We start from the raw sequence: 72,089 nt of genomic DNA, 5'->3' as shown, positions 1-72,089 counted from the left end.
GAGAGTGGGTCAGGGCAGATGTGTGGGAAATGGAGGAGATGCAGGTGAGGGCTGAGTCAATAGAGGTGGAGTGGTAGCCATGCTTGTAGAAGACAATGTGACAGATTATGTTATATTTTATGTTTTAAAGGAGATAAATTGTGGCAGGTTTTTTTTAGTGTAGGTCACATGCAAACACTTCAAAACAGATCTCATTTAAAATGCCAGAGCTCTGCTCAAGCCAGACAGTCCAGGCTCCGGGTGTCTTTGCAAAAACTTTGAAGAATGCCTATAAGGACTTCACAAGTAGGTGTTAATTGGACATGCTGTGGAAGAATGGATTATTGTTTTGGAAAGCAACAGATGAATGGACTCAGAAGATTGAGTCCGGTACTGCAGACTGTGTGCAGTTTGCTGTTCTAAGAGGGTCATGTGGTTTTCTCTGTGTGAAAGAGAGAAAATCCAGTTCTACAGTTCAGCAGCAGCTGGGACTGGAACAGGACAAGCCGGCAAACTTGTGGAAAAATAATTTTGAAGACGAGTTGTGAGTTCTTAGTTCAGCCTGGTCAAAGTCCTTGTGGTCCATACAAGAGGAGAGGACTGGCTATATAATATTTCACTTGAAATAAAGGAAACAAAAAGGAACTCTGTGGTGTCCTGAAAGAAAGAGGTTATCATCTGGAAAACCCTGATGGGGCAAGTTTCTTCATCAAGACACTAACATGGCTGATTAAAAGGGATCAGTTTGTGTCCAGGAACAACAAATCTTTCTCTGAAAACTAACAAGAACCTTCCTGAGCAGTAACCATTTACCTTTCAAGCTCCAAAGTCTGGTGAACTTTATAAATGTTAAATTCTGTGCACAGTATAAGAATTGCCTGCAACCAGTGAACTTGGAGGAATGAGAAGTGAGATTGGACCATGAATTAAATAACTTTTCTGAACTTACACATACATTACATACATGTGTGCTTAGAATTAGAAGGGGGTTAAGTTAATTGTAATAAGTTAAAGTTTGATCCTGTTTTCATTCTTAAAGATAATTAAAGGCGCCTTTTGTTTAAGTAACCATTTGTCTTGGATAATTTCTATTCCTCTGGGCTCATAACAGCAGACATTTCAAAAGCTCTCGACTGGAAGACCTCATCTTGGACACAGATGCGGTGGAGACAAGAGATATTGAGAGAAGGGGGTAGAATCCTTGCAGGGGGCAGAGTGTGAGGAAGTGACCCATCTTCCCTCTCTCTCTCACCCGCTCACGCCTCTCTCTTCATGAATCCCTCAGGGCAGGGGCAGCCGGTGGGAGCCATCAGGTCAGGGGCCATCAGGGCAGAGGAGTTTTGGAAGTTGGAGGGTTTATAGTATATGTCCATAGAAAGCTGGTTCCCGATTGGAGAAACAATAGATATATATCTCTGCCTTTGCTACATAAAGGACACTGTTTGACCTGTTGAGTTTCTCCAACCTTTTGTGTTATTACTTCAACGATGGTGTCCACAGAATTTTGTATTTTACTTCTGTTAAACAGCTGATTTGCCTCCAAAGTGCAGGCAAAAAAAAACTCACGCAAACAAAAATTAATTGCCCACTGTCTCGAATAACAGCAACTTTTTGGGGGGAGGTATTCCAGATTTCAAACTCTCCTTCATGCACCCTGGTTTCATCTTTAGAGTTTTGGAGTTTTTCAGCCTTTGTATTCAGGTTGCCCATGCCAACCAAGTCCTCTACCCCAAACCTGTCTCACTTGCTCGTATTTAGCACACATCCCTCTGAACCTTTCTTATCCATGTGCCTGTCCAAATGTATTTTCAACATAGCACCTCTTCCCACTGCCTCTGGCAGCTCATTAAATAAACCCATCATCCTTTGTGTTTTAAAAAAAAAAGGATGCCCCTCTCACTACCAATTCTATGTCCTCTGGTATCAGATTACCTAAGACTATAGGCCCTTTCGTGCAGTGAAAAATCCCAACTGTAAAGGCAGAGATTCTCCGCCCTTGTGTCGGGAGACATACCTCTATGAATGTGTCGTAGCCAGCTCCAAGGTGTTGACTGCAATCCCTCTCAGGGAAGGATCATCAGCGGAGCACTGTGCTCCGCTGCCTCACATGAATGTACAGCCTCTACAAGCTGATGGCTCGGGGCAGGCTGATGACATTGCAATGATGCCATCAGCCAGCGACTCATCTTCCCTCTCTCTCTCACCCACTCACGCCTCTCCCTTCATGAATCCCTCAGGGCAGGGCGACCGGCGGGAGCCATCAGGTCAGGGGCCATCAGGGCAGAGGAGACTGGCTCTTTATCTTGTATATCCAGTTCTAATTTTAACCTCCTGAAATGGTGGCAATAAGGAAATTTTGTAGCAAATTAAATTATATAGTTGTGGATCCTGATGTACCTTTTTTGCCTATATTTTGTCATACCTTGATGAAGGGTTCAAGCCTGACATGTTGGTTTTGCATCTTTTATATATAAAGTACACTGACCTGCTGAATTTCTCCAGCATTGTGTTTTTACTTCAATCACAATGTCTGCAGATTTTCATGTTTTACTCTGTCTAACTTTATGACCTTGTACTTGTGCCACTTCAAGGACACGAAAACAGTTTTCTCTATAACCATATAACCATTTACAGTAGAGAAACAGACTATTTTAGCCCTACTAGTCCATGGTGAACATCGTCTCCCACCTAGTCCACTGACCCGCATTTGGCCCATGATCCTCCACACCTCTCATGCTCATATACTTAGCCAACCTTTCCTTGAATATTAACATCAATCTCGCTTCAACCACCTCTGCTGAAAGTTCATTCCATACCCCCACCACCCTCTGTGTGAAGAAATCCCCCCCCCCTTATGTTACCCTTAAACTTTTCCCCTTTTACTCTCAATCCATGCCCTCTTGTTTGAATCTCCTCCACTCTCAGTGGAAAAAGCCAATCCACATTGACTCTACATTAAGATGCCAGCAAAACTTCTATGGAAGATTGATGGATGTTCTCCAGAGGGTACCGTCTTCTTCACCATTCCTGAACCTTCCTGCAGCACATCTATTAGTTAAGGACAGTCATTTCAGGAGTTTTATTTCCTTTTGTCTGTTTAAATTACATTTGAAGTATGCGTCTTAATTAGGCAAGAGTGGGCTGCTGTGAAATCTGCGATGTACTGAAGTGTGAAACCCGCTGAAAAAATTAAATTATAATTGAAGTGTTTGCTTTCTCTTTAATCGTTTTTTTTTAAAGGAATTAACTTACTTTCTGTTACCTTACAGGATTTTAATTCTTCTTGGATCATTGAGAGCCAGATAGTTGGATTGATTTTCATCATTCTTGCCATAAAGCAAGAGTAGGAAGAGGGTGAAATGAATTTATATCAACAGGCTAAATATGGAAGAACGCAAATCAGGTTTGCTGTGGAATGGCTCGTGGGACCTCAGCTCTCATATTCCTGATGCTGTTTTTGCGGAGTTTCCATATTCTCCCTATGACCACATGAATCTTTAAGAAACAGACTCTATCCTCACCCAGGCCATGCCCTCTTCATTCTGCCACCAGCAAGTACACGAGCCTAAAGACAAACATTCATCTGCACAAGGACAGCTTCTTCCCCGCTGCCATCAGATTCCTGAATGATCAATGAATCAAAGACACTGCCTTACTTTTCATGATTTAATATTGTTTTTTTTTATTTTTTTATATATATAGTGATGTCATAAGATTGTTATAATATGTATGTTCCACTATGATGCCTACTGCAAAAAAATCTCTAATTTTCAAGACTTGTTCTTGACAATAAATCCTGCTTCTAATCCTGTTTCCTCCCAAGGAACATTTCTTCCCTGCCCTTATCAGTTTATTGAATAGAGCTCTCATGAAGAAAATTATGTTGGCCTCGCTTTATATTTAGGTGAACGTTTTCTCTGATACGCTGCTCCACAATTTTGTTTTATTGTGCCCTACCTTCTGTACCCAAGAATGTATGAAAGGAAATTGGCAAATAACATACAAAATGATACTAAGTTTCTTCAAATATATATTTTAAAAAAATAAAAGAGAGGTAAGGGTAGATATAGAGCCGATCAAAAATGAAGCTGGAGAAATTATAATGAGTGACAAGGAGAGAGCAAAGGAACAAAATTGATATTTTGCATCAGTCTTCACTGTGGAGGATTTTAGCAATACATCTGATATTCAAGGGTTTCTAGGATTAAGTTCATTTATAGATAGTGCTTAGTAAGATGAAGGGCCTAAACGTAGATAAGACTCTGGGACCGAATGAGATACACCCACGGGTTTTGAACGAGGTGGCCTTGGAGATTGTAGGGGCATTGGAATTGATTTTCCAGAAATCAATAGACTCAGGCATGGTTCCCAAGGATTGGAAGGTCGTAAATGTAGTTCTGCTGTTTAAGAATGGAGGGAGGCAGAAAAAAGGAAATTTTAGGCCTATTAGTTTGATTTCAGTAATTGGAAAGATATTGGAATCAATCCTTAAGGACGAGGTTATGGAATACTTCGAAGTGCACGACATGATAGGTCCAGGTTTCGTGATGAGAAGATCCTGCCTAACCAACCTAATGAGGAAATCTCAAGTAGGATGGACAAGGGAGAGGCTGTGGATGTAGAGTATTTGGATTTTCAAAAGGCCTTTGATAAGGTGCCACATAAAAGGCTGCTTAATAAGATGAGATCACATGGAATTATCAGAAAAATAATAGATTGGGTAAAGCATTGGCTGATAGGAAGAAAGCAAAGGGTGGGAATAAAGGGATCTGGTTGGTTGCCTGTTCCTAGTGATGTTCCACAAGGGTGGTGATGGGGCTGCCTCTTTTTACAATGTACATTGATGATTTAGATTGTGGATTAAATGGTTTTGTGGCAAACTTTGCAGATGGTACAAAGATAGGTGGTAGAATACTAAGTGCAGAAGAAGTTGAAAGGTTGCAGAGAGACTTAGACAGCTAAGGAGAATGGGCGAAGAAATGGCAGATGGGATATAATGTTGAGAAATGTACTTTTGTACATTTTGGTAGAGGAACTAAATGATTGGATTATTATTTGGATGGGGAGAAAATTTAACGTCAAAAGTACAAAGGGACTTGGGGGACCTCATGCAGGATAACCTGAAAGTTAAGTGCCAGGTTGGATCGGCGGTAAAGAAGGTGAATGCTACATTGGGATACATTTCCAAAGGGATTGTGTATAAGAATAAAGAGGTGTTGATGAGACTCTCTTGGACACTGGTGAGACCTAATTTGGAGTACTGTGTGCAGTTTTGGACCCCATTTATTAGAGAGGATATAGCAAGGTTGGAGAGGGTACAGAGGAGGTTTACCACAATTATTCCAGGAAGGAGGAGGATGACATATGAGGATCACTTAGAGGTTCTTGGACTCCGTTCATTAGAATATAGATGAATGAAAGGGGATCTTGTAGAAACATTTTGAATAATGATTGGATTGGACAGAGTGGATGTAAATAAGATGTATCCCCTGTTGGGGGTTTCCAGGATAAGAGGGCGCAGTCTTAGAATTAAAAAGTACCAATTTAGAACAGAGATGAGGAGAATTTTTTTCAGCCAAAGGGTAGTGGATTTGTGGAATTCGTTGCCATATGCAGCTGTGGAGGGAGGATCATTGGGGGAACTTAAAGAGGAAATTGTAGGTATCTAATTATTCAGGGTATCATGGGATATGGGGACAAGGCCGGAACTTGAAACTAGATGCGAGGAGAGTTTAGCTCAGGGAGGTTTCACAGACCATACTTGATGGGCTAAATGGCCTTCTTCTGTTCCATTTTCTTGTGATCTTGTGAATACGTTGACTTGGCTGGATAGCACAGAATGCTTTGCACTGTATCACAAAACATGAAAGTAAGCAATTCAAATCTATTCAATTCATTCTGCTGGTTAATTGGCTGTTATAAGTAATCCCCACTTTTTTTTTAAATTCTGGTATCTGTCCATTTAGTTTTTATACCTTAGAGAAGGACCTGCTGAGTTCCTCCAGTGCATTTGTATATTGCACTCAACCCCAGACTCTGCACACATTCCTATTTAACTCCCACTTTATTCTTCTGTAGCCCTGCTAAAGGCAGAAATAAATGTCCCCACCAAGCAAGTAAACCAGTAACTGCCATTTATTCAAACCATGTGCATTCCTTTTTAGGGGAGGCGACAGGCTCACAAGAATGATGTCATAATGCTGCTGTGAGGCCTGGCCGTTCCCCTGGCAATGTGCTCCAGCAGCCTGGAACTACTGCGTGGTGGGGTAAAACCCCCTGTGCCATGCCACGCTGGCTATTCAGCCCTTTGTGTGTGGGGTTGACCGGGCCCACTACACCACTCCCCCCAGATTCACAATCTCTTCATAAGGGTACTGCAGGGGGGTACCTGGTTTGCCCCGTCTTACAAAGGCAAAGTCCACGGCTTTGCGTTCTTGTGGGATGTGGCTGGTTGGTGTCCCGTGGGGGGGGGGGGGGGGCGGTAGGATGTGGACGAGGGTAGGTGGTGTGGTTCCTCAGCCGCTGTAGGACACCCAGGGCATTCGGTGGTGTTTCTGTGGAGCCGAAATGGAGTCGCCTGGGTTGGAGAGCAGGGCGCTGTAGACCATTTTCGCCGAAAAGGTGGGGAGGCCCTCTTTAGGTGCTGTGTGGGTGCCCAGCAGGACCCATGGGAGTTCATCCATCCAGTTGAGCCCGTGCATCTGTGATTTGAGGGCTGTTTTTAGATGGTGGTGAAAGCGCTCTACCAGCCCATTGGATTGGGGTTGGTAGGTGGTTGTGTGGTGTAGTAGGCTGCCACAGAATTTGGCCATGGTTGCCCAGAGGGAAGAACTGGGCTTCCCAGTCCAAAGTTATATGGGAAGGGACACCAAAATGGGAGACCCATGGTGAGGTAAAGGTTCTTGCAAAGGTCTCCATGTCGCAGACCAGCATGGGCACCGCCTCTGGCCGGCGTGTAAATCAGTTGACCATGGTGAAAAGGTACCTCATCCCCTGGCTGATGGGAAGGGGCAATCTACAATGTCCATGTGCACGTGAATGTGGTTCAACCTGTCCACTGCGGGCAGGAAACGTTGCACTAGGCCTTTAGTGTGCCAATCGACTTTGGCTTGCTGGCATGGTACACAGGATTTTGCCCAAAGTGAAACTTTGTGCCGAAGCCCATGCATGAGAGAGTCCATGCACTTGATTGAATACCCGCTGACTCTAGGTCGTGGACAGGATTCGCTTGGGGTAGCCTGTAGACATATCGCATAGAAGTGTTGGGCTCCTGGGTCCAGCGCAAACTCTTCAATTTGTAGGCTGGTGATGGTGGTGCGGTAGGCCTGTGTGTCAGCATCTTCAGCTGCGTCCCTGGTAAGCTGAGCTGTGTCGATGCCACTCGTCATCTCGGAGATTGTTGGCTTGGACAGTGCGTCAGCCACCATGTTGGACTTCCCTGCTATGTGGCGGATGTCCGTTGTATATTTGGAGATGTATGGTAGGTGATGTTGTTGCTTCACCGACCAGGGGTCTGAGACTTGGTCCAGTGCCTGCACCAGTGGCTTATGGTCCGTGTTGACTGTGAACAATCAGCCTTTGAGGATATACCAGAAATGGCGTATGACCAGATACATTGTCAGCAGTTCAAGATCAAAAGTGCTGTACTTCAGCTCGAGCAGTCAGAGGTATTTGCTGAAGAAAGCAAATGGCCACCACTCATGATCCTCTCACCATTGCAGCACTGCATCCATTGCCCCATCTGAGGCATCTGTCATTAATGACAGGGGTAAGTCTGGATCCGGGTGTGCCAGGAACATGGCTTTGGAAAATGCTGTTTTTGTCTCCTCGATTGGCTGGAGTGCCTTCGCAGACCAGCCGGGCTCCTTGTTACCTACCTTAATGAGGTCGAAGAGAGACCACATGGTGGCTGCTGCTCCTGGGAGACAGTGATGAAAGAAATTCATCATCCTAAGCAATTACTGCAGGCTTTTGAGGGATTGGGGCCTGGGAAAGTTCTGAATGGCCTCAACCTTGTCAGGCAAAGGTGTTGCTCCTTCACTGGGGATGCAGGGCCCAAGGAAGTTGATGGTGAACAAATCAAACTGGCACTTGGATGGGTTGATAGTTAGCCCGAAAGTCTACAGCCAGACAAACAGGCTTTTTAAATGTTCTTTGTGGGTCCTGGTATCTGGGTTGACAATGAGGATGTCGTCCAGGTACACGAAAATCCCCTCCAGGACTCTTGTCACTACATCTGTGAGGAATATTTGGGCTGCATCTCTCAGCCCGAATGGCATTGTCAGAAACTCGAAGAAGTCAAACAGGGTGTTTGTGGCTGTCTTCTGGATGTCGTTCTTGTGCACTGGGATCTGGTGGTAGCCCTTCACCAGATTGACTTTGGAAAAAATCTGGGCACCTTGTCATCATGCTGCTGTGAGGCCTGGCTGTTCTTCTGGCAACACGCTCCTGCAGCCTGAAACCTCTAAGTGATGAGGGGGGTCGATTCCCCCTGAGCTTTGCCGCACCTGCTGTTCACTACGGCAATTCAGCCCGTCTCATGCGGGGTTTACCTGGCCTGCTACACTTCCCATATTTGCATAGCTCCTCCTAGATTCGACTACTCATCTATACTTTCAGGGCAAGATACTGCGGGTAACTAATCTATCAGGACACAGGTCTTTGGGATGTGAAAGGAAGCCGGAACACACAGAAGAAATCAATGCAGGCAGGTATAGTAAGTCTTATGGTCATTCGAGAATTGTGTGGGATGATGGATTTTCTTTTTATTTGTAAATGTAACAGAATACGTGAAGCAAGTTAACAGAGCATGGATGTCCTGTGTGCAATTGTGATCTCTGTATTTAAGGAAGACATTGCAAAAAATGTTAATTTATTTTATTGCTGTATGTAGCAATAGCTATAATGTGGACTGCAATGGAATCCAGGATTGTTTTTTGTGCATGCATCAGAAAAGTTAGCAGGCAACTGAAATAAGTAGGTAGAAAGGCATATGACATATTGGCTTTTATTTCAAGGAGATGTAATTTAGATATATGAAAGTTTTGGTCTAATGCAGTGGTTTGCAACCTTTTTTTTTCCACTCACATAGCACTTGAGGTATTCCTTATGCCATAGGTGCTCTGTGATTAGTAAGGGATTGCTTAAGGTGTTTTGGGGGGGTTGAAAGAAAAAGATCGAAAACCACTATTTTAATCCTACCTAATTGACTTGTTATGTGAATGGTTTCATAACTCCAAAGGAAATGGGCCAATGACAATTTTTCCCAAGCAAAATATTTTGGTAACGATTGGGTCTAGAGCAGTAGTTCTCAACCTTCCCTTCCCACTCACATCCCACCTTAAGCAATCCCTTCCTAATCACAGAGCACCGATGGCATAGGGATTGCTAACTTCACAGTGTGTTGCAAGGAGCACACAAGGAAACTTGCAAAGTTTGGTCCCTTTTTTTAACAAGTGATGTGCCAGCATTGGAGACTGACAAAAGACACTAGATTCATTCCTGGGATGAAAGGGGAGTTCTGCATGAGCTCCTAAAGAAATTGGATTTCTTTGGAGTGCAGAAAATTGAGGGTGATGTTATTGAAACATGGATGATCTTGGTGGGGGGGGGGGGATAAATTAGTAAATATCATACTTTTATGAAGGGCACAGCCTGAAACATCATTTATGTATCTTTGCCTTTCCTACATAAAGGATGCTGTTTGACCTGCTGAGTTTCTCCAGCATTTTGTATTTTTACAGTGAATATTGGAATGTTTCCACAAGTGGGAGAGACATGATTAGATGATGGTCTTTTAACAGAGAGGACCATAGGAGTTTCTTCTCATACATTCTGATGGATATCAGGGCAGGCACTGCTCAACCTATTTTCTTTTCTTCGTGCATTCTTAATTACTTCTGTAAAACTCAACCTCCGAGCTATTGATGATAACAGATGCTCATGCTTCCCAGTTCTGATCTCCACCAGCCCGAAAGGCAGGCGGAACAAGGTAACAAGAAAGCCAATGCATCTTCAAAGTGCCCTCAAGACCCTATCTCTTCAGCATTAACAGGGATGTTCCATGGTCACTGCTCCAGGCATTATGATGGGAGCACCAACAGCACCAATAGCTGAAGGAGAAGGGTGACCTGAACTTGATAAATGCTGCAAAGGAGTTAACAATAATCTGATGCATTGATATAAAGCAATGAATCACCTTCAAAAGTATCTCATCTATTGATGACATGTCATAATTCTCATTGTTGTTTGTAATACTTATTTATAGATAGTAATTATATTATGAAATTTTAAGGTTAAAATCTTAGAGGATTCTTTATGTACAAAAAAAATATTATCATGAATATAATAAGATGCTGCTATGGTAACAGCCTGCATATTCTTTAGCAACATCCAATTATCTGGTGCTCTTTAGATGTAAGAGGTCTCAAAGTGTTTCACAATAATGGGCTTTGACAAGACATTCGACAAAGTTATCAAGGGACAAAACAGTAGCTGATTAAATATTTAGGGACTGGTTTTAAATAACAAAAAGGGGAAAAGAATGATAGAGAGTTCTCAGAGGTTGGGGAATGTATTTTTCCCTTGTCTGTGTGGCCAACCCCTTATCCCGAGACCGTGCCTCAGATTCCCAGATTCCCAAGGAAACATTTCAATGTAGACATGCAGCATGGTTACAGGCTCTTCCGGCTCACAAGCCCGAGCCCCCCCCAAATACACCAATAACCTTCAAGCCCAGTACGTTTTTGAAAGGTGGGAGGAAACCAGAGCACCCAGTGGAAACCCACACAGACTACGTATAAACTCATTACAATTGATGGTAATTAGTAGAAAATGCAAACTTTATACAAAACATGGTTTTAATAAACTAAATGCAGAAAAATCATTGCAATGAACTGAAAACTTTGAAATCTGTAAAGGATAGAAAAGGAAGGAGGTTAATTTATAATTTATCTCTAGATTAAACCACTTGGTGAAAATATGTTAAATCTGTAATACATCGAACTTTAAAACTGGTCTTTTGGAATCCAGGTCATTAGCACTGCAGCGCGAAGCTAACTGTGGAACCCATTCTTAGCAGTGACCTTTTTAATCCTTTTATGAGTCTTGTACTGTATATTTCATTGAGATTGGAATATAAATGTGAGTTTTTTTTTATTCTGACACTAATAAGGGAAACTTTCCTGATCCAAGGATCAATGCAATGAGCCATATAAGCATTGGACCAGGCCATTCAGCCCAGCATGCCCTCCAACTATAATACTCATTTTAACTCATCAAATCTAAGCCTGCTCATTGTCCATGTTCCACCATCCCCTGCTTTTCTAAAGTGAAATACAAAAGTCTACAGATGCTGTGATGGTAGTAAAAACACACCAGACTGCTGGTGGAACTTGCAGGGTCCATAGGAGATAAAGATACAGACGCTCCTCGACTTACAATGTGGTTACCTTCCGATAAACCCATCGCAAGTGGAAACAGAATACCACACCTACTAAACATCATAGCATAGCTCAGAACACTGACCATAGCCTACAGTTGGGCAAAATCATTTAACGCAAAGCCTATTCAATCACGGTTTGGCTTTGCGAATGAAGATTTAGCAAGGATCGGAGACGTAGCCACGTTCTTCGAGCCTGCACGATGAACTTTTTAGGTGGAGTGCAGTGTGTGCAATACTGGCCCCACCCTTTACACCTGGGGTTTATCTGCCACAGCCTAGCAAGCTGGAACAATGACAGCCAGGTCCTCAGGTCATAGGTGTTACTCCTCCTAGAAGGATGGCCTGACAAGGCTAATGATCCCCTTGGTGAATAGTTTTGAAATCAGAGTTGTCCTTCTCTTAGGTTAGCTGCCAAACAAGACTAATGTGCCCAGCTTACCCACCCAGTTATACTGCCGCACAGTCGGTCGCGACACGACATAGCAAGCTCAGTGAAAACAAGAGACACTGGCAAGAGGGTGTTACTACAGATGCAGTAATGTAGGAGAGGCCACTTGCAGTGACCTCCTACCTGGCAAGCCAGACAGTGGCCACACGGTGATCACTACACCGAGAAAGGAGAGGCGATGTATTTGTGTGCACACTTTCCCTGGGTGAGTGGATCAGGCCCAGACCTCACCTGCCCCTGCACCTCTTTTACAATAAAGGGTTGAATATCTCATGCAATTTATTGAATACTGAAATAATTTTTGTTCAGCTTAGGCTAGCCTGCCTTAAATGTGATCAGACCATTTGCCATAGCCTTCAGCTGGGAAAATGTATCTAAATCAAAGCCTATTTTATAATTAAATGTTGAATACCATTTATTCATCACTGAAGAAAAAAAAATGATCATAAATCATAACACGAGCTAAAGCAACCATCAGCTGATGCTTGATAACTAACAATGACAGTCACACCAACACTACTATACAGTGAATTGTGAAACTACAGTACCAAATGACTATGTACAGATATGGTATTTTCATTAGTATGCATATTGCTATTGTACCATCTTAAGTTCAAAATAATCATGTCGAACCATCGTAAGTAGAGGAGCATCTGCATATTGCCAACATTTCAGGCAATAAGAATAAGAAAAAAAAAATGAAATCTCAGAATAAAGACAGTGCTGACTGGGGGAGGAGTCTCAATGGTATTCATGATAAGGGCAGAGGCGAGAATTGATTTTGTCTGTGTGAAAGGAGGCAGGGAAAAAGGAGACAGACCTGGGGAAGGCGATGGGGAAGAAGTTAGGGTGGGGGGTGCTAACGAAAGCCAGAGAAGTTGGTGTTAATGCCATTTGGTTGGAGGGTACCCAGTCAGAAGGTTAGATATTGTTACTCCACTATGGAGGTCGTCTTCATCTGGCAGTGCAGGGGAGAGCATGGACAGACACAACAGCAAGGGAATGGGAAAGGGAACTCTTTCCAAATTCTTCATAAAAGTTACTCTTCTATCTGCTTCCACCATCTCCCCTGCTGGTGCATTCCAGACATCTACCATTCTCTGCATAAAAAAATACCTGCCTCGCAAATCTGTCAGATCACCGTACATCTATGCACTCTGGCATTTGACACTTTCTCCCAACTAACCTACCCCCTCAAAAAAAGAAGAAAGGAAGGAAGGAGGAGAATAATTGAAGCAATACATTCAGATATGTGTCATGGTTTGGGACCACCCCACACATGTATGGGAAAATATTTTAACAATTAATACGCATCCAATCCATGTATGAACTCCAAACTTTAACAAAAAAAAGATAATTATTTTGTAAATTATATGTTAACTTCTCTAAAGGAATACATGAGCTAATCTCCACATGCCATCATTGAATATTCAATTGAATCTCATTCTTCCATGTAATTGCAAGACATTTCCTAGCTACTGCTAAGGCCAAACTCAAAAAGACAATTTAAGATTTATCCATTAATACTTTAGTAGGTTGGTCAGCGCAGATTTTTAATACTCAGCCAGGTACTCCATCCGGGGATGGATACCTTCCTCGTGTGAGTGATGAGTAAAACGAATATGAAAATATGAAAGATGAAGAAAACTAGTATGGATATATGTGTAATGAATAAAGCCAGTATGAATAGGATAAGGATAGATATTAGAATGTAGGAAGTAGAGTTAGTCTGAATAAGATAAGGGTCTTCTAGCCTTAGACAGAATTAGCAAGTTCTGCATATAAGTTAGTAAGCCCTGAGAGTTGGGAAGGTGTGAATAAGGACAATGACATGATGGGACACTGACAGGATACCCCCTGGTCCTCCAAGTTCACAGAAACAGCAGACAGGATTGCCTAATGCCAAACTCATCCAGGAGGCAGAAGAATGTAAGGGGGAGGGTATTCCTATACTGAAATCAACTGTATAAAAGTTGGGTGAGCCCCAGTGTATGTGCGTATTCCCAGGGTAAGGGGAAGCACCCAACTTTGCATTGTTGTATAATAAATGTTCTTTGTTCTCAATTTTTGTCTCGAGCAAATTCTGTGAAGGTTCTTCTGTTTCTCACACTCGGATTCACTCTGCTGAAGACAGCATGCACGTCATCCTCAGATGTGGACAGAATGGGATTGTTACTGTTGTCAAATCGAGCGTAGAAGGCATTGAGTTGCTCTAGGAATCAGCTTTGCTGTCTGGTACTTCACTTGTAATGGAAGATTTAAACCGTGCTTCTTAGTTTTGCAACCTTTGCTTCTGCAAGGCTGAGAACCTGCTTGTTGCATATGAATTAGTAGACACACCTAAATTCCACCATGGGGCCCAGGATGCAGTTGAATAGGAAGACATTATCTAAATCTACACTATGGGGCCCAGGGATGGATATGAATCAGTAGACATTATCCAACTTCCACCATGAGGCCAAGAGATGCAGTTGTCCTTTGTTCGTCGCAGACTGTCAGGAGACCTTGAAGATAATTAAATCATTTGTTCAAAGAGATAAGATCTGAAGTAAACAACTTTTTGGGTAATATAAGCTATGGTCCCACTGCTGAAGTTTGAGACTCTCCGAGATGTGGCAACATCTCTCAGCAAGAAGAAGAACTTCAAGATTCCAACCAACGTCCCGGTCCGGGGAGGTGGAGAAGCTGCTACCGGCACCCAGACAACCTACTACAAGTGTGCAGTCGTCGCCTCGCTTTGGCAGTTGGGACCAGTCCAGGCATTGATAAGTATAATTGGGAAGGGCTTGCATATTGTAGTGTGAATTCAGCTAGCTATTTAGTAATAAAGCCTTGTATAAACTGAACTGCTCTCGGCGTGTGTGTCTATTTTCTTTCGGTAGCTCAAGCACTGTGACCAATCTAAAATGAACAAAATGAGAGGTATAAGTTTACCCAAGACATCACTGAATTTGGTTTTATAAAAGGTTATGGCATTTAGTCCCTGCCACACTCTTGTTGTTTCCATTTTCATCTGGAATCTCCACTTCGCCTAGGAGATAGCTTTTTATAGATCATACCTGTTCCTGCTGCATTGATCTGGATCTCCAGACTTAAATGCCTGTGATCTGGCTCTTACCAGGTTCCAGATTTCATTTTTCATCTGAGGCTTCTGGTTGGGGAAACACTGAATGATTTGGCGAGGACACCCTCATCCATAGTTGTATTGATAAAGTATGTGACTGCCTCAGTGTACTCGTTCAGATTCTCTGCAGAGTCCTTGAATGCATCCCAATTCGCTGTCTGTCTAATCCAGGAACATTTTGGTTACCCTCTTCATCAACCTTCCAAGGTGTCAATATTTCAGTGAGCAGAATAGAATCTGCCAAATGCGGCCTTAAGCACTGAGTTATTCAAAGAACTTAATAGGTCCGGCAGCATCTATGGGTAGAATTGGTCTGTCAATGTTTGAGCTCAGGACCCTCAATGTAGGAAGATGCAGTATATCGAGGGTAAAGGAAGCTGGTGAGGGTTGAAGAGGCATGTTGTGACAATGTTTCAGTCTGACATTAATTCCAACTGAAGGATTGCATTTGGAGACCACTCTGCATGCTGTTGGATCTTATTTTGAATTCAAATGCAAGTTTTTTTTTATTTTAAAAGAAGCAAAAAGTAGTTTTAAAGCTTGATGTATTATCAAGCTCAAACATGATTTTTCACCAGGTGGTTTAATTTCGTGATAAATTGTAAATTAACCTCCTTCTTTTTCTATCCTTTACAGGTATCAAAGATTACAGTTCATTGCAATTATTTTCAACATTTACTTTATCATTAAAACCATACTTTGTATTACATTTACATTTCCTACTGATTGCCGCTAATTGCTTTCATCATTTTCCACCTTCACAACAATGTGAGTTGATTTGAACATTAATGGCAATCATAATTTTTTTTTGGTCTGAGGGAGAGAGACTGAGGAGCACTCCAATATTAGAAGTTGATACATTATGTATTAAACCCTCTATGATGCCCGGCTGCAGCAGTAAGCCGACACAAAGCTCGAGAAAGACTATGCAACAGGCTTTATTCAGTGAAAAGTCTCCACTACAGTGGTAACTGTTCCAGTGGCTCGCGAGTGACTGGCTCAGGAGGGGCCAGCTCAGGGTTATATCCAAGGCAGTTGATTGACAGCCAGCTGGGTGGAGTTAGGTCTATTCAGATCGCCTGATTGACAGCCAGCCAGGTGTGGTCTGACCTCTGGTGATCTTCCTGCAGGTACAGAGATTGCCCCCTCATTAGAACATAGTTCTCACTTGCACAGGAGCCGGCCCTTTCATTCACAATGCCTCTGACAAAAATGGTGTCAAATTTTTCTTTCTGGCCCACGAGTCCAAGCCACCAATTAGCCTACTATCTCCATACGTCACTGGAGGAAACCTGAACACCTGGAGGAAACCCACGCAGACACTGGGAGAATATACAAGCTCCTTAGAGACAGTGCAAAATTTGAATCTCTGGTACTGCACTAGCATTGTGTTAACCGCGACACTAACCATGGTTGTTCATGATTTACATCTCTATATTCCCTGGGTCACAAATACTAGCACATAGTATTATTTTCCAAGCAAATTTAAAACCTAGTCCATAAATAACATGACATCTGATTCCTTATTTTAGAGGTGTACAACAGTTACACCAGAGAACAAATCCACACCTTACAATCACAAAGACCAAACTCTTTTGTTCTTACCTCTTACTATTAAGAAGGATCTCAGAATCATATACTCTCTATACCTACTAACAGTATGCTATGATAGCTTTACCTTCATTTGAATAGCATCTATTGACCTGGAGATTTAAAAAAAAAAATTCTACATCATTTTATATTGCATCACAGTTTGGTTTAGTACTTCAAATGCACAGGAACAAAGAAGGCTGTGAAAAGTAACAAATATTGCCAGGACCATCATAAATTCCAGTAGCCTCCAGTTAGAGACGTAGTTTTTGTGTTGTAATCTCTTAATCATGGGAGATAGTGACTTCAGCACAAACTTCTAAGATGATGAAATGCTTTGAGGGGCTGGTCATGGCCAGAATTAACACATATCATTGCAATTCTCCTATCGTCACAATCGATCCACAGCAGGTGCAATATTATTGGCCCTCCACTCAGCTCTGCACCACCTCGAAAACAATAATTCATTCATAAGGTTGCTCTTCATCAACTACAGGTCGGCCTTCAGTACTATTTTTCCCTCAGTGCTGCTGAAGAGCTACAAACTCTAGGCCTTTGTACCTCCATCTGCAACTAGATCCTTCACTTCTTAATTGGAAGACCACAGTCAGTACGAATTGGAAACAATGTCTCCTCCTCACTGATGACCGAAACAGGCACACCCTAAGGATGTGTGTTCAGCCCACTGCTCTAACTGTTATTCACCCATGACTGTGTGGCCAGGCACAATTGCAATGCCATCTACAATTTTGCTGACAACACCACAGTTGTTGGCAGAATCACAGATGATAATGAGGAGGTGTATAGGAGGGAGATAGATCAGCTCATTGAATGGTGTAATGATAACAACCTTGTACTCAACATCACCAAAATCAAGAAGATGATTGTGGATTTAAGAAGGAAGTCAGGGAAACATGACCCAGTCCGTATCGAAGGCTCAGTAGTTGAAGGGTCAAGAGCATCAAATTTCTGGGTTTCAACATCTCTGAGGATCTGTCGTGGAGCCATCACATTGATGCAATCACAAAGAAGGCTCATCAATGGCTATGATTTGTTACGCATCTGAGTACATTCTTCAGGTGTAATGTGGCGTGTATTCTAACCAGTAGATCACAGCCTGGTATGGAGCTGCCAAATTGCAGGACAAGAATAGACTCCAGAGGGTTGTTAACTCAGCCTGTGACATCACACCATCGAGGATATCTACATTAGGAGGTGTATTAAAAAAGCAGCTTCTATCCTCAAGGACCCCCACCACCCAGGCCTCGCACTCTTCAATTTGCTACCATCAAGAAAAAGATATAGGAGCATAAAGACAAGCATTCAGTGGCATAAGCACAGCTTCTTCCCCGCTGCCATCAGATTCCAGAATAATTCGTAGTTTTATGAACCCAAAGACACGGTCTTACTTCTCGTGTTCTATTATTATTATTTATTGTTATTGTTTTTTCCTTACAGTGACACAGTAAGATGGCATAAAATTAATGTACAACTGCCGTCGAACAACCAATTTCATGACTTGCTCATGACAATAATTTTTGATTAAACAAAATCAATGGCAAGGAAAAGTCACTCACTTCAGTTGTCTCTTGGAAAAGAGAGCAGTTTAACGGTGTCCATTTTTACATGGCCACTTCGTGTAACCCTTGATGGAGTTTGTGAAATCATCATGGCAGAAAGCTTAAGTTCTGAATCCTCAATATAAGAGGTAAAGCATTCATATGAAGAAACAACTCTGAAAACAACTCAACAAGAATTTAGTGAATTTTGAGAATTCTGTGGCCTCACCCCTATTCCAATTATTTATAAAATTTTGACCAAAATATAATTACATTACATTTAATTGTAAATGATTTTTTTTTTAAATATTACATGGGGTAATGTACTCCCATGCCCCTCAACCCACGCTCCCACCCTTCAAACACCTACCCTAAAAAAGAAAAGAGAAAATAAAAAAAAGAAAAAAAAATCTGGAGAATGCCAAGAAAATAAAGCATTTATACAGAAAGAATATCTATTGGAGGTTACCAAGAAGTGAGGTCTTCAGAGCGTCAATCGTACAGGCCAACCAACATTTTATAAATATGGGCTCCATATTTTCCAAAATAAAATGATGTTTTTCTCACAGATTATTTCATTTTCTCTAATGGTATACAACTACGAAGTTCTGCCTAACATCTTTCTATACCGAAATCTATTTCAGACTTCCATGATATTGCCAAACATTTCCTAGAAGCTGCTAAAGCAATTTACACAAATTCAATTTGATAAATATTTAAATTTAATTTTGGCCTTAAAACCTTAATATTACTCAGTAAAAATAACATCGGGTCCGGTGGGAATTTGACCCCAGTAATTCATCCCAAAAAATTATCTACTCCTAATGAAAATTGTCTAACTTAGGACATTGCCAAGTTGAATGAAAAAAAGGTTCCAACCTGAGATCTACACCTAAAACATAAATCTCATACTGCAGGATTTAATCTATTTAATTTTTGCAGGGTCAAACATAACTAATGTATAAAAGTTATATTGAACTAACCTATTTCTTACATTGATAAGTGTAGTCATATTCTTCTTACACAAATCCATCGAATCTTTTTATTTATTTGAGTATTTAAATCTACTCCCATCTTAATCTTGATTTATGTACCTCAATTTTGGGGGGCTTAGTTTGAAGCAAATAATTTAAAGTAATATTAAAAATAATTCTAATTATCTTTGATCAGTTAATATCAAAGTATGATCTATTTTGCCAGATAAAAAAGATTTTACTTAGTCATAACAAAATAAATTATTATCGGGTACATTAAATTTTTGCCTCCTTCTTTCAAATATAATAATTATCCCATCCTCAAAACAATTTTAAATCCTCTTAATACCCTTCTGTCTCCAAATCCTCAAGAGTTTGTTATCCATTGTAAAAGAAATCAGCTTATTTTGACAGTCATTTTTCTATATTTTAAAACTTTCATATCAATTCCATTATCAATTATTATTCCACAACTCAATCAATTATTTCAAAATAAATGGTTCTCTACTTCCAAATAACAGCTTATAAATTCCATTTATAAATAAAATCTTCTGGATCCATATCCCCTATTGCATTAAATTCAACAGAACCCCAAGTTAGAGTATTATCAAAATTAAACAATTGAGCTGCTTTCTAATAATTTTAAAGTGAGGAAGACACAAACCCCGACTCATATTTCCAATGAAATCCTATACATTTTATTTTTCCATAAATATTTCATAACTGCCATATTTAAATCTTTTTAAAATGTTGAAGAAACTGGAATGGGAATTGATTGAAAAAGATATTGAATTCTAAGGAAAACATTCATTTTAACACAGTTTAACTGACCAAATAAAGTAATAGGTAAATTATTCCATTTTTTTAAAAATCAGAAACAATTCTATTTAACAAGGGTAAATAATACAATTTATATATTTTTTTAAAATCATTATCAATGCTAATATCTAAATACTTGATACCTATATCCAGCACCTAAATTATTGACTATTTTACAATCTGTATAATCACTCAGGGCTGAGGGCATAATCTCACTTTTTTCCCCCAATTGATTTTATAACCAGAGACTTCCCCATATTCTTTCAGTCTAATCTGTAATTATAATACGAGTTTTTGGGATCAGTTAAATTATTGAAAACATCATCATCAAATAAATTAATTTTATATTCTTCTTGATTCATTTTAATTCCCTTGATCTTAGAATCCTGCCTAATAAGTTCAGTTAAATGCTCAATTGCTAAAATAAATAAATCTCGGGACAAAGGACAACCTTGTGGACTTGACCTAGTTAATGAAAAAGAAGCAGAAATGTGTCCATTAATAATAACAAACCCAATGGGTTTGTATATAAGGCTTTAATGCAATTTATAATTTAGAACCAATACCAAACTTCTCCAATATTTTGAACAAAAAGTTCCATTTGAACCTATCAAAAGCCTTTTCTGCAGCCAGTTATCTCAATACCATGATCTCCTTTTTTCTGAACGAAATCAATTAAGCTAATTGATCTTGCAATATTGTCCACAGAATACCATTATTTAATAAAACCTGTTTGATCGATATAAATTACCTACTTCATTTTTGAGAAAAAAATTAAAGAATGTGAGTTTCAGCACAAAACTGACTGAACATTAAAAATTGATTATTTTTGAAATCATGCCTTAACTGCAGTGGATTTGGGACCTGCTTCCTTCCCCCACCCCCACACACACACACACATTAGTTAATTTAGAGTTAAGTAATATTTTATATTGTTAATAGTTATTAACATTCCTTTGAATATACCATTGTCTTGATTAATTTCTATTGCTTCTGGTCTAGGTCACAGCAAATTGGAGACTTGTCCACAATGTAACCAAAATTGATCTTATTGATCAATTAATTTTTGATTTGTTTGATTACATTTCTTCTTGAAATCCAATTAAAAGGCCTGTGTGTGTGGAATCAGCAGTAATGGAAATATATAACATTTTGGAATCACCAATCTTTGCAGATTTGAAGGGAGCCACAAAGAATGAATTGTTGCTTATCACTTAAGAACTAGAACATTTTGAGTTAGAAAAATATAGAATCAAGAGAGAAAATCAACAATATGAGTTAAAAAGATTTAGAATACAGGTGAAAGAAGCAGAGAGAACAAAAGCAGTTTGAGCTTAAGTTAGAGAAACTTAGACAGGAGAGATAAAGGGAATTTGAGAGAGAGAGATGGAAACTTGGCAAGAGTCTGCTAAATTAGCAGATGAAATTGCTTTAACTCACAAGGCTTGATTTATACCCAATAAAATTTTCCAAAAGGTCAATATGGAATATCAATGCAAAGTATAAAATAAATGGAGTAGTGCAAGAGTTAAAGAACAAGGGAGACAAGAAAAGAAAAAAAAAACCTTTAGTTCCACTGTGCAATTATTATAAGAAACCTCGTCACATAATAGTAAAGTTTTCTGTGTTAAAGAAAAAGAAGCAAAAGGAAACATGTTTGTATTCAAAGAGATGAAATACATTGAAGTAAGGAAAGGGCCAGTTCTGCTGGCAAAATTAGGAAGGAATTCAAAACTATTGTGTCAGAGTGTAAGGTTTCATTAAAAGAAGGGCCCCCACAGGTGCCACGGGTGGCATGAATTTGATTCAAGATTTGAGGCATGATTAGGAATTGATATCCCTGCACAAGACATTGTTGGAATCAGAACTAGTTAATGTACCTTTTATGATAGGTATATTGGATTTTGTTGTTATTAGGAAATGATTTGGCAAAGGGTAAAGTTGTCCTTGTATTGAAGTTAACATATAAGCCAATTATTGATGAAACAAAGATAGATTCTTATATACAGGTAGTCCTCGATTTATGACCTAAGAAACTTACAACCATCTGCACGTACGATCAAATTTTTAAAATGTATATTAAAAACATATATATATATAAATATATATATATATATATATATATATATACAAAATGCACATGGTTTATGCTATATTTGACAAACTATAACAGGGAGGCAGGGCATGTAAGAGCAAAAATATGAATAATTACCTTGTTAGTTGGCATTCTAGAATATCGAGGATGGGTGCAGCCATCTTGATTCGGTAGGCACATGCACGATAGGTTTGCGTATTGGAGTTTGGTTGGCACATGCGTGAGAATTAAGAATGCAATTTCAATGTTGTCAGGGTGCTTAACTCTTTCACATGCTCCAACCGATCTCCAATACACAAACTGACTGAAGGCTCGTGCACAGGAATCAAGATGGCTGCACAACAATTTAAATAATGAGTTTCTAAACCAAACTGATTAAATTTTTTTAAATGTTGACTTTTACAATCATGCCTAATCTCTAATGGATTTGGGACCTGCCCCCTTTCCCCATCATACCCCGCTCCCCCCCCCCCCCACACGCACACAGTGGGGTTAATTTAGAGTTAAGTTTAGAGTTAAGTAAGATTTTATATAATTAGTAGTTATTTTTTCTTAATATTTTATTTATCATTTTAAATATATGTAACAATCAACAATCATAGCAAATACAAAAGATCAAGAGAACCACTTACTCCACCCCCTCCCCTCTATACAGAGAAAGAACAAAGAAAAAGAAGCACAAAATAAAAGCATCCCATTGCCAGTGCGTAGAGTAAAACATACGGAGACACGATAATACTACAATGTTAAAATCTTTACAGAGGTCTACTGGCTAGCCAGTAACAATCAAAATACTATATTGGCACCAGTGAAGTGCCATATGCTCCAAATAAAGCTGTCAGATTTTTAGGAAGATGTTATATCCCCTCCTGAGATTGTATGTAACATTTTCACGTGGGATGCGGCTATTCATCTCTGAAGACCATCTATCCATGAGTAGAGAGAATGGGAGTCAGACATCTATGTTACTGCTGTGCATTTCCTGGCCACACATAAGGCAATTTGTGTGAATTTAATGAGAGTATCAGTTAGTGATCTACCATCTGTGGTAAAGTTCCCCAGAAGACAAAGCTCTGGGTCTACTGGGAATGTGACTCCTGTGATCTTTGTTAGGGTGTCACAGAGGTAATACCAGAAGTGCCTAACCTTCATGCAAAGCCAAGTAGAATATAAAAATGAACCAATCTCTACCCCACACTTAAAACACATCTCTGATAATTCAGGTTTCTATTTGTGTAATTTCTGTCAGGTGAGGTGCAGTTGATGGAGAGAATTATAATGGACTAATCTATACGAAGTGAGTGAGTGGCACAGTGAAGGAGTGGGTCTTTGAGGCTTGTGCTCGAGAGGCTTAGGCAAGCAAAGGCTGAGGAAGAGCATGCTGGACTAAAGTAAGACATTCACAGTTAATTTAATATATATCTGTTTATTTTTTACTTTGTAAGGTGTGAGGAGAAGGAGGAAGGATAAGTGTGAGGGCTGTTTTCTGCTCTCAATGTCACATGTGGGAAATCATGGAGTCTTCTCGTCTCCCGGACATCCACATGTGCACAAAGTGGGCTGAGCTGCAGTGTCTAAGGGACCGAGTCAGGGAACTTGAGCTGCAGCTCGATGACCTCTCTCTTGTTAGACAGAGTGAGGCCATCATGGATAAGGAGTGTGGCCTGAAGGACTGGGTAAAGGAACTTGAGCTGCAGCTCGATGACCTCACTCTGGTTAGGGATAATGAGCTACAGGCAAGTGGTCATACAGCGGCCACAGGAGGTGGGGCAGTGGGTTACCATTAGGAGAAGGAAAGGCAGGGATCAGGTTCATGTGTAAGCACCCGAGTCTGAAATCTTCAGAAATCGGTACTCCACCTTGAGTACTGAGGAGGGGGATAGTCAGACTATGGTGGGCAGAGGTGTGGTGTCAACCTCTGTGACCCAGAAAGGTAGAGATAAAAGGAAAAGGGTGATAGTTATAGGGGATTCAGTGGTTAGGAGGACAGACAGAGGTTTTTGTGGATGCAATAAGGAAAACCGGATGGTATGCGCATTCAGAACATCCTAAAATGGGAGGGTAAAGAGCTTGAGGTTGTGGTACATGTTGGTACCAATGATGTTAGAAGGAAGAAGGAAGTGGTCTTGCAGAATCAGTATAGGGAATTGGGTAGGGAGCTTAAAAGGAGGATCACTAAGGGGTAATCTCTGGATTGCAGGAAGTAGTAAAAAGATGTTGCAGTGATAATTGTGAGAATGGTAGAGAAAAGGATATGGAAGGAAGGTAGGATGTAGGAGATCCCTGAGATGTATTTATTTTAATGCGAGGAGTGTAGTAAGGAAACTGGATGAGCTAAAGATGTGGATTGACATGTGGCATTATGATGTTGTGGCCATTAGCGAGATGTGATTGAAGGTAGGTTGTGACTGGCAATTGAATGTTCCAGGATTTTGCTGCTTTAGATGTGACAGGGTTGGTGGATTAAGAGTGGGAGGTGCGGCATTACTTGTCAGGGAGGATATTACAGCAGTGCTGTGGCAAGATAGACTGGACAGCTCGTTGAGGGAGGCAGTGTGGGTAGAGCTGAAAAATAAGAAGGATGAGGTTACCATTATGGGGGTATATTATAGGCATCCAAATGGGGAAAGGGAACTAGAAGAGCAAATGTGCAAGGAAATAGGTGAGATGTGCAGTAGAAATAGGGTGGTGTTAGTTGGGGATTTCAATTTTCCAAACATAGATTGGGAAAAGCAGTCAGTAAAATTGCAGGGTATGTGTTCAGGATTGATTTTTGCAGCAATATGTTGAGAAGTCAACTAGAGAGGGAGTGGTGTTAGATCTGTTGTTTGGGAATGCAATATGGCAGATGACGGAGGTTAGCATTGGAGAGAACTTCCGATCCAGAGATCATGGGTCCGTTAGCTTTAGGTTAATGATGGAAAGGGATAGGTAGGGTCTGAGGTTGAAGGCCTTTGAGTGGGGGAAGGCCAGATTTGGAGAAATGAGATGGGATTTGCAGAAAGTTGTGTGGGCTGATCTTTTTTCCAGAAAAGATGTAGAGGAAATTTGGGGGGAATTTAGGGGTGAGATTTTGAGAACACAGGATCTTTATGTTCCAGTCAGGCCAAAAGGGAAAGCTAAAGATTCAAGGGAGCTGTGGCTTTCTGGTGAAATTAAGAAGTTGGTTTAGGACAAGAGGAAAGCCTATACCAAATATTAAAAAAACAAGGGATTGAGATTATGGTCGTTACTTAGATTGCAGGAAAAACCTTAAGAGGGAAATTAGAAAGGCAAAAAGAAGGTATGAGGTGTCCATAGCTAATAAGGCGAAGGTGAATCCTAAGGGTTTTTACAGATATGTGAACAGTAAAAGGAGGGTTAAGGATAGAATAGGTCGACTGGATGACGGGACCGGTGAACTATTTCAGGAACCGTATGAGATGGGAGAAATATTAAACAATTTTTTCTCATCCATATTCACAAGGGAAAAGGACATTGGGCTATACGAGATAAGAGAGGCAAAGGGCTTAGTTATGGAAAGGATAGGGATTAGTAAAGTGGGGGTTTTGGAGCTTCTAGGGTCAATTAAGGTGGATAAGTCTCCTGGTCCTGATGGGATTTTTCCCAGGACTTTAAGGGATGTCAAGGAACAAATAGCGGGGACACTGAGAGTGATTTTTCAAAGATCACTGGAGGAGGGGGTGGTACCACAGGATTGGAGGGTTGAAAATGTAGTTCCATGGTTCAAAAAAGGCAGTAGGTGTAGGCCAAGTAACTATTGGCCAGTAAGTTTGACTTCGGTGGTGGGGAAAGTTATGGAGGGTATTCTTCGAGATAGCATATACACATATCTGGATAGGCAGGGATCGATTAGGGGCACCCAGCATGGGTTTATGAAAGGAAAATCACTTTTGATGAACCTTGTTGAGTTTTTTGAGGAAGTGACAAAAAAGGTGGATGAAAGTAAGGCAGTTGACGTGATCTATTTGGATTTTAGTAAGGCTTTTGATAAGGTTCCGCATGAAAGATTAATAAGGAAGTTCAGTCACTAGGAATTAGTAGAGAGATTGTGACATGGGTTCAGAGATGGGTGGGAGATAGACAGCAGAGAGTGATTGGAAGCCTGTGACAAGTGGGGTGCCTCAGGGATCGGTGCTGGGTCCCTGGGTCCCTTGTTGTTTATCATTTATCTTAATGATTTAGAGAAGGGTGTGGTTAACTGGGTAAGCAAATATGAGGATGATACGAAAATAGGGGGAGTGGTGGATAGTGAGGTAGATTTTCTTGCATTACAAAAGGATTTGGTTTGTTTGGAAGAGTGGGCTGAAAGATGGCAGATGGAATTCAATGTAGACAAGTGTGAGGTGTTGCATTTCAGTAAAAATAACCAGAATAGGACATATACAGTTAAGGGGAGGGCATTGAGGCACGCAGAGGAGCAGAGGGACCTGGGGGTTATGGTACAGATTTCACTGAAGGTGGATTCCCATGTAGACAGGGTGGTTAAGAAGGCATATGATATTCTGGCCTTCATAAATCATAGTATAGAATAAAGGAGCTTGGAGGTGATGCTGCAGCTGTTTAAGGCATTGGTGAGGCCAGGTTTGGAGTACTGTGCTCAGTTCTGGTCTCCAAATTATAGAAATTATATAGTTAAGGTGGAGAGTGTACAGAGAAGGTTTACAAGGATATTGCCTGGTTTACAGCATCTGGATTACAGGGAGAGATTAAGGAGACTGGGATTTTATTCATTGGAATGTAGACAACTGAGAGGGGACTTGATAGAGATATTTAAAATTATGAAAGAAATAGATAGACTAGACATAAACATACTCTTTCCCCTGAGGGCAAGGGAGGTTGGAACAAGAGGCCATGAGTTAAGGGAAAGGGGGAAAAACTTTAGGAGAAATATTAAAGGTGGCTTTTTCACTCAGCCAGTGGTGGCAGAATGGAATGATCTTCCAAATGAGATAGTTGCGGCACGGTCCCTTCTGTCATTTAGAGAAGGTTGGATGTGTACATGGAAGTGAGGGGGTTGGAGGGTTATTGGCGGAGAGCGGGAGGTATGAGCTAGTGGAGTTCTTCTAGTGAACCGGTGCAGACTCAAAAGGCCAACATGGCCTGTTTCCGCTCCGTAAATGGTTATATGTTTATATACCTGGCATTGATAGTAGCCAACAAACTTCCTTGACACAGACCTGACCAGAGTTGTTCGTCCATTGTTGCGCTGCAGTCTGACTCCCATCTTACTCAAGATTTATGCAAACCTGTCTTTGGGCTCTCACCCAGCAATAAAAAAACACATTCCAGAAATAAACCTATGTACGTTTCCTTCATGGAGTAATTTCTCATTTTCAGTGAATCCCAGTATAGTCATTTCAGGGCCCAAATTGGCCCTAAGGAAAAAGGATCGTAACTGAAAGAAACCAAAAAGGTCTTATTGGACAAGTCATATTTCTTCTTTGTTTGTTTAAATGACATGAAAAGTGCTTTCCAGTGACAATTCAAATGGCCCTCGGGTGTCCTCTAATACCTTGAAATAATGGTGGATGTTAATCTTCAGAATGTATACAAATTCAATTTGCCTCCTGCTACTTTATAAAATTGAAGAAGATTTGAGGAGGTAGATGAATTTGCCCATTACTCCAATTGACAAGAGTCAACTGTGCAAAGATGAATATATTGCCAAGTGTGCAGTACTTTTTACAGTCCTTGGCCATTCCATTACCTCAATCCCTTTCTTCAAAACCTTAATAAGTATGTTGGGCAATTTATTTGGAACTAAGGTACCTGAAATATCCATGGAAAAGTTAACATGTGATTATAGGTTAGGAGGCATCTGGAGGTCCAGTTTTAAAAAGTAATATTTGGTGACCCAAATGAGATTTATTTCTTCATTTTTTGAGAGGAACAATACCCCCTCTTGGGTACAAATCAGATTGCCCTCTCTAAAAGAGAAGGCATAATCATGATTTTAAACATTTGGTTAAAATGTGGCATAAGACCTGTGGAGGCTCTGGAAGGAAAAGAGGATTGTCACCGAGGACACCTTTAAGACAGAATGAACTTATACCCATGAATTTGAACAATAAAATTTTGGAAACTTGATATTATTGATAGTTACTGATCAAAATTATTAGTTAGAAGATACCATTGTCTTGGTGAAATTCTATTGCTGCTGGTCTAGGTCGTAACACCTCTCATAACACTACCAGACTTTGTGAGGTAGTAGGAGGTGCAAATGGAATGAATGGAAAGGAGGTTGGTTTAAGTGTGGTCTTGGACAGAGCAGTTCCTATATGAGGCTGTGATGTATCTGGACAGGATATAGCATAGAACATGCCAGCACATTAAAAGCCCTTTTGCCTTCAATGTTGTGCCAACCTACATATTCTGACCCAAAAAAATGAAGTCCTTCCTATTTTGTAACCCTCTATTTTTCCTCCTTCTATGTGCCTCTCTAAGAATCTCTTAAATGTTCCATATGTTTCACTACCCTTGGCAAGGCATTCCAGGCACTCACATCTGATCTAACCAGATCACCGCCAAAAAAATCCACGTGGTTACAGGGAGAGGCTTCAAACTTTACCCAGAGAGCACCAGAGGTCAGATCAACTCTGATCTCTGAAGCTGCCAGGTAGCAGCTCAGTCAGCTCTGTCTCTGAACCACCAAGATGAATATTGGAATGTTAAAGTTGAAGCAAGTGTAGGTTATTCAGCTCATTTGCATTCTCCATCATTCTGTACCATCATGACTGATCTTTTAATTAACACCTTTGTTGTACAGTGCTGCAACAGCATTCTCTATTTATTTCCCATTTAATAACAAAACGCTGTATCCCCTTTCCAGTAGCACATGTAACTAAAGCTCCTTTGGCTTATCGTAAGGCAATAGTGCCACCAACATGTCAAACAAGGTAGCTAAGTTGTCAGAATATGATTTAAAAAACAGAGAAGAATTATATAGAGTAGAATTATATAGAGAATTATATACTCCTGTAGAGTATATGATCAGGGCGCCTATAAAAGAAACCATTCCACAGATGATGCTGTCCATACTGGCCATACTGGCCTACCTAGAAAATTACACCTGATACGCCAGGCTGCTGTTCATCAACTTCATCTCGCCATTTAATACGATCAGAAGCTGGTGGAGAAGCTTTCCTCCCTGGGGCTCAACACCCTTCTCTGCAGCTGAATCCGCGACTTCCTAACCAAAAGACCACAGTCTGTGTCCAGGTTGGTAGCAGAACATCGAGCGATGTCATGCTGACCACTGTTGCCCCTCAGGGTTAATGCTACTGACCCACGACTGCCTTGCCAGAACCTGCTCCAACAGAGTCATCGTTTGGAGATGACACAACTGTAGTCGGCCTCATCAGCATCAACAGTAAGTCTCACTACAGAGAAGAGGTGGAAAATCTCGTAATGTGGTGCAAGGGTAAGAACCTGAGTCTCAACATGGACAAAACAAAGATCTTGGATTTCAGGAAGACCAGAAATGACAACCACCTCAACAATTCTGCAGAGGAAAGAGTAGACAGCATCATATTTATTGGAGTTCACTTAACTATCGTGAGCACTCAACATCTCCTCACTTGTCAGGAAGGTGCAACTGCGAGTGCTTTTCCTGAGAAGACTGAAATGGGCACGGCTGCCAGCCACTATTATGCCAACCTTCTATACGAGCTCTATTGTGAGCGTCCTGGCCACCTGCATCACAGTTGCTGCAGAGAAATAGATTGGAAGTCAATCCACAGGACCATAAGAGTGGCAGAGAGGATCACTGGAATTGCCCTCCTCACCATCGACCTGATCTATTGACAACGTTGTCTGAAGATGGCACGCAAAATCATTGAGGACCCCTTCCACCCTGCACACAGCATCTTTCAGCTCCTCCCGTCGGGAAAGAGATACAGGAGTATTAGAGCCAGCACCACCAGGAGCAGCTTCTTCTATTGGGCAATGAGAATGCTGAACCACCAAAGGAACTTCTCCCACTGACCATCCAAGTCTCCCATATTCATGAAACAATACGTATTTATTTGTATCTATGAATACTTGTCCTGTATATTTATTGTTTATCTGTATATGTCTTCTGTCTGGTTGTGTGTCTGGGTGTTTTGCACCGAGGGTTGAAGAATGCTGTTTCATTGGCTTGTACTTCAGGTGACAATAAACTTGACTTGAATTGCCTTGAACCAACCACAGCTTTGTCTTAATATTCAGCATATGAAATGAAGAACTAAATTCAATCCAAGTGTTATAATATTCAAGTAGAAGGGAGTGTTAATTTTCCGGAAGATGGATGGAAGGTAGCAGTGAGAAGAGAGGGAGGCTAGGGTGTGGGCAGCATCTTTTACAAAGGTGGCTGCCTTCTTGATGCTTTCTTTGTTTTGAATATTTTATTTAACATTGCATACATGCAGTAACTACAAATATTATAATGCTATAGATATTAAAAAAGAACAAATTGATTACATACATGATGGTTTTCACCCCTCCCTCCTACCCAACCACCCCCTCCAAAATTACAAACTGAAAACATAAAAACTTCATAGGTATAAAGAGAAAAGAAGAAAGAAAAAGAGACAGAACAAAAAGATTTATGCGTTGCAGAGAGTGAGAGAGAGATCATCCAGTACAAATCGTCTGTTCTAACATAAACACACAGAGGAGAATTCTGCAGGGCTAGAGAGATAAGAAGACATCACTACAAATTTAATCCCATGATTTGAGAGAATGGGCACCAAATTTGTAATTATTTCCTAAATAATATGCAATTTCTTTGAAAGAAATGCAACTTTGAATGTCAGGATTCCACCTCAGCACAGTTAAAGATGTTCCGATTTCCAAGTAATTGCCATACATTTTCCTGCTACCATTAATCTTAACAAATTCCAATTGATAAATCGATAGTTTTTTGGTTTAAGATTGAAGGGGGAAAATTATAAGGGGAACATGAGGGGAAATTTCTTTACGCAGAGGGTGGTAGGGATGTGGAATGAGCTTCTGGCAGACGTGGTCGAGGCAGGATCATTGGTTACATTTAAGGAAAGACTGGATCGTTACATGGATAGGAGGGGACTAGAGGGGTATGGACCGGGTGCTGGTCAGTAGGAGGGTGGGGATTTGCTACGGCATGGACTAGTAGGGCCGAACTGGCCTGTTCTGTGCTGTAAGTGGTTATATGGTTATATGGTTTCAAATTAAGACTTGTACCTTCAATATTTCCTAATAAAAATAAATCAGGACTTAATGGAAAAGACATTTCTATAACTTGTTCCAAAAAGTTACATAATGCCACCCAAAACGGTCTCACATTTGGACCAGACCACGTTGAATGTATAAAAAATCCCATATCTTCACTGCATCTAAAACATTGATCCAATTAATCTGATTTCAATCTATTCTCCTGTGTAAGATAATATTGATATAGAAAATTGATTTGAACTAATTTATATCGTGTATTGATAGTATTAGTCACATAAATCCTACATAACTTTTCCCACATTTGTTGATCTATTGCAGCATTTAATTATATTTCCCATCTCTGCCTAGATCTATATAATCCAAGTTTAGGAGTTCCTGTTGTAATAATGAATATACCAAAGAAATAACTTATTGATGCTTTCAATGAACAGGAGATCAGTGCTTGTGATGGTCTTGGCAAGTTTGCCCCGTTCTGCAGCCTTCCACGTTGCTGGGCATTCAAGCTTGCAAAGCAGGCTGTGATGGAAACTTTCAATGTCCTTTCTGCAGTTCATCTACAGAAATCTCCTGAAGTATTTGATGATATGCCAAATGTCTGCCGCCTTCATCATGGTTCCCTTGTGGTTATTCTTCTAACATCATCACCACTTCACCGCCCCACTATATTTCCTTTCCCTTTTTGCCCCTTCTTCCTTAATTTTGATTGCCTGGTGTATTTAACTGACAGATTTAATTTGAATTTTTAGTTTTGAGTTAGAGCACGGGTGACAGGCCTTTCCGGACCACAAGAACATGGCATCAAAATAACGAACCTATGAACCTTGTACATTTTTGGAGGGTGGGAGGAAATCCAGGATAATCCTCTGCCGACAAACTACTTACAGGCAACACCAGACTTAATCATGGGTCGCTGGTGCTGTAATAGAGTTGCCCTAACCGCTACGCTAACCGTGTTTTCTTTCTTTGAAGGTTGTTAGATAAATTGCTGTGAGGGTCAGAATCAAAGGGCAGAGGAAAATGGCTGCACAGACTCAGTGGGCAGGAGGATCTGTTTCCCTTTTTATTTCCCTTCTTGATCTTGATTATTTTGTGCCATCTTTTCATCTACTTCATTGCTAAGGCAGCATCAATTTAGATGTGGTTCGATAGTGTACATGCTATGACGAAGATAGAAGGAAGATACACACATGAGGTCGAAGTCGAAGACTGATTTATTGCAATGACAGCTCTGTTTATATGGGCCGCTGGTACTGGTATCAGGACCCTGCATCATTGGAGCAGCAACCTAAGGTTGGCCGGCATTCCCTGCCAGAGTTACCCATATTCCCGCTGTGTGAAGATCACCTGGGATGACGGCTGGTGTCACCCTCAGGTGCGTGCAGTCACCGTATTTGTTGGCTATTTTGCGGGCTGGTTTGCATCTCTGTGCCCAGGCTGTTACGTGACACCCCCCCACAGAACCAGCAACAGGGCCATTGTCTGTAGCCTTCAGTGACCTGCACCTGCAAAGCAGCGGTGGGGGGGGGGGGGTGGGGTTAAGTGGAAACTGGCTCATTACAGTCCAGATATGCTGCTTTCAAGCAGTTGACAGTAAAGGTTTCCTCCTTACCGCCGATGTCGAGAACCAAGGTGGAACCATTGTCTCTAATGACCTTGTAGGACCCTCATAGGGTCATTGTAATGGTGATCTGTTTACGCCCCTCCTCACAAACACATACTGATAAGTCTTTAGGTCCTTTGGAATGCCTTGCTTGGGCTGGCTGTGCAGTGGGTGTTGAGGTGGAACCAAGGACCCTAGCTTCCACCAGAGGCCATTGAGATTTGTCATAGGGTCTTCCAGGTGTATATTGGGGGCCAGGAACTCCCTCAGGATGATTAAAGGTGCACTGTAGACCATGTCCTCTGCCAAGGCATCAAAATCATCCTTTTGCGTGGTATGGATTCCCAGCAGAACCCAAGGCAGTTCATCCATCCTGTTGGGACTCTTGAGCCAGGCCATCAAGACTGCCTTGAGTGCCTATGGAAGTGCTCTACCAACCCGTTGGCCTGTGGGTGATACACCTTGGTAAGGTGGAGCTGCATCTCCAGATAGTTAGCCAGCGCCACCAAGAGCCCAGAGGTGAATAGTGACCCTCTGTCAAAGATGAGATGCTCTGGAATCCCGATTGGAATACCCATGTGTCAACAAGTGCCCTGGCGCAGTTTTCTGTGGTGGTATCAGCCAGTGTGTCCATCCACATCATGGAGTGATCCACCATGATCAATTGGTACCTCACCCCATGCGAAACTGGTAATGGCCCCACTAAGTCGATGAGCACTTGGCTGAATCTGCGCTGCACCTGCCCTCAAAACTCTATGTGGGCGCTCCGGTGTAAACCTGCACTTTAGAGGACTGACAATTCATGCAGGATTTGGCCCATGGCTGACCTGTTTACAGAGACCATGCCAGACAAACCTGTTGGCCCCCATTTTGACCATGGCATGGATGGCAGGGTGTACCAAGTTGTGGATGACCTCGAAAACCTGGCGTCTCCATGTAGCCGGGATAAGGGTGTGGGAGCTGCTGGTAGAAATGTCACACAGGCGTGTCAGGTTACTTGGGCCAACCGAGACATCCTCCAACCTGAGACTGGAGATGGCTGTCCTGTAATCGGGGATCTCAGGGTATTGCTGCTGCGTTTTGGCGAAGGCCATGTAATCGACCCCTTGGGACAGGGCGTGTATCGACACGATCACGGGGCATGACAGAGCGTCGGTTACCACATTTGTTTTTCCCCATGATATGCTGAATGTTACTCCCAGGTCTGTGTAGTCGCCACGTTCGTCAGCTATTTCGTGGGCCGGTAAACGTCTCCATGTGCGGACTACTACAGTGCCTTTAAAATTGAGCTTTGAACATTTTTCCATTCACTATCCTGAAGTGCTGCCTGATCTTTTCTCCATTTGTCTGCATGGATTAACTGAGAAAAATAGAGGGCTATGTAGTAGGTTATTAGGTCAGCATGACACCGTAGACCAGGGGTGTCAAACTCAAATTCACGGAGGGCCAAAATTAAAAACTTGGACTAAGTCGAGGGCCGAACTAAATATTTATTGAAAATTTTCAACAACATCTGCATGTTTTCTCTTCTTTCAACATATGTAATGTTAAACTTTTTCTTATTAAAATAAATGTTTAATAATAGTTTTGGATAAACTCTTTCCAGAAGCATTAACAAATGAGAAATAAAATATTCAATAAATAATATTTCTCTATCAAGGATTTGTCACATGTTGCTAGTGTGCTGTGGAATAGTAAAATCTGAGGGCTATTGAGAATGTGGGAGAATAACATGATTCCTGAAACAATCAAATGGGTGACTGATTGTGGGCATGAACTCTAGCAGGGTTATTTGCCACGCCCTTTTTCCATTGGTACAGATATTCTTTGATTTACACACTTTTCAAGTTTTATGCCTAATGAGGTTGTATCCAGGTGCAGGACCATTTTTAACCAGGAATATATTTATCACTATGACATGAAACTATTGGAAGATCATTTTATCCTGAGATAAAAGTTCATAATACTTACTCAGGCCTGTGTGCGGGAGGGCGGGGTTTGCGGGCGATCGGGTTGGACAACGACAGTGCGGGGGCATCGGCTCTCGCTGCAGGGCGGCATCTCGGCAGATCAGTGGCCCCATCACCGTGAGTCGCGGGTCGGCCTGCGGCAGGGAGGGGGAGTGGACAACGGTCCTGGCGAGGTCAGGCCCCCCCTGAGTTTCTCCCGGACCCCCCTTGACCTGCTGAGTTTCTCCCGTACCTCCCTTGACCTGCTGAGATTCTCCCGGACCCCCCTTGACCTGTTGAGTTTCTCCCGGACCCCCTCCCCTTGACCTTCTGAGTTTCTCCCGGACCCCTCCCCCTTGACCTACTGAGTTTCTCTCGGACCCCCTTTGACCTGCTGAGTTTCTCCTGGATCCCCCTTTGACCTGCTGAGTTTCTCCCGGATCCCCCTTTGACCTGCTGAGTTTCTCCCGGACCCCCCTTGACCTGCTGAGTTTCTCCCAGACCTCCCTTGACATGCTGAGTTTCTCCCGGACCCCCCTTGACCTGCTGAGTTTCTCCCGGACCCCCTTTTCTTTCTGTGCCGGTGTCCCAGGACCTTTCCAGGGCAGTCTCCGCGCTCATGACCGCGCTGGGATCCCGGTCAGCGGTGGAGAAGCAGGTGAGTGCAGCTAATACCAATCCAGCCCACGCCACTCCCGAGATTAGCAGGGGGTTCCACCCTACCTGCCCGACCAGCCTCGCTCTCCACGTGTACTCCGGGCACCTACCGCTGGTCCGGTGGGAAGGCGCAGGGTGGCAGGCGGCCGGCGCCCCATCGCCCGGCGGGGAGCCCCAATCTTCCCTCCGGCGTCCCGACTCCATCTGTAACTCCAAGAAACGCTGTGCCACTGGGGTTCCGGGCGCTGGGAAGCGGCCTTGGCTTCCCCTGACACCGGCCAGGCCGCGCTGCGGTGGGGTGTGGGCGGGGGGACACGACAGCGTGTTTATAAAAACACCCACCACTACTTTTCAAGGACCAGGATTTTTCTCTCTCTCTCTCACCCTGGGACACAGCGGTTACTGTGCATGCACTATACTGGTGCGGCGCCCAGCGGGCCACCTCTAATACATTTTTGATATGATCTTGCGGGCCAAATATAATTATATCACGGGCCAAATTTGGCCCGCGGGCCAGAGTTTGACATGTGTGCCGTAGACTGAAGAGCATGTACTATGCTGTAGATTTCTGTGTGCTATTTTATATCTCTTCCTTGATCTCAGGAGTCACCCCTCTTTGAAATGATCAAAGTGTTTCTCCCACAATTGGGCAGCCAAAAAACTAGAGGTCACAGGTTTAAGGTGAGGGAAAAAATACATTTTAATTGTTTTTTTTTTCACACAGAGGATGGTGAGCACATGGAACTAGTTACCACAGAAAGAATTTCTAAAATGGAAAGAAAAGATTGAGAGGGAAATATGCCAAATACAGGCAAATGGGACTAGCTCTGACAGACCTTCTGGTCAACAAGACTAAATTGGGTCAAAAGGCTATACAGCTCAATGTCACAAACACTCTATGGCAGTCATCAGTCATGGATGTGCAAGGTCAGTGACCCTAGATCATTATAGTATGGTGACACCATTACCCCTGAGTCCAGGACATCACAGGCAAAATGCTCCCCACCATTGGCAACATTTAAAGGGAACGCTACTGTCGGAGAGCAGCAACAATCATCAAGGATACACATCACCCAGCACACTCTCTGTTCTCACTGCTAACATTAGGAAAGAGGTACAGGTGCCACAAGACTCATACCCCCAGGTTCAGGAACAGCTGCTCCCCCTTCACCATCAGATTCCTCAACAACAAACTCAATCAGGGGCCCATTTAAGGACTCTTAGTTTTGCACGTTATTGATTTTTTTCTCTCTGTAAAGCACAGTCAGTTTGTTTACATTTCCTTATTTGTTTACATTGTACATTCAGAACAGTTTCTTTTTTTGCACTACCAGTAAGTGGTAATTCTTTCTGGCCCACAAGAAAAAGAATCTCAAGGTTGTATGTGATGTCATGTATGTATTCTGACAATAAATCTGAAATCTGAATCAACTGCTCCTTGTGAAATGTTCCAGTCCTCAGAATCAAGGCCCTGACCTGGTGTGAGAAGAGGCCAGTGTGGTCATGGGAGTCATATGGCAGTGGGGGCACCGAGAAGGGGTGGGCTAAAGGGTGAACCCAAAGTGTGGGCTTCATTTTGTGCAATGTGTCCCATTATACAAATTCTCATTCTCACTTCAAATTAGGCTTGGAGAGGGTCGCTCTGTGTCAAGTGCCAGCTTCTTCACTCAGAGAGTGATGGCTGAGTGGAATGACCTTCCGGAAGAGGTGGTTGCAGCAGGGTCAATTTTGTCATTTAAGAGAAGGTTGGATGAGTGCATGGATGTGAGGGGGTTGGAGGGTCGTGAACAGGGAACGGGTAGAAGGGGCTAGTGGAGTTTCACTTAAATCGGTGCGGATTAGAGGGGCCAAGATGGTCTGTTTCCGTTCTGTAAATGTTATATATATGTTATATATGTTCTTTCATTGAGCATTTTCCAAGGAATTCCTCAGATTTTATCTCATTTTCACAATGACTATTAATCTCAAGACTGACTTATGTAACGCACCTACAATTAAGAAGTTTTTCCAAATAATATGTGAGAGTGTCTTTTTCTAGATGGTCACCTTAATCATTATATTTAATAGGTCATATTTTAATGCATTGAAAGTGATAAATATTACTTAAGTTTTCATATTTATTTCAGATGATTCCCGTTCTCACACCAACATTTTTTTAATAACATTGACCCAAAAGTTTCTTCCTTTAATTTGAAAGCACCCTAGAATTTGTAAATTTCATTTTAAAAAGTTGAAAAAAGATGGAGGAATGGCCTTATCAAATTTTAGATTTTATTATTCGGCTGTTACTATTTGTTATCTAATTTTTTGGATTTGTTATTCTGATAAATTGCATCATTCATTATGGACAAATTTAGAATTGAGATCTTTACAGCAGTGGCCTATCTACTTGGTTCCTCTCTTCCAATTAGCTTTTCCAAGATCAATAGGAATGCATCTAATCCAATACTGTTTCCAATTAGGATTTTTTTAATTAAAAAAAAATGTCTTATTTAGTGCTATTTATCACTTTGTTCGACCATCAATAATTGATCAATCTTGAGAAAATGTTTGGCAATTACTTGGAAAATTAGACTAACTTGAGTATTCAAAGATGGAATGTGGAAATGAGATCCTGCATTCCAGTGGAAAAGATAACATATAATTTATGTAATAATTATTCATTTTGTTAAAACTTGGAGCCCATACATGGAATATATGCGGTCCAATTATTAATATATTTTTTCCCATACATTGATGCTGTTGTCCTAAACCATGGCATATAATTGAAGGGTGTTATGTATTTGATCTCCTCTTTCTTTCTTTCTTTCTTTCTTTCTTTCTTTCTTTCTTTCTTTCTTTCTTTCTTTCTTTCTTTCTTTCTTTCTTTCTTTCTTTCTTTCTTTCTTTCTTTCCTTTGGGGTAGTTTAGAGGGAGGTTGGGAGGAGTGGGTGGGTTAGGGTTGGGGAGGTGGGGGATCATATGGTATAAAACATTATGTATTTGTTTGTGGCAGCATGCCATTAGGCAGGCGAACCGGCCCCGCTTGTAACACACACAGCGGGGCAGCTGGCCAAAATGGTGCCCTTGGGGGTTTCCCCTCCAACCTCCACACCGGGCTCAGAAGCCCACACTTGGGGACCCACGTGATGTCCTGGTGATGTCAGCACCCCCAGCATGGTTCTCAGACAGGTGAGGGTTAGGAGCATAAGGCCAGCCAGGCAGCCTGCAATAAATCAGTTCTGCTCACTGAGCTCAACCCTTCTGGTTGTGTATTATTTCAGTTAGCAGTGTAGCTGCCGCTACAATTGGTGACCCCGACAGTTTCAAACACCTTTGAACCCAACATGAGCAACCCTTCGATCAGTGCTATAGCCGTCAAGCTGCCTGACTTCTGGGTTCAGGAGCCAGAGACCTTGTTCAGCCACACAGAGTCTCAGTTTCATCTCTGCCAGATATCATCTGACATGACCAGGTTCTACCATGTGGTCGCAACCCTGAACCAGGCCACCGCCAAATGTGTGCTGCACCTCATTCAACACCCACCCACAGAAGGTAAATATGGGACCATCAAGCGGGTGCTCACCAGCTCCCTCGGACTATCCAGGCACCAGCGTGCCGCTCGGATGCTGCACCTCAACACCTTGGTGGACAGGTCCCCAATTGAGCTAATGGATGAGATGCTCGCACTCAGGGGCAATCACACCAACTCCCCACTCTTTGAGGGCATCTTTCTCGACCATCTGCCTGAGGATATCTGGCCACTACTGGCCCAAGAGAGCTTTGATAACCTGAGGAATGTTACTCAGAAGGCTCAAAAGCTATGGCTCGAGTGATTCCCGGAGGGCTCAGCACTCCAGTAGGTCGCGGGTCATGGGCATGACCACTCGAATCCTTCTTCTAGCACTGCGGTAGAACACCCAGTCCCTGCAAGGGCCATAAAGAGCATAGCCAAGGCCACAGCATCTGCTCCAGGCCTCTGCTTCTACAACCAGTCTAGGGAGCCAAGGCTTGGAAGTGTCGTCAGCCCTGCTCGTTCCAGGGAAATGAGCAGGCCAGCTGCTGTTAATGGCTGTGGTGGTTGGCCAAGGACACATCTTTCTCTACCTGTGGGACTCATTCAACAGCCGATGTTTCCTCCACCACTGGGGCCCAGATCAGCATTATTCCAGCACAGCCATCGAGTCCAGGAACCGGCCTCGAGGACCTCCCCTCTGTGCAGCCAATGCAACGGAGACCCGGATGTATGGAGACAAGACCGTCTACTTCCAGATCAGCCGGCAAAAGTTCTCGTGGAGGTTCACCATCTCGTCCCTTATGACCGCCATCCTGGGTGCCGACTTTCTCCTCACCCACGGGCTCCTGGTTGACATTTGAGGTAGGCGCCTGGTAGATTCCCGTACCTTTCAGGCTGTTCGCCTCAATGCGTCCCACACAGAGCAGCCACAGATGGCCACGATAAGCATGCCCAAGGATGAGTTCCAGCGTATCCTGGATGTGTTTCCAACCCTCTTCAAGCCACAGTTCTCCATTGCCTCACCATGCCACAGGGTGTTCCATCATATCCCCACCCAAGGCCCACCAATCCACGCCAAGGCACGCATGCTCCCGCCGGATAAGCTCCAGGTGGCGAAGGAAGAGTTTTCGCATCTGCTGGAACTGGGGATCATTCAGCGCTCTGATAGCCCTTGGGCCTCATCACTCCACCTGGTCCCGAAAGTCTTCGGTAGCTGGCGCCCCTGCGGAGACTACCGATGGCTCAACGAGGCGACAGTTCCTGACCATTATCTGATCTCTCATATACAGGACTTTACAGCCAACTTGCATGGTGTGAGAGTATTCTCCAAGGTTGACCTGGTGTGCGGGTATCACCAAATCCCGGTGCACCCCGAGGACATACCCAAGACAGCCATCATCACCCCCTTTGGCTTGTTCAAATTCCTTTGCATGCTGTTCGGTCTCAGGAACGCCACCCAAGCCTTCCAGTGCCTTATGGACTCAGTGGGCAGGGACTTGGATTTTGTCTTCATTTACTTGGATGACATCCTTTTTGCCAGCAGGGATCAGCTGCAACAGAAGGCCTACCTGTGCATCCTCTTCTCCCGACTGGCCGACCTCACCCTCACTATCAACCCAGCCAAGTACCAGTTTGGGAAAGAGTCCATGCAGTTCCTGAGCCATACCATCATGGCCGAAGGAGCCACACATGCCCGGACAACCTCAAGGGGCTGCAGGAGTTCACAGGTATGATCAACTTCTATAACCGTTTCATCCCAGGCACTGTGCACATGATGCAGCTGCTCTTCACCCTCATCATGGCCAAACACAAAACACTTGCCTGGACTCCAGAGGCCTGCAGGGCATTCGAGGCCATGAAGGGTGTCGTCGTGAAGGCTACCATGCTCGCCCACCCACACACCGACCTGCATATGGTGTTCTCCATCAATGCCTCTGCCACAGCCATCAGCATTGTTCTGGAGCAGCAAGTGAATGGACAGTGGAAGCCACTGGCATTCTTCAGCAAGCTTCTTCGCCTACCAGAGCGCAAGTATAGAGCCTTCTACCGTGAGTTACTGCGCATGTACCTGGTGGTGCAGCATTTTCACGATTTCTTGGAGGGAAGGACTTTTACCATATTTACCAACCAGAAACCCCTCACTCAGGCACTCGCCATGGCAAAGGATCCCTGGTCGGCCGGCCAGCAGCGTCACCTCTCCTTCATGTCAGAATTTACCACCGACATTCGGTATAAGGTGGGGAACATCATTGCCATTGCACTCTCACAACCGACCATCTGAGTGCTGACATCTGGCCTCGACTTCAACCAGCTCACCCGGGAACAGAAGTCCAATGAGGAGTTGCAAGCCTTCAGGACTGCCATCATGGGCTTGCAGTTCCAGGACCTCCCAGCTCCTACCGGTTAGGGCACCATCCTGTGTGATGTCTTCATGGGCATCCCGCGACCAGTGGTTCCCCCAGCAGTGGTGCAGGCAAGTCTTCCACCATATCCATGACCTTTCGCACCCTTCCATCAGGTCCACAGTCCATATGATGGCAGAGCATTTTGTCTGGCATGGGCTGCAGAAGCAGATCACGGTATGGGCCAGAACCTGCACCCATTGCTAGCTTTCCAAGGTGCACAGACATACCAGAGTACCCGTACAGGAGTTCGAGCATGTCCAGGAATGGTTCAGCCACATTCACGTGGACATTGTCGAGCCCTTATCCATTTCCCGGGGTAACCTTTATCTTTTCATGGTGGTGGACCGCACCACTCGTTGGCCCGTGGTGATCCCGATACCAGATGCCTCTACCGAGCGCTGTTGCATGGTTGGGTCACAGGTTTGGCATCCAGAATCATCTCACTAGTGATCGGGGTGCCCAGTTCACCTCTGCACTCTGGGCACAGCTCGCCAACAGGCTGGGGATCAAGCTACACTGCACCACAGCCTATCACCCGCAGGCCAATGAGCTGGTCGAGCGACTACACTGTCACCTTAAGTCGGCACTTATGGCCCGCCTCACCCATCCCGACTGGGTGGATGAACTGCCTTGGGTGCTCCTGGGCATCCGCTCGACACCCAAAGAAGATCTACAGGCATCATCAGCCGATCTGGTCTACGGCGCACTGCTATCACTACCTGGTGAGTTTGTCAACACACCTCATAACCCCCAGTGGTCACCGCATGAGCTACTCCCCCACCTCCTGGCCCAGTTGGGCTCCTACACACCCCACCACCGCCAAGAAATGGCAAACGGGCCTCTTACATCCCCAGTGAGCTGCACTCCGCGGAGTATGTTTTTATTCAGCGAGGCCTGTCCACGGTACCTCTGCAGAGGTCTTACGAAGGGCCGTACAAAATCATCTAGAATTCAGGGTCCACGTTCATGCTGGACATCAGCAGTAGGAGGGAACTGTTTACAGTGGACAGGCTGAAGCCAGCACACCTCAACCCCACTGAACCAATAGTTGTGGCCCAGTCCAAGAAGCGAGACCACCCAACTAAAAAGGAGATCGGCATCAGTTCTGGGGGGGCTGTGTGGCAGCACGCCATTAGGCAGGTGAACCGGCCCCGCTTGTAACACACGTGGCGGGTCAGCCAGCCAAAATGGCGCTGTAAGGTGTTTCCCATTCTACCTCGGCACCATGCTCAGAAGCCCACACTTGGGGACCCACGTGATGCCCTGGTGATGTCAATGCCCCCACCGCGGTTCTCAGCCAGGTGTGGGCTGGGAGTATAAGGCCAGGTAGGCAGCCTGCAATAAATCAGTTCTGCTCACAGAGTTCAACCCTGTTTGTGCGTTATTTCAGTTAGCAGTGTAGCTGCCGCTACAAGTTCGTATTTTTATTATATGATTTACTATGATTAATAAATAAAATTTTCAAAAGAATAATTAATCAATATTTCACTATATAGAAAATTAAATGAATTGCTTGTTTACTGTCTTTTGAACAGCTTGCAAGTAAATATGACTTATCAAATAGTCTTTTTTTAAGATATGCACCGATTAGAAATTTCTTAGATTCCATATTACTGAATTTTCCATTTGTATATGTTGATAATATTTTTAAGAAAGGATTAATTAGAATTATATATTGTAGATTATTAAAATTATATTCAGTACTTAACGATAAAAAAGCTTGGGAACTGGAACTTGCAAGACCCTTATCGGAGGATCTATGGGACAGGGTTTTTAAACTGGTAAATACATCTTCTATATGTGCTTGACATTCATTAATCCAATTCAAAGTGGTATATCATGTTTTCATGTTCGAAGATAAATTGGCTAGTATTTTTAGAATATTAACTCTATTTGTGATAGATGCAAATCTTAAATTGCTACGTTGAAACTTATGTTTTGGTTTTGTTCATCTTTACAGAACTATTGAAAGTAATTTTTAATATCTTTTCAACTATAGACCTGGTGGACCTACGACGCAATCCCATAACTGCCCTTTTTGGGGTTATTGACCCAAACTGTTCAACGGGATGTGGCCTTCTGGACATTGTTGGTTAGAAGAACCATCCTATTCACATGGAAAGACTCTTGACCTACAACAGTGTTTCAATGGTTTTCTCATATTATGTCTTGTCTAAGCTTAAAAAAATTAGATAAAATGTATTTCGTGCATCGGTGAAATTTGAAGAAACATTGCAAACTTTTTTAACCTACTTTCTTATAATGTAAATATTTCTAATATGATTAGATATATTTATTCTTACAGATGAGATATAGTCTTATCTTTGTTTTTTGATTTCAGAACCAGAATCAGGATTTATTATGAACCAATCATGAAATTTGTTGTTTTCTGGCAGCATCACATTGAAAACATTCATATTATAACCATCTTATAACATTACTCTAAAAATTAAAATAAAATAAAACAATACTAACAAATAACAGTCTATAAAAAGTAATGAAGTGTCTTTGGTTCATTGATTATTCAGGGAACTAATGGCAGTAGGGAAGAAGGTGTCCTCATGCCACTGAGTGCTCATCTTTAGGCACCTGTACCTTTTTGCCAATGGTAGCAGAGTGAAGAGAGCATGGCCTGGATGATGGGGATCTTTAAGGATAGAGGCTGCTTTTTTTAGACAGTGCCTCATGTAGATGTCCTTGATGGAATGAAGTCTGGTGCCTGCGATGTCGCAAGCTGATTAACAACATTCTGGAGTTTATTCTTGTCCTGAGAGTTGGCATCTCCATTCCAGGTAGTGATGCAACCAGCCAGAATGTTCTCCATGGTACACCTGTAGAAGTTTACGAGAATCTTTGATGACATACTGAACCACCTCAGACACCTCACGAAGTATAGCTGCTGGCGAGCCTTCTTTGTGATTGCATCAATTGTGGGGGCTCCAGAACAGATGCTCGTAGATGTTGACAACCAGGAATTTGAACTTCTTGGCACTTTCCGTGACTGAGGCCTGGGTTGTGTTCCCCTGACTTCCTCTGAAACCCACAATCACCACCCAGCTAATCTATCTCCCTCCTGTTTGCTTCCTCAGTGCTGTATTTTATTCTGCTGATAACTGTGGTGTTATTGGCAAACTTGTAGATGCCAATAGAATTGTGCCTGGCCACACAGTCATGGGTGTATAATGAATAGAGCAGTGGATTAAGCATGCATCCTTAGGGTGTGCCAATGTTGATCAGCAAGGAACCAAAAACTACCAAGTATATGTAACCCTTAGGATAAGCTGCTCAGCTGTTTTTAGTTAGTTTTCTTAATTTTTAGAATAGGTTTGGTGTTTTTTTTTAAATTTATAATACTCTTCTTTGTACCTCTTTTATGTGCACCAAAGAAGATGACTGCCTAAAGAAAGCTCTTGGTGCCTGCCACATTGACCACCGCCAGTGGGCTGATATCGCCTCCAACCGTGCATCTTGGCGCCTCACAGTTCGGCGGGCAGCAACCTCCTTTGAAGAAGACCGCAGAGCCCACCTCATTGACAAAAGGCAAAGGAGGAAAAACCCAACACCCAACCCCAACCCACCAATTTTCCCTTGCAACCGTGTCTGCCTGTCCCGCATCGGACTTGTCAGCCACAAACGAGCCTGCAGATGACGTGGACATTACCCCTCCATAAATCTTCGTCTGCGAAGCCAAGCCAAATAAAAAAGAAAAAGATAATACTTTTGTTGTCTATCTACCTATTTATTTATTTATTTATTTGTTTATTTATTTCAGCCATTGCAGTGGAGGGGGGGGACACACACCGATTTATACTGTTTGAAGTTTGAGTAGACTGGGTATTTATTCATTGGAACGTAGGAGGTTGAGGGGGGATTTGATAGAGTAGATGTGATTAGGCTCTTCCCCTTGAGCATAGGTGAGATTGGAATGAGCGATCATGAGTTAAGGGTTAAGGGGCAAAAGTTTGGAAGTAACATGAGAGGGTGCTTCTTCACTCAGAGAGTGGTGGCCAAGTGGAATTAACTTCCAGAAGATGTGGTTGAAGCAGGGTCAATTTTGTCATTTGAGAGAAGGTTGGAGAAGCTGAGGGGATTGGAGGGTTATGGACAGGGAGCAGGTAGGAGGGACTAGAAGAGATCACTTAAATTGGTGCCGACTAGATGGGGAAGAGATGGCCTATTTCTGTACTATAATTATTTATATGGTTATACGTGATATTGTATTTTAAGTTTTGTTCCCTTTTCTTCGTTGTGTTGTTTTCTTATAAAAACCATTAGAAAAGATTTTGAAAAAAGTTTTGCCCATAACAAGAACAGCCCGGTTAACAAATAGGCTGGCACAGTTCATGCAATGGTTAGTGCAACACTGTTACAATGCCAGCGACAGGGGTTCGAATTTGGAACTGTCTGCAAGGAGTTGGTGTGTTCTCCCCATGTCTGCATGGATTTCATCAGGTGCTGCGGTTTGCTCCCACCCTTCAAAATGTAGATGAATTGGGTGTAATTGGGCCACACGGACTCAATTTATGTCTAAATTTAAAATTAATATTTATCAAGTCCTCTTTATGTTGTTGGCAAAAAAATAAGCGGCACGGTCATCTTAGCAGTTTGGTTTTCCTAAAGGTATTTATTTAACTTAGCAACAAGGTATAATTCACATTCTAGGCACTCCAAACCTGTGTCCATAACTAAACACAGAGCATTAAAGCCATTCTATGTCTCCCAGAGACCACATGGTGTGAATTATTAAAATGTTTTGGTTTACTGTGCCCTTGACGATAATTTTCTTGACAGTTGTATCCAATTTGTTCTGATAAGGTTTCATGCTGACATCCTGCACGACATTGCCCAAGAGACAAAAGTACAAAAATAAGGCCATTTAGCTCATCACCCCATGTCTCTGCCAGACTGCCATGCAATATGCTCAATTCTCTCCTGTGTCTGCTACCATCGGGAAAAAGATACAGGAGCCTGAAGACGAGCACTCAGTGGCACAAGGGCAGCTTCTTCCCCTCTGCCATCAGATTCCTGAATGAACAATGAACCACAGACACTGCCTCACTTGGTCTTTTTCCTTTTTCTTCCATTTTTATTTATTTTGCAATGTGGGTTATGTAAATGTTGGCCCTGTGATTCTGCCACAAAACAACAAATTTTGTGACATGTTCATGACAGTAAATATGACTCAGATTCTGCGATGTCCTCATTTCAGGAAAATAAATAAAGCAACCTTGGAATAGCTATCAATATTATCTTCTTTAAGAGACTACCCTTGGATCAAAGTGTCAAGTTCTAGTCATGTGCTCTAAAAACTACATCAATAAGTCACAAGGGGTGCAAAAAACATTCACCAAGATGTGTCTAGGACTGGGTAATGTGACGGATTATGTTATTTTATATTGTAATTCTAAATGCAGGTGTCTGTGATGTCTGTGTAAGTTCAGAAAAGTTCTTTGATTCACAGTCCAATCTCACATCTCATTCCTCCAAGTTCACTGGTTGCAGGCCATTCTTAGACTGTGCACAGAATTTAACATTTATATAATTCACCAGGCTTTGGTGCTTGAGAGGTAAATGGTTACCGTCCAGGAAGGTTCTTAGTTTTCAGAGAGAGATTTGTTGTTCGATGGACACCCACAACTGATTCCTTTTTAATCAGCCACTCCAGTGTCTGGCTGACAAAACTTACCCCTCAGGGTTCTCCAGATGATAATCTCTTTTTTTCAGGTCACCACAGAGTTCCTTTACGTTCTTTTATTTCAATTGAAACATTAGGCAGCCAGTCCTCTCCTCTTGCATGAACCTCAAGGGCTTTGATCAGGCTAAACTAAGCAGTCTGTTGTGTCCTGTTAGACAGACACACACAAGGTAAAGACTGTACAACAGGCTTTAATCCACAAGACTTCCACAGAGCCAGGCTGGCAGTAGATGCAGTAACTCTGAGAGTCTTCAGAGGCCGGCGCAGGCTTATAACCTGGAGGGTGATTGACACCCGACTGGGTGGGGCTTGATCCATTCAGGTCGACTGATTGATGGCTGGCCAGGTGTTGTCCTGTCCCCTTTACACTCCTGCAGGAATTGAGGTTTCCCCCTGTAGTAGGCCGGCAGTACACTCCTGCAGGTACAGAGGTTTCCCCCTGCAGTAGGCCAGTGGTGTATCACCACATTCACCTCCTTCATTAAAATTTGTCCCAGGGGGGCAGTAACAACAAATCGTACCCACTATACAAAATACACTATTTACAGATTGAGACGATCTGGTGGCCGCTGTAGTCTCTGTGACCATCGTAGGACTGACTCCTGGTCACCAATCGGAGGGGAATGAGGGGATTGGAGGCAGGGGTCTGCATGACCGGTGTGGTTCCACACAGAGGTGTGGCCGAGGGGGCCAGGGTCGACATGTGAGAGTCGTACTGGATGGGTGGGGGGAGCAGGTTCATCCCAACGGCTGAAGTGGGCCCCGGGTGATCATCCCCTTTGCTGCCTGGGGATGGGGATGTATGCCTGGTCGGCATTGTCCTGGGCTGAGGGATGCTGTGGAATGGTGGGCGCTCCTGCTAGTGCCAGGTCCCTGGTTGAGATGGTGTCCTCCCTGCCACTGCCAAACCTAACATAGGCGTAGTTGTGGTTCACGTGTAGGAGGAAAACCTGCTCAACCAGGGGTTCTGCCTTGTGTGCCCATACCTGCTTATGCAGGAGCACTGGTCCCGGGGATGCGAGCCATGCTGGGAGGGACATTCCAGTCGCTGACAGCCATGGGAAAAAAAATCCTTTTGTGGATTAAATTGTGGTGTGCTGTTAGACAGAATCTCACACACAAGGTAAAGACTATACAACAGGATTTAATCCACAAAGACTTCCACAGAGCCAGGCTGGCAGTAGCTGCAGTAACTCTGAGAGTTACTGGAGGATGATTGACACCCGACTGGGTGGGATTTGATCCATTCAAGTTGGCTGATTGACAGCCGGCCAGGTGTAGTCCTGTCCCCTTTCCTCTCCTGAAGGAATAGAGGATTCTCCCTGCAGTAGGCCAATGATGTACCACCACATGGTCATAATCTTCTTCCAAATGGGGGTTTCCACAAGCTTGCCAGCTTGTTCTGTTCCAGTCCCAGCTACTGCTGCTGACTGTAGAACTGCAGAACTGAATTCCCTCTCTCTCTCTCAGAGAGAAAACCTGTTTTACTTTCTCTGCTTGCAAAACCACATGACCACTCCAGACAGTGTGCGGCTCTGACAAATTCTTTCATCTTTTGCTTTTTTGTAAACAACAATCCATTAGTGAAGTCTCTTGGGTACTCTCCAAAGCTTTTGCAAAGGTTCTTGGTGCCAACATGTCTAGTATGAGCAGCGCTCCAGTATTTTAAGTAAGATCTGTTTTAAAATGTTTGTACATACACATGTTAAGGTTACTGACTTGCACCCAACCTTGGAATCCTGACCAAAGGAAGGGGCTAAGCAACAAAGGAGTGTGCATGAACCCTCACCCAGCTCGGGAGTAATGACCTTTGGGCAGGGGGTTCTGAGTCCCAATAAGATGTCCTAATTAGCTACCTATGGGGAAGAAACACAGCCTGTAATCCCAAGTAAATCTAGTACTGTGGCTACAATGCCAGTATCTACTGAGTTGCTATTGATACCCTGGTCAGCCTAAGGGTTGCTAGCCCCTTACAGAGCATTCCCATCCAGATGGCATTCACTGTGGCAACAATGACCCGGAATGAGTGCAGGACCTGACCACATGGCCAATGGTGTGCTCAGGTTTAACTATCCCACTCTGCTGAACAGGGGCTGTGATGTACTGGGCCAGCCAATGACAGTGTGTGCTCTGACTGGTGGGCGGGCCCTCACCTGATTGGCAGGGTGGAGAGGCTAGGTGGTGCCTAAGGGATAATGGACTGTTCTGTGTGAATTCCGATATCAGTGGTATGGTTACCCACCTTGCCAACGTAACAGGGTCCTCCGGGCCCATAGCAGTAGCTTAAATTATACAGAAATGTTGGATAGATTGGAGCGTAGGAAACTGAGTGGTGACCTTATAAAGGTATATAAAATCTTGAGGCGTATGGATGAAATAATTGTTCACAGCCCAGGAAAGATGATTGTAGAATGATAGGGCATAGACTTTTTAAATTTTTTTTAAATTTTTCACAATATGAACCATATTAATCAATATACACACAAACATTTCCCTCTTGAATATACACAGTGGCATTTTCTCCCCTTTTTTTCCCCTTACCTTCCCTCCCTCCTTCCCACCCCCTCCCTACCCATTAAACGTTCAACATATACAATACAATAAAACCATTAAACAATGTCATCACACAATGAAAATAAACAGGAAAATTCTGTCATCTACTTTTACACATTTCGTCTTCTTTTCATTCCATCATTTTACGGGGTGGAGGTCCATGGTAGGCCCTCTCTGTTATGTTCCATGTACGGTTCCCAAATTTGTTCAAATAATGTGACTTTATTTTTTAAATTAAATGTTATTTTTTCCAATGGAATACATTTATTCATTTCCATGTACCATTGCTGTACTCTCAGGCTCTCTTCTGATTTCCAAGTTGACTTTATACATGTTTTTGCTACAGTTAAGGCTATCATAATAAATCTTTTTTGCACTTCACCCAGTTTGAGGCCTAATTCTTTACTTCTTATATTACTTAGAAGAAAGATCTCTGGAATTTTTGGTATGTTTGTGATTTTATTTAATACCTGATTTTGATCTTCCCAAAACTTTTCCACTTTCTCACATGTCCTTCTTACGGCAAAAACATCTATCTGATACTGTTGAGTCCCAATTCTTTAACTTTTTGGGTGTGATATATAGCCTGTGTAACCAATTATATTGTATCATGCGTAACCTTGTATTTATTATATTTCTCATAGTTCCAGAGCATAACATTTCCTATATTTCATTTTTTATCTTTATGTTTAGATCTTTATCCCCACTTTTGTTTGGGTTTATAGCTTATTTCATCATTTTCTTTCTCTTGCAGCTTGATGTACAAGTTTGTTATAAATCTTTTAATTATTATTGTTTCTGTAATCATATATTCAAAGCTGCTTCCTTCTGGTAATCTCAATCTGCTTCCCAATTCGTGCTTTAAGTGGGTTTTCAGTTGGTGGTATGCAAATATTGTACCGTGAGTTATCCCATATTTGTACTTCAACTGTTCAAATGTTAATAAATTATTTCCCAAAAAACAATTTTCTTTTCTTTTAATTCCTTTTCTCTCCCATTCTCTAAAGAAAAAGTTATTTATTGTGAAAGGGATTAGTTGATTTTGCGTCAATAATAATTTTGGTAGTAGGTAATTTGTTTTTTTCCTTTCTATGTGAATCTTTTTCCAAATGTTGAGTGAATGGTGCAGTACTGGTGAACTTCTATATTGCACCAGTTTTTCATCCCACTCATAATGTATATGTTCTGGTACCTTCTCCCCTATTTTATCTAGCTCTATCTTGGTCCAATCTTGTTTTTCTCTTGTTTGATAAAATTCTGATAGGTATCTCAATTGTGCTGCTCTATAATAATTTTTAAAGTTTGGAAGGTGCAAACCACCTTGTTTGTACCACTCTGTTAATTTATCTGTTCTGTTTCCCCCCTTTCCATAAGAATTTCCTTATTATTCTCTTTAGTTCATTGAAGAATTTCTCTGTTGAGGGAATTGGTAACGATTGAAATAGGTATTGTATCCTTGGGAAGATATTCATTTTAATGCAATTTTCCCTTCCTATCAGTGTTAGTGGTAAATCTTTCCAATGTTATAAGTCATCTTGTAGTTTCTTCATTAATGGCTGATAATTTAAGTTGTATAGATGGCCTAGATTATTATCTAGTCTAATATCTAGGTATCGGAATGCTTGTGTTTGCCATTTAAATGGTGAATCTTTTCTAAATTCTGTGTAATCCGCATTATTCATTCGCATCGCTTCACTTTTATTTGCGTTGATCTTGTACGCCGATACTTTTCCATATTCCTTCAATTTCTTATGTAATTATTTAATTGATGTTTCTGCTTCTGTTCAGTATACTATGATGTCATCTGCAAATAAACTGATTTTATATTCCTTCTTTTTTATTTTTATCCCTTTTATTTTATTTTCTGTTCTTTATAGTTCTGCCAATGGTTCTATTGCTGAAGCGAACAGTGGGGGAGATAGTGGACATTCCTGCCTAGTTGACCTGCTTAATTTAAATAGGTGTGATATATATCCATTTACTGTCACCTTCGCCATTGGACCCTATATAATACTTTAATGATCTTTCCCCATCTTTGGTATTACTGTAATTATTGCTGTTTTACATGAATCTGGCAAGTTTTGTGTTTCTTTTATCTGGATAATTACTTCCAAGAGAGGAGGAATTAACAACTCTTTAAATGTTTTATAGAATTCTATTGGGAGTCCGTCCTCTCCAGACGTTTTATTGTTCAGTAGCTTTTTTAATATATCCTGTATTTCTTCTATTTAAAATGGCTTTATCAATTTGTTTTGCTCCTCTTCTTGGAATTTTGGTAGTTCGATTTTGGCTAAAAACTCATTTATTTTGTCTTCTTTCCCTTCGTTCTCAGTTCGGTATAATTGCTCGTAGAATTCCTTGAAGTTTTCATTGATCTCTGTTGGGTTATATGTAATTTCTTTGTCCCTTTTCCTTGATGCCAATACCGTTCTTTTAGCTTGTTCTGTTTTAAGCTGCCAGGCTAGTATTTTGTGCACTTTTTCTACTGGCTCATAATACTTCTGCTTTATTTTCATTATGTTCTTCTCCACCTTATATGTTTGTGATATTTTGTATTTTATTTTTTTGTCCACCAATTCTCTTGTTTTGTTGTATCTTCCCTTGTTTCTAGTTCTTTTTCTGTGCTTACTATTTCCCTTTCCAGCTGTTCTATTTCCCGATTGTAGTTCTTTTTCATCTTAGTTACATAACTTATTATCTGCCCTGTGATGAAGGCTTTCGTTGCATCCCATAATATAAATTTATCTTTCTCTGATTCCGTATCTATTTCAAAGTTCATTTTAATTTGGCTCCCAATTAATTCTCTAAAACCCTGTCATTTAAATAGCATGGAGTTTAATCTCCATCTATATGTTCTTGGTGGGATGTCCTCCAGTTCTATTGCTAATTACAGGGGTGAGTGATCCGATAACAGTCTAGCTTTATATTCTGTTTTCCTAACTCTTCCTTCGATATGGGCTGACAACAGGAACAGGTCAATCCTTGAGTATGTTTTATGTCTACTCAAATAATCTGAGTATTCCTTCTCCTTTGGGTGTTGTCTCCTCCATATATCCAAAAGTTGCATTTCCTGCATTGATTTAACCATAAATTTGGCTACTTTGTTCTATTTGCTGGTCATTTGAACAGTTTTATCCATCTTTGATTCCAAATTAAGGTTAATGTCCCCTCCTATCAATATATTCCCCTGCGTATCTACAATCTTCAAAAAAATATCATGCATAAACTTTTGATCCTCTTCATTAAGTGCAAATATATTGACCAAATTCCAAAATTCTGAATATATCTGACACTTTATCATTACATACCTCCCAGCTGGATCTATTATTTCCTCCTCTATTTTGATTAGTACATTTTTATTGATTAATATAGCTACACCTCTGGCTTTTGAGTTATATGATGCTGCCATTACGTGCCCTACCCGTCTCTCCTTAATTTATTATGTTCCTCTTCAGTTAGATGTGTTTCCTGCATGAATGCTATATTTTTTTCTTTTTTCTTTTTTCAGTAAATTTAATAGCCTCTTCCTTTTGATTTGGTTATGTATTCCATTAATATTTATAGTCATATAGTTCAACATGGCCATCTCATACTCTGTTTACGTCTCATTTCCACTTCCTCACCACCACCTTTCCCCTTTTCCCCATTTTCAGTTCTCAGTTTTCCTTTTTTTGAACTCAATGTATGACAACACTTCTAAAACATAAAATACTTCAACCACTCCCACATCTAAAATTCCCTTAACCCCAAGTGTCCCCCATCCCTGAGTCACCCTTTGTCCCTTGCCGGGCAACCACAACTCCCATCTCCATTTGGACTGCGAACCCGTTCGCTAGTGTCAATTGATTTCGCAGTGACTGTTATTCTCTCCCACCCAACCCCCTCCAGAAAAGACTTTTATCTTCACATTAAAACAAAGCTCCCCCTCTTTTCTTCTCTTCTTTTTTTTACCCCTTCTCCTCTTTCCCCCAATCCCTTATTTCCCTTTTCTTCCCTCCTTTAGTTCTTACTTATACATAATTTTTACATCTTTATATGTAGTTTGTCTTTGTTCTTTATTCTTGTTACATCTCTTCATCTTTCTTTCTGTCTTGCAGGTGTTCTGCAAACTCTCGTGCTTTTATTGGATCCGAGAACAGTTTGCTTTGCTCCCCCAGGATAACTATTTAAGCATCACTGGATATCTTAACATACATTTTTAGCCTTTTTCCATAGGATTGATTTTGCTGTGTTAAACTCCTTCCTCTTCTTTAGGAGTTCAAAACTTATGTCTGGGTAGAATTTTTTTTTAACCTTTGTACTCCAGTGGTTTTTTGTCTTCTCTAATTTTATTCATTGCCTTCTCCAATATATTTTCTCTTGCCGTGTATCTCAAAAATTTTACTAAAAGTGATCTTGGTTTTTGTTGTGGCTGTGGCTTCAGGGCTAACATTCTGTGTGCCCTTTCTATTTCCATTCCTTCCTGCATTTATGGCATTCCCAGGACTTTTGGGATCCATTCTTTTATAAATTCTTTCATATCTTTGCCATCTTCATCTTGCTTTAGGCCCACTATCTTTATATTGTTTCGCCTACAATAGTTTTCCATTATATCCATCTTCTGAGCTAACAATTCTTGTGTTTCTTTAACTTTTTTGTCACCTTCTTCCAATTTTCTTTTTAAGTCATTCATTTCCATTTCTACAGGCATTACAAGTTCTTCCACATTTTCTAATCCTTTCCATACATCTGTTATGACCAACTCTATTCTACTCACTTTTTATTCTGTACTTTTCATTTTTCTTTTAATTTCACTAAATTCTAGTGTCAACCATTCTTTTAATGCTTTCAGTTGTTCTTGAAAATATTTTTTATCTATGTACTCTCCATTCATTTTACCTCCTATTCCTCTGTGCAGAGCTTGGTCTTCTTCTTCTTCTTCTTCTGTGTCTGCTCTTGGGTTTGTGTCTTCTATTTCTCTTCCTTGTATCTGTGTCTCTTCTGACTTTCTGGTTGAGCTGTTGTCTCAGTTTGTTGGGAACTTTTTTTCATGACTTCTTGATGTTGGTCCTCTTCTTCTGGGCTAGTTATCTGTTGGGCCTCCTGCTGCTGTTTTTCTTTCTCATCCCTCCCTTTCCTGTTGCTTTCCTTTTCTTCCAGCTGGGAGCCCTGCTGTCGGGCATCTCTCAGCTATTTGTGCTGTGAAGGTTCACTCCACAGCTGGTCCCTCCTCTCGTCGGTGTTCTCCTTTTCCTTGTGTGCATTGTGCACCTCTGTTTGGCTCAGTGAGCCATTTTTGCAGTCCCGCGATTGGGAAGTCGCAACCCTGCGGGGTCTCCACTAGCCTTGGGGAGTGGTTTCCTCTGTCCACGCCAGGTTCCTGCTTCTTCGTGAAGGTAAGGCCTTCTCCTTTCTCTTCTGGCGTCTTTCCTTCTTTTTTTCCCGTTGTTTTTGGTTTTCTTTCTTAGGTGCTCTTTTCTTTCTTTTCTCCACACCTTTATCTTTTATTTGTTGTGCTTTGTGTATCTGAGGCTTTCCATTTCCTTCACTTTTTTTTTCTTTTCTGGAGAGGGCTGGTATTCTCCTTCTGGCCACTACTCCATCACGTGACTCCTCTTGATAGGGCATAGACTTAAGGTGAGAGGGGAGAGACTGAAGAGGGACCTGAAGAGAAATTTTTCACTCAAAAGGTAGTCATTGTCTGAAATGAGCATCCAGAGGAAGATGGGAGTGGGTACAAATTACAGCGTTCATAACACATGGATTGATATGTTTTCAGGAAGGGATAAGGATGATCCCAGAATCCCTACATGGTCAGCATGCACAAGTTGAACCTAAAGACCTGCTCCTTGATGCATGACCCTTTGATAATCACACAGGTCCAGATATCTTCTTGCAATAAATAACACATTCCATGTCCAATGTTGCATAAATTCATTCCAAAATAGAATTAAATGAGACCAGGGATCATTTCATTTGCTTTCAGCTTTCATTGTAGGTGCTGTATGAAACAGCAGAGCTGTTGATGAATCATGGCTCATCTCTACTAATTAAAAACAAATTTAGACATACAGCACAGGCCCTTCCAGCCCATGAGCCCGTGCCACCCAAACAGTGGTGTCACTAGGATTGGTGTCACCCAGTGCAATAATTCATGGTGTCAATAACCCCTACCCCACAATATATATGTTGTTAAAGTATAGAAATAAATATAGTTCTAAATTGCTTAAATATAATATTTCTCAGATTATATGAATACTAACAACAAAATTAATTTGTAAAATCTTTCTACATTACTCGTTACAACATTATTAGCAATTGAGTGGAAGGGTTTTTTTAAAATTTTTTCTCCTTCTTTTCCTTTAATTACTTCTTCATTCCCAAATCAATTTATTGAAACAGGTTCACAAATACAAATTACCACAAAAGTGTAGTTAAAACACCAGAAAATTTGACAAAAGCAACGACTATAAAAACAGCAGCAGCAACAAAAACAACAGCGCATGCTTGTAGAGCAGGCAAACAAAACCACATAATTCAAAGCATCACTGTAATTGGGTAATAATGCCAGCTCTGACTGGAACACATTAGAAGGTTCAAGAAGAGTTTTAGCCTTGTAGATATTGATACATGTAAGCTGGGCTTATGAAAAATGTTTTTGTTGTTATAACTAACTACAGGGATATTATTATTTTAAAAAATAATACATTTCTACTGAAACTGCACAAAAATTTTATAGACAGTTATTTCGGTGTCACCCCCTCTGATGGTGTCACCCACTGCAGTCTACACCCACCCCCCGCATCCCCTAGCAATGCCAGTGCACCAAAATACACCCAATTAGCCTATGACCCCTGTACATTTTGAAGTTTAACCCGTCTAATTTCATCCAAGCACAAGAAAACCTCTTTGGTGAATGTTTTGAGGATCAAAACCATTTTTTAAAAACTCAAAGTTCAAATTTATGGTCAGTGTACATAATGACATCACTTTATTTTTCCTGCAGGCCAGGCAGAATTTATAATTACTGGTATCTGTAAACTGTATTCAAGTAGAAAGAAATGTAAAAAAAAACCTGACTGTGCAAATATACAAAATAAATATTCAGTAATAAATAACAAAGCAAAGTAAGATTCCTTTAATGGGTCTCTGAATGAGTGCGTTGTTCAGGAGTCTGATGGTTCAAGGACCTGAGTCTTGCAGCACCTATATCTCTTTCCTGCTGGCAGCTGTGAGAACAGAGCATGTTCTGGATAGTGTGGGTCCTTGATGATCGCTGCTGCTCTCTGATGGCAGCATTCCATGCAGATCTGATTGATAGTGTTGTTACGAGCCCAAAGGATGCCAAAACCCAGCAGCAATAGATATTCACCACGATAAATGGTTACTGAAGCAAAAAGTTGCTTTTAACTATCTTTAAATGTGAAAACAGAATCAAACGTTAACTTAACTCTATTTTTAATTTACTTTAGCTTAACCTAACTTAACCCCCTTCTAATTCGAAGTGCACATGTGTGTAATGTGTTACAAGATCAAACCAACAACCACAAAGAAGGCAGATCACACAGGGGTAAAGATGAACAATTACTTTATTAACAAAAATTCACCTTCAAACTTTAATTCAAAATTCCCCCCTAATACCCACTGACTACTATGCAAATTTCTATAACAGTGTAAAACTAATAAATTCCCCAAACTAAATATAACATATGTAATTAAAGTCTAAGTTATATTTTCAACCAGCCCACAGAAAAACTTAGACACAAAATAAACACAAAACACACAAAACTTTCAAAACTTCGATCTCAACCAAAGCAAAGATCATAAACAAAATTCAGTTTGTTTGGTAAACTGAAGCCAAAAGATCTTTGAGAGAGAGAGAGAGAGAGAGAGAGAGAGAGAGAGAGAGAGAGCACAAAATTTAAAGTTGCCTTCTTGTGTTGCTTGCAAAGAGAGAAAGCACTGGCTTGGTCCAGATCCTTCAGGCTGCCTTTGGAATGTTCATCCTTTTTTGAAATCCAAACATTCTAAACTGTCCTCTAGACCATGACTCATACTCTGGGCCTCCTTCAACTCCACAGCACCACCCAGTGGTGGTTTTCCATCCAAGTCCTGAATTTTTTTCATTTTCTGCACATGCTCAGTCTGCCTCCCACTCTCTCAGCAGTCCATCTTCACCTTGGCTCTCTAAGGCAAACTGTCACTTTTTAACATAATACCACACAACACATAGGCCAATACACAACACAGAACTCTGTAACAAATGTGTGTGTAAATTTAGAAAAATTCTTTGGTTCACAGTCCAATCTCACTTCTCATTCTTCCAAGCTCACTGGTTTCAGGCAATTCTTTCACTGTGCACAGAATTTAACATGTATAAAGTTCACCAGGCTTTGGTAAATGGTTACCGCTCAGGAAGGTTCTTGTAGGTTTTGTAGAGAGAGATTTGTTGTTCTAGGATTTCCACAACTGAGGTCTTGCTGATGAAACTTGCCCCATCAAGGTTCTCCAGATAATAACCTCTTTCTTTCAGGTCACCACAGAGTTCCTTTCTGTTTCACTTATTTCAAGTTAAACACCAGACAGCCAGTACTTTCAGCCATCCTCCACTCTGGAGCTTCTGATTCAGTTCCAAGCTTCCTGCTTCATTTTCAGCAAGATTTTCTGTCTCTCTCACCCTGGCTGAGACAACTCATTTCTCTCTCTCTCTCTCTCTAACTCACCCAGAGACTACTTGCAAAAAACCACCTGACCTTCTCCATCAATAGAAGTCAATCATCTGCTTCAACTGTTGTTTTTAGCTAAACAGGAACCTCTCTGTGAGCACTCTTCAAAACTCTGCAAAGAGGTATCAGGAGACAGCATGTCTCTTGCTGTTGCTTTAAAGACAATTATCACCTCCTCGTGAGGTCTCCATAGGCACTCTTCACAATTTCTGCAAAGTCACTGTGGATGTGAATAATCCAGTATTTCAAATAAGATCTGTTTTAAAGTGTGTATAGGTAACCTATTCTAACTTTTCCCAATTTCTCTCCCAAAAATATTTTTATATATTTTATCACAGTGTGGAGAGTTTTGCCTTTAATGTCTAGGCTGTATCCATTACCTTCTGTAGGGCTTTCTGCTCAAAGATATTGGTGCCCCCAAACCAGGCCCTGATGGCTTACAGGCTTATTCATCATGTTATAAATCTCTCATAAATTGCATCTCAAAAACGTTACCGGTAATTTCTTAGAGGAAGCTGGAACTGTTTCTGTGAGCACTGTCAGCTGACAGACAGACTGCACACTTACGCTAGTTTTAAATTATTTGGAATAATGTAGAGATTGCATCTTAAATTGGATTGTTCAAGCCTCCAGTCTGTGCTGGTAATCATGTTCTGCAGAAGCCCCCAGAGAACTTTGTGGCATAGCTAAAATAACTGCCCTGGTTCATTCTTGACTGCCAGTGCTCCCTGTGTGGAATTTACATTATCCCTTTGAAATTGTGGGGTTCCTCCAGGTGCTTGAGTTCCCTCCCATATCTCAAAGGTGTGTGGGTTGGTAAGTCAATTGGCAACTCTAAATTGACCCTGATTCTATTTGTATATGGTGGAATCCATGAGAGTTGACAGCAGGGCCGGTGGCAGACTATTTTGCGCTCTTGGCAAGGCCAACTTCTTGCACTCCCCCCCAAAAAATTGCCAACTTTGATTTTCAAAAACCGATGTTTTGTAGAAAAAAATGAAAGCGCAAAACTTGAAACTGATAAATTATTTTAAATAGGAAGTTTAAATAATACATCAATCTTTCTCAAATAAAAAAGAAAATATTTTGGCACACAAATCATTTTGAACTCAAGGGTACTGGGTAGAATGCATTCCCATTCAAGGGCATCACAGTAAAACCTTTTACTTCACACACATTTAAGTCTATCTACCTTGCAGTGTCCATGTTTTTCCATAGAATGATACTGTATGAAAATGCCCCTTTGGCTCATCAGGTTTGCTCTGACTTTCCCGTAACCATTTTTACAAATCTATGCTGTTCCCTTTTTATATTTTCCTACGTTTTTATAATTTCCCCCCAGATTCAACAACTCGCTTGCACTCTCCAGCAATGGCCAATAATTTACCTGCTCACATCTTTGAGTTTATTTGAGAGGAAATTGAAGCATCCAAAGGAAGTTCACGTGGTCATGGGGAGAATGTGCAAACTGCCCACAGACAGGGCCAGAGTTCAGGGCTGAAGCCAGATCGCTGGAGTTATGCAGTAGTAGCTCAATTAATTGCACCACTGTGAGAAAGCATCAACAAAACCAATAATTAAGTTGATTACTGTGTGTCAACATCTACAAGGATCTGTCCTAGAGCCTCCACATTGATCCAATCACAAAGAAGGCTCGCCAGTGAGATGACTGAGTCAGTTCGGTATGTCACCAATTACTCTTGTAAACTTCTACAGGTGTACCGTGGAGAACATTCTGGCTGGTTGCATCACTGCCTGGTATGGGGATGCCAACTCTCAGGACAAGAATAAATCCCAGAGGGTTGTTAGGTCAGCCTGCGACATCACAGGCACCAGACTTCTCTCCATCAAGGACATCTACATGAGCCGATGTCATTAAAAAAAGCAGTCTCTATCCTTAAAGACCCCCAGCACCCAGGCCATGCCCTCTTCACTCTGCTACCACCGGGAAAAGGTACAGGAGCCTGAAGATGAGCACAGGGATAACTTCCTCCCCTCTGCCATCAGATTCCTGAATAATCAATGAAACTTTGACAACTAGGATTTAAAAAAATCATTAACATAAAACAAAAAATAGCATGGAGTAATTGCTGAGTTGATTTTTTTAAAGAATTTATATATTTTTATTTCTCATCTATGCTATTAGAAACCAGCTAATACCTGTTCTGAGCTTTTCTTAACAAGTTACCCTGGACCATCTTGGCCTCAAATCTGATTGGTTCCTCTTCTCATGAATTATGATCGTCTAAAAAGGGGCTCGTCATGGACGGACCGATTTTTCTTGATAAAGTGTTAATGTTATATAGAGAATTTAGGTTAAAATGACTTAAGTTAAAATGTGATGATTAATCATAAAAAGGGAAGCCAGAACGGACAGGGAGCTTACTAGCAGCCAAGGACAAAAGGTTCAGCTGAATATGTTTTTTTAAAAACCTATCTTTTCATGGTCATAGTGAGAGACATGCAGGAGACAAAGGATTGATAAGAAGGGTGAGAAACAGAATTTAGTGTATGTAGAGTTCACAGCGTACGTAACGAACGTGATAATTAAAAATGCAGTTATACTTAGAATGCTTTTGTAATACTAACCAATTAAAACAGTATTAATAAGAAGGGGAAGGGCAAACAATAAGGGTATAAAAATCAATGCACTGTATGTATCGGGGCTTAACTGGTGAGAAGCCAGTTAAGTCCAACTCTGCAGACTTGTAAATAAAGCTTGTCGTGTCATCAGTTTTAAAGAGACTCATGTGTGAGAAGTTTTATTTCTGACAAATGGGGGCTCGTCCGGGATCTACACTCCGGCCGTGAGGGGAGGCGAGAAGAGGGACATCGGAGGTGGTGCACCCCGCTGAGTTCAGCGGCTCCTAGTCCCTTGCTCGTCGCTTCGGGCGGCTTGAGCGAGTGGTATCCGGACAAGGTGACACGACAAGACGGAGAGGAGAAGGGTGACGGTTCAATCCCCGGGAAGACACCGGTAAGTGACGACTTACGATTGTGGTGTGGGGATTGGGTAACAGGTGTAACGGGATACACCTGTTTGGATAAAAAAACCTAACATAATAGATCAGGTATAGAGCTTTTGTCGTGGCGTGAGGACCCTGTCGTGGGACTCTAGGATAGACCCCAGGGAAACCTCGGCGGTAACCGAAGGAGGGACAGCACCTCCGACGAAGTGCCGAGAAGAGAGGGGTCAACCCCAGGGAAACCTCAGCGGTAACCGAAGGAGGGACAGTACCTCCGACGAGGCGTCTGAGAAGAAGGGAGTAGGGTCCAGAACGAGAGGGTCCTCAGCAACGATAAACAGATCTAGGTGGGAAAATGGGAGGATCAAAATCTAAGGGCTCGTCTGAAAATTCAGGACAATTCCTGGGAGTTCCCCTTGACAGCCCTTTGGGGAGAATGTTTGAAAATTGGGATAGTAAAAGATATCGAGACGAAAACAAGAAAAAGATGGTCCAATATTGTCTCCTTTGGTCGAAACAACCTATTAAAGGTTCCTCGGTCTGGTGGCCGAAATTTGGATCTGATGAGGATTGGGTTAGACAAGCATTAAACATATATGTAAATTCGAGACCAAAGGTGAATCAAGAAGAGTCAGCATATGCATTTTGTTGGGTTCCCTGGCCAGGATCCTTAACAAAATGTTTTAAATTGAGGGTAGCGGGAGAAAAGAAGTGGGAACCTCTGGACAACCTTCCCCCTCCTTATATTCCCCCGGTGCCTACTGCGCCCGAGGAAAGCTCATTACCGGAGGGGAAAGGTGATGAATCTGATTGCCCCGAAAGGGGCCGGGGAAAAAAGGATGAATTAAGGGAGTCGGACCCTAAACTTCCACTGGTAAACCGACCCTGGACAAGATCCCAGACTGGTCCAGGACCATCAAAGTTTTCAATAAGCCTAAATCCCCTAAGGGAAGTTCCTATGGGAGGACCGGGAGGGGGAACGGGATATGTGAATGTTCCCCTAACTAGTACAGAGGTGCGGGGATTTAAGAAAGAAATGAAAAAGTTTTTGGAAGATCCTATAGGACTGGCTGAACAGCTCGACCAATTCCTGGGACCAAACACATATACGTGGGAAGAGATGCAGGCAATAATGGGAACATTATTCTCACCCCAGGAGAGGCAGATGATTCAACGGGCTGCCCTCCTCATGTGGGAATATGAACAACCTGGGGACCCCAGACCCCATGAACAAAAATATCCCTTAAAAGAACCCAGGTGGGACAAATGAACACCCGAGGGATTGGAAAGTATGAGACAATATAGAGAGTGGACAATTAAAGGGATACGGGAGGCTGTGCCAAAGGGTCACAATTTTACCAAGGCATTTGGGAACCACCAGGGGAAAGACGAGTCCCCTACTGATTTTTTGGAGAGGGTGAGAAAGAATGTCCAACAGTATGCTGGCGTGGACCCTAGTACACCAATGGGTGAACAGCTTATTCGAATTGAATTTGTTTCCAAATCATGGCAGGACATTAGAAAGAAACTAGAAAAGGAGGAGGACTGGAGCGAAAAACCCCTAAGCGACCTGTTAAAAAAGGCGCAAAAAGTATATGTGCAGAGAGAAGAAGAAGATCAAAAGAGGGCGACAAAGGTTATGGTACAGACTATCCGACAGATGAATGCCGAATCCAGAGGGGAAAGAAAACAAAACCTTCCTCTAAACAATCCAAGATATCCAAGAGAGGGAAGACCCCGGAGGTTCGTTAAGTGCTATTACTGCAATGAGGAAGGACACTTTAAGAGGGAATGCCCCCGATACAAGAGGGAATTGCGTGCCATCGAACTTATGGAAGAAGATTAGGGGGGTCAGGGGTTCCAAATGTTAGGGACCAAGTATAAGAGGGAACCCCTGGTAAAACTAAAAATTGGTCCCAAGGGAGAAGAGGTGGTGTTTATGGTGGACACAGGAGCGGAACGAAGTAGTGTAATAACTGTGCCAATCGGAACTGAGCCTGTAAAAAGTAATTTGACAATTTCTGGGATAGAAGGGGCTCCCAGAATGGTATCAATAATTCCCCAAGTAACAGTGAAACTGGAAGAAAGAGAAGGGGTACAAGACCTCTTGTTGTTACCGTCGGCTGGATTTAACCTCCTAGGAAGGGACTTACAGGCTCTCCTAGGTTTGGGTGCTCTCCCTATGGACGGAGAAGTGCGAGTCCACCTCTGTGCTCTAAAGGAAGAGGATGAACGGCAGATTGACGAGAGAGTCTGGTATAAGGAGGGAAATCGAGGAGGTCTGGACATCCCACCTTTACATGTCACATTAATACCAGGTCATCAGCCGGTAAGGAAACGTCAGTATCCTATTTCTTTGGAAGGGAGAAAAGGGCTACAGCCGGTAATTGAGACTCTAATACGAGACGGACTATTAGAAGAATGCATGTCACCTTATAACACCCCTATACTCCCAGTGAAAAAGTCAGATGGATCCTATCGCCTAGTTCAGGATCTAAGAAGTTTGAATGCTATTGTTCAGACCCGCCACCCAGTGGTGCCTAATCCCTATACTATTATGAGTCGGATTCCCCCAGACCATGAGTGGTTTAGTGTTATCGACTTGAAGGATGCCTTCTGGACGTGTCCATTAGAAGAGGAAAGTAGAGATATGTTTGCGTTTGAATGGGAAAATCCATGGACAGGTAGACGGAGACAGCTTCGGTGGACTGTATTGCCCCAAGGGTTCACTGAATCTCCGAACCTGTTTGGACAAATGCTAGAACAAATCCTGGTGGACTATCCACAATCTGATGATTCCCAACTAATGCAGTATGTGGACGATTTACTATTATCAGGACCCAAGGAACAAGAAATGAGGGGAGATACAATTAGACTTGAATTATCTGGGGAAAAAGGGTCTACGGGTGTCCAGGAACAAGTTACAGTTCGTTGAGAGAACTGTGGTATATCTGGGACACCAGATAAGTAAAGGACAGAAACGGATTACCCCTGAACGGATTGCGGGAATCACTAGAATGCCGTTACCCCGTAATAAGAAGGAAATAAGACAATTCCTGGGACTCTTAGGTTACTGTAGGTTATGGATAGAGGACTACTCAGCTTTGGTGAAGTTTATGTATGAAAAACTGACAAATGAAAATGAATATCCATTGAAATGGACCCAGGAGGAGGAGGGATGGTTCGAGGACTTGAAGCATCGCCTGACACGAGCCCCAGTACTCACTCTGCCCTCTTTAAAACAGCCCTTCCAGCTATTTGTCACTCATAACCAAGGAACAGCTGTGGGAGTTTTAACACAGGAAAAAGGCGGTCAGCGACACCCAGTGGCTTTCCTTTCCAAAATGATGGACCCAGTGTCTCGCGGATGGCCGACGTGTATCCAGGGAGTAGCGGCTGCTGCTCTGTTGGTAGAGGAAGCACGTAAACTTACTTTTGGAGGAAAGATGACTGTGTACACCTCCCATTCTGTGAGTGTTTTATTAACACAAACTGCCCATCGATGGCTGACTGATTCCCGCATATTAAAGTATGAAACCATTTTAATGGTCGGAGAAGATCTACAGTTTGCAAAGATTAATAGCTGCAACCCAGCTCAGTTTTTATACGGCAGTGAAACAGAGAGAGAGGTGGAGCACGACTGTGTCGAGTTGACAGATCTTCAGACCAAGACCCGAGAAGACCTTTGCGATACTCCGCTGGGAGAAGGATATGAATTCTACATTGATGGCTCCGCCAGATGCGTTGACGGAATGAGAAGAAGTGGGTATGCTATAATAGAAGGAAATACTTGGAAAGTAGTAGAATCCACGAGACTACCCGGAAGCTGGTCAGCACAATCCTGTGAACTATATGCCTTGCAGAGAGCCCTCAGAATACTGGCAAAGAAAATTGGAACGATTTACACTGATTCCAAATACGCATACGGGGTAGTGCATACCTTTGGTAAGATCTGGAAGGAGCGTGGTCTAATTACATCAAGAGGAAAGGAATTGGCACACGAACAAATGATTACTCTGACTTTAGAAGCCTTGACATTACCCCAGGAAATAGCAGTGGTCTACATACCAAGCCATCAGAGGGGAGATACCCCGACAGCAATTGGAAACAGACTGGCTGATGAAGAAGCCAAAAGGGCAGCCATGCAACAAGAAGTCCGTTTGCTGACCTTAATTCCAATAAGGCAAGGCATAAAGAAGGCTCCCATTTTCACTGCTAAGGAAGAAAAGGACATGGCTCAGCTGGGCGCAAGCCAGCTGCCTGATGGAACATGGAAGACACCAGATGGAAGAATGGTTCTAAATAAAGAAATAACTCGCAATATTTTAAAACACCTGCATCATCAGAGCCACTGGGGCACCCAAGCCTTATGTGACACAGTGCTTCAAGAATATGTGTGTAAGAGAATCTACACCTTGGCTCAACAGGAGGTGCAGAATTGTCACCTATGCACAAAAATTAATAAGAACGTAATGAGGACAGGGACCATGGGAGGTCAACCATTAGCCATACGCCCTTTTCAACGTATCCAGATCGACTTCACAGAGTTACCTCAAGTCCAAAGATGGAAATATCTGTTGGTGATAATAGATCACTTTACCCGATGGGTGGAAGCCTTCCCAACAGTAAATACTACAGCCTCTACAGTAGCTCGCCTCCTCCTAGAGCAGATAATCCCCAGATATGGTATAATGGATTCTATAGACTCAGACAGGGGTCCACATTTTTCTTCAAAAATACAGCAATTGATTTGTAATGCATTACAGGTCTCTTGGAAATTACATACCCCTTGGCATCCACAAAGCTCAGGGAGGGTTGAACGTATGAATGGAACACTAAAAATGCAATTGACAAAATTAATGGTGGAAACTAAAATGCCTTGGATAAAGTGTCTGCCCCTGGCTTTATTGAGAATTCGTACTGCCCCACGAAAAGATGTAGGATTGTCCCCTTATGAAATGATGTTTGGACTTCCCTTCTGGAGTACAGTTGAGGGGTGTCCCACCTTGGGGGAAGGGGATATATTTGTTACGAACTATTTACAGGCACTGTCACGCTCTCTTGCAGATTTACGAAAGAGAGGACTATTGGCACAAACACCGCCTTTAGACTTTTCTTTACACAAAGTGGAACCAGGAGACTGGATTCTCATCAAGACCTGGAAAACTGAAAAACTCCAGCCCCAGTGGGAAGGTCCATACCAAGTTCTCTTAACTACAGAGGCTGCAGCACGAACAAGAGAGAAGGGGTGGACGCACGCATCCAGATTTAAGGGACCTATAGAGGCGCCTCAGGACCCTGATACGAACTCAGACTGGACTTGTGTTCCTGGAGAAAAACCTCTTACTTTACGATTTCGCAGAAAGACTTGATTCACAATGTTATTGTTATGTTCTTTGATTTTTCTTAGTTTGCCTATGTCTTTATCAGGTGTGAAATGTAAGAAATGCAGAGACACAGTGGTCCTGTTTCAGGAGCACATTTGGGGAAGAAAGGAAGGTAATTTCATTTCCCATACCTCAGTTCCTGAGAAATGCTGGGCAGAAAATACCACCCAACATCCATATACCCCTTGTGTGGAAAAAGAAGGAAATAATATGGGTCATTATATACAGATTCCTAATACCACTCCTTTCCCTCTTAACGGTTGGAAGGGTGACTCAGGCCCACCATGCCCTGATGGACTCTGGTTTTGCATACACCAGCGTACTGTTCCAATGAAAAGTTCCACTCCACACTCGAAAGTGCCTGCCCCTTTAAGACAGCCGGACTTAGTTCGAGTCCATCCAAATAACCATGAAAGTTTCGGTCATGCAGTTGGGGGAAATAACCTTTTTGTAGATCTTGCAACTAAAATTGCAGGAACTTTTAATGTAACCAATTGTTGGGTCTGCGGGGGTCCACGGATGAATTCATATCTATATATATTACACACATTTTAAAGAGAGAAAGGGGTGGATTGTTATATAGAGAATTTAGGTTAAAATGACTTAAGTTAAAATGTGATGATTAATCATAAAAAGGGAAGCCAGAACGGACAGGGAGTTTACTAGCAGCCAAGGACAAAAGGTTCAGCTGAATATGTTTTTTTAAAAACCTATCTTTTCATGGTCATAGTGAGAGACATGCAGGAGACAAAGGATTGATAAGAAGGGTGAGAAACAGAATTTAGTGTATGTAGAGTTCACAGCGTACGTAACGAACGTGATAATTAAAAATGCAGTTATACTTAGAATGCTTTTGTAATACTAACCAATTAAAACAGTATTAATAAGAAGGGGAAGGGCAAACAATAAGGGTATAAAAATCAATGCACTGTATGTATCGGGGCTTAACTGGTGAGAAGCCAGTTAAGTCCAACTCTGCAGACTTGTAAATAAAGCTTGTCGTGTCATCAGTTTTAAAGAGACTCATGTGTGAGAAGTTTTATTTCTGACAGTTAATAAGTTGCTCAAACCAATGTAAGAATTATTGGAACATTCAAATAGCCAATTACACATTTAGGCTTACATAAGACTCCTCTCAGTACACACCAGAGCTCCTGACACCGACTCCAAACCCTCCTCACAGCTTACTACTGCACGCACACATACACACATACCAGACTCCTATGTGTGTGTGTAGTAAGCTGAGGGGATAGGGGAGGATTCGGTGTTGGGAATCGGGCATTGGAAGTTCTGGTGTAGGCTGAAGTGAAGGTTCCAAGTCAGGCATCCAGTGACCGGTGCTCTTTGCGCCTAACTCTGAAGGCCAAAGCTTCCCCTTGAAGGACACAGGAGTGTCTGAGTTGGGACTCAGGCATCAGGAGCTCTGGTGTGCCTTATCTTCAACAGCACCCCACTAAGGTCTGTGCCCTAGGCAACAACCTAGTTGGCCTAATGGTAGCAGCCGGCCCAGGAATGAAAGAAGAATAAGATAAAATTAGTGGGTCAATGGGAAGCTTTTTAAGTTAGCAAAGACTCTCCAGACTGAACTACCTCTCCATGTCAGAGGCCTCACTTGGAGCATTGTGAGGAGATTTGAGTTCGCTATTTAAGAAAGGATGTGCTGACACTCAAGAGAGTTCAGAGGAGATTCACCAGGATGATTTCGGGAATGGAAGTGTTATCAAATGAGTAATGTTTGACAGCTCTTGGCCTGTACTTGTTGGAATTTTGGAGTATTAGGGGGATCTCATTGAAATACTTTGAATGATGAAATGATGGAAAGAGGGGGGAGTGGTGAGATGGTGTAGAATAAAGACCTGGGGATTCAACTCTCCCTGTCTGGACTAATTAATGGCCAAAATTTAAAGATTGTTAAAATATAAAAAGTCTATCATATAGAGTTTTAAGTGTTGAAGTTACAAGAAATGAAGAGAGAGAGAGGCCAGAAGTCAAAAAAGTTGCTTATTAAAGTTGTTGGAAAAAGTGAAGAAACTGGGCCTACCATTCAGAAGAAGCATCAGGATTGTTTTACCATGGGCCCGAAGCCTCAGAGGATGTCTCCAGGGGAATCCGAGGGAAAGTCGACCGCCCCGAAGCAGAAATTGGCGAAAGATGGTGTGGACACAATCATCCTGGCAGTAGGCCAGGAGGTCTGCAGGTGCGAGGCAACCTGAGCGGCTGAGGGTGTTGAGCTCTGCAGGGCTGCGTCAGGACCTGAGCAAGAGAGCATGATCAGCAGCATGCTGATGCACAACGACGTGGCAACTGACTGTCGCTACCACGTGTCAGGCCCTTTGGGCATGCGAGCAGCCTCACGATTCCGTGAAGTTCTGGATCGGTTAAAAGTTGCAGGGGGACCCCTTCCATGTCGCGCTGACCTAGTCAGCCCAACTTGCACTGGGCTCCAAATCTGCATCAGGGCCACCAAGGAGGATGTTTTAGAACTGGAGGAAGAGGAAGAGGAACATGTAGAATATTTAGACGAAGATGATCAAGAACTGTTGCTGGTGGCAGCAGAAACAATAGAAGGTAGGCTCTGAACTACAAAAATGGCTTCCTCTTTTTAAATCATTTACTTCACCTGCTTTAACAAATCCTTCACCTCGAGCTGATGTGATAACAATGTTTGAGGAGTTAACAAAGCAAAATGAAAATATTATGGCTTATATAACTACTAGTTTTCATAATATAGATTTACAATTTGCTGAAGTTAAAGGGAAAATGTCCGATATGGGTGGAGAAATTGCACCTATGAAAGTGGACCTTAATAAGTGTTTAACTGCAGTTGATGAAGTACAAGAGAGATGTAAGAAGGTTGAAGACAGAATGGATCAGACTGAAGAATCAGTAACAGGATGCGACTTTCAAGAAGAATGCTTTTCTGAAAAAAAATTGATTCACTGGAAAATCAAAGTCAACAAAAATAATGTAAAAATAGTCAAACTTCTGGAGGACATTTTCGGGCAGGATCCTACGAAATTTTTCCATAAAATGGATTCCAGATATATTGGGGATAGAATCATTTCCATACAGATTGGAATGAGACAGAGCTCATTGAGCGTTGAAGAAGGAAAACTTTTTCAGGGCAGCCTCTGAGCGCGGTTTTAATTAGATGTTTAAGATATCAGGATCGGGAGTCAATTTTACATCTCACAGTACAGAAAGCCCATGTTGATCAGAATCCAATAATGGTTCAGGGTAGAAGTGTTTTGTTTTATGCTGATTTAAGTCAGGAGGTTATAAAGAGACGTAAGGAGTTTAATAAGGCTAAGACAGTGCTGTGGAAGAAAGGTTATAAATCAGCATTTAGATACCCAATTGGGTTGAAGGTGTTTTATGGGCAATAGCATATAACCATATAACCATATAACCATTTACGGAGCGGAAAGAGGCCATATTGGTCTTTCGAGTCCGCACCGGTTCACTGATTTTGTGCACCCTCTTCAGGCATTGGTCCCGGTAGATCTTCTAAGAGCTTAGCATTTAGAGCCTTGAATTTTTCAGCAATCATCAATTTAATCTGGGCAAGTGTTTCGGAGAAGTTCTCGGAAGGTAGGCTAGCTTTTTTCCATTATTTTTTTCAGCCACGGTGCTCCTTGCATGGAGTAATTTATCATTTTTTTGAGAAAGCTCAGGATGCATTAACCTTTGCTAATTCTTTACCAGATAATAAGTTGAACCACGATTTGTCAATGAAACCTTTGGTGAACATTGTCAACACTAAGAATGGGAATGGGAAAGCGTCAAAAAAGCTGGAAACGGCACAATTGGTTGAAGTGGTAGAAGACACTCAAACTCAGATTGGACAATAAAATAACGCACTATTTTTTTTGAAGGTCTGGTCGGGGAGAGGTAGATGACCCTCCCGAATTTGAAGTCATCTGCCGCTGGTGGTATTGATCACACCTGCTCAAAACAGGTGGGGGGGGGGTCTTTTTTTGCATCAATCTTAAGTTTTGTTTTTGTGTATTTTTAATTTTATTTTTTGAAGATTTGGTGGGGTTTTTTTAAGGAGCTTTAACTTAGTGTAAGGGCTGGCTGTGTTGGGTGCCACTCTATAGGGAACAGTGAACAGCTTAAATTTTGTGACATTTAATGTTAAAGCACTAAATCATCCAATAAAATCGGAATGTATATTGGATTATATTAAAAAGATGAAAGTGGATATTGCATTTTTATAAAAAAATCATTTGACAAAGTAAGAGCATTTGAAACTGAATCATGATTGGGTAGGGCATGTGATTGCATCCTCTTTTAATTCGAAAACCAGAGGGGTTGCAGTTTGGGTAAATAAGAAAGTACCTTTTGCTTTGGATTCCTTTTCTGCCAAAGCAGGTAGAGTGTTGTAAAATAGGATGAATATTTATGCACCAAATGAAGATGATTTGTAATTTGTTACAGATGCTTTTTTAAAATCTGAACCAATCGAATGAGAATATTTTGATAGGAGGGGATTTTAATTGTTGTTTGGACCCATTGTGGGATAAATCTCTAAAAACTGCGAAGAAAACTAAAATGGCTAAAATAACAATTGAACTGATGAGAGATTTAAATTTGGTGGAAATATGGAGAAGATTTAATCCATCTGAAAAAGATTATTCATAGGAACATAGGAAGTAGGAACAGGAGTAGGCCAAAAATGGCCCATCGAGCCTGCTCTGCCATTCAATACGATCATGGCTGATCTAACTTATGACCTAACTCCACCTACCTGCCTTCTCCCCATATCCCCTAATTCCTCTATCATGTAAAAATTTATCTAACTGAATTTTAAATATGTTTAATGAGGCAGCCTCAACCACTTCCCTGGTTAGAGAATTCCAAACATTCACTACTCTCTGGGAAAAACTATTTTTCCTCATCTCTGTCCTAAATCTACTCCCCCGAATCTTGAGACTGTGTCCTCTTGTTTTAGTTTCCTCGGCCAGCTCAAAAAACCTTCCTACATCTATCCTATCCATACCCTTCATAATCCTATATGTTTCTATAAGATCTTCTCTCATTCTTCTGAACTCGAGCGAATACAATCCTAGACGATGTAATCTTTCATCATAAGTCAACCCTTTCATCCCAGGGATCAACCTAGTAAACCTCCTCTGGACCGTCTCCAAAGCCAGTATATCCTTCCTCAAATATGGAGACCAGAACTGGACACAGTACTCCAGGTGTGGTCTCACCAGTACCTTATACAGTTGTAACGTTACCTCCCTACTCCTGAATTCAATTCCTCTAGCGATGAAGGCCAACATTCTATTTGCCTTCTTAATAACCTGCTACACCTGCAACCTAATTTTTTGCGATTCATGCACAAGCACTCCCAAGTCCCTCTGCACAACAGCATGCTGTAGTTTTTCACTCTTTAAATAATATTCAGCTCTTTTATTTTTCTTGCCAAAGTGGATAACCTCGCA

Source organism: Narcine bancroftii, chromosome 1 (genome assembly GCF_036971445.1).
Source record: "Narcine bancroftii isolate sNarBan1 chromosome 1, sNarBan1.hap1, whole genome shotgun sequence".
Lineage (NCBI taxonomy): Eukaryota > Metazoa > Chordata > Chondrichthyes > Torpediniformes > Narcinidae > Narcine > Narcine bancroftii.
The sequence above is the reverse complement of the archived record's forward strand: the minus strand, read 5'-3'. Positions refer to the sequence as shown.